Raw genomic sequence first — 71,339 nt, 5'->3', positions numbered from 1 at the left:
GCACCATTGCTTGGGAAAAACTTGGCACACAGTTGCCTAGGTAGTCATCATACCCAAGGAGGGTTGCATCACTTTGCGGTATGTACACTTTGTAGGTTTGATCATTGCTCTGATTACACTGCACTTTAACCTTGGCTGGGTCTACTTTTGAACTTTGGTCCAAACATGGTCACAGGCATGCGAGGCAGAGTTCTTAACTCTACATCCATACCTCTCCATGAACGAAACTTGTAGAACATAAGCTAATTATTTGAACAAAAAATCAAGAATTCCATCCGCATTTCACTTTCAGACTAAAAAATGTTCACCCTGATCAGGGCATTTGAAAAAAATCAAATACAAGAACGGGCGCAAATGAATGTCAGATATATTACATCATGAATTAAATTCTGCTTTTTTTATTTGAAGGGACGATATGACTTCATTGTTGGAAATAGTGATATATATATATGCAAAAAAGATAGGATGTTACCCCGTATTCTGATGAACTGCGGCGGAATAAACATAGACGCATGCACGGAATCTAAACTGTGGTGCATGAGCATTACCTCGGTATTGGTCAAGGTTGATCAAATCAGTGGATATAAATTACTGGTTGTATCAGGAATCCAAATCAAGCAAAAAATGCACATTTCCATGTTGCTTTGGCATTGTATGGAAATGCGTAGAATTGTCTGAAATGTATAGAAAATCGGTCGGGATGTGATTTTGAGCATTTTAAAATTTTGGCACGCACATAAGCAATGTACATGTATATAAAGCAATGTGTGTGAAGACCAGACATGACTTGAACTTTATGCCTACCAAAAATGATACAGAAATGACACTTAATTTTGAAGATACCCAGTGTATGTACAATGTATTGGCAATCATTTGATGCAATGTCAGAATTACAAAATGGCACCTAGAGGACGTCATGTATAGTGAGCTCGATGAGAAAGGTAGGATCTTGTAGACATTAACATGTGACATGTACATGGAAATTTCATGTTAATTGGTCATGTTTCCATTGGGATTGAGCATTCACATTTGCCAGAAAGAAAGAAAGAAAAAAAAAAGGAATTCCTTTGACAACACAATAAGTGATATGCTGTTTGCATATCACCTAAAAGAACACTACAAAGTTTCAGTGAAATAACTTCCTTAAAGTTTGCATTATAACATTTCATACACGATTCAGGTTGTTTTCAGATAAGTGACACCGTGAATGTGTAATTGATTGAGTGAAATATCTTGTGACATTTTCCAGGTTCACATCTCCTTGGCAAACTACTTAATATATAACTAGAGAAACACTCTCAGAGCACAGACCTCCACCAAGCAGCTCATTTCCACCTCTGATTTTGTTTTCCAAATGAGGTCAGTAATTTCCTTTTGTACATATGCATGCTGAAAGTTGCCCAATTTCCCAATATAGATGCCTTTGATACATCATCAGCTTCTAGCTGCGCGACCCTTCGCCCGAGCATAGCACGCACTTCAATGCACATATGCAAACCTCGAAAAAATGTGCAGCCTGAACTCCCAAGTTCATTAACCCTTCCTGCCAAAATATCCAAATCCATCATTAAATGCATAAAAAGTCCTGGATTACTACCAAAATCATCTGCACCTTGTGTCATTCTCATCTTTTCCTGTAAGTTTTATCCAAATCCGTTCACAACATTTTGAGTTATTTTGCACACAGACAGACAAACAACAATTAAACAAGCCAACCAATGCCGGCAAAAACATAACCTCCTTGGTGGAGGTATAATATATGCAGGCCTACCATTTCACTGAGAAAAAAAGAAAATATATATATATATATTCAAAATTCACTTACAGTTTAACTGGTGACAGGAAGCTTGGAACAGGAAAAGCCTGTGTCCAGTAGAGATGTTGCTGGTGCAAGCTAAGAAAGCCCACAAAATTGCCACATCCATTTTCACACAATAAAGTCATACAGCTCAACATGCCCCTTTTAGCTGAATTCACTGGCTTAGCTGTTGCTACCAGAACCCAAGCAGGATAGCTGCTATGGTTGCTGAAGACACTAAAGGCCGCGGGCAACTTCCACGCAGGTACTTCGCAGCTGTAATGCAGATACTTCGCAGTCCCCGTATGTCGCTCATGTGTAGCTGAAAATGGATTGGTTTCAAAGCTCTCACGCAGGCGCAGGTCACCTGGAATACATGCAAGTAGCAGGTAAATAGCATGCATCTAGCAGTAAGACGCAAGTACAGAACTCGCTAACATCCTTGTCCGCCCGCAGAAAATTCTCGTGTGCTGGAAAATCCCTTCTTGCTACAAGCCCGCATAGCTTACCTGTAAAGGTGTGACAGGCCTTTGCACTAAATAGTCCTGCCTCTCCAAAATCTAAGCTTAAAGTGACAAAATTCTTCCTTCTACTAATACATTGTACACCCTTGTCAGGAATCCTGATTTCCCAGCAAACAAACAAAAACAAAAATGCTCACCTGGTCACAGAAACCTGACTAACAGGAATCTAGTCTAGCAACAACACATTGCCAAAATACTGAAGTGACAAGCTAGCAGTGGAGAGTAACACTGTGCTGGAAATCCAAGTGCCAGTTACAATGCGTTTATGAATAGAATTATGCCAATCATTAACTGCTCTATATACTTTACAGTGTGAACAACAACAACATGTCCTGATTCCATAATATGTGTGAAAAAAATTGTAGGGATAATTGAAAGAATGAATGAATTAATTGACAGGAAAAATAAACAAAAGTGCATGTGTAAAAGTGATGAGTAAAACATTGCAAAAACTTAGATCATTCAGCCATTTTGCAGTTAGCTGTGACAGAAAGTGCAGTGTACATGGTAATGGACCTATGTGATACTGACTATTGTGTGTTGCTTGGCAACTGTGACTGGGACGAAATTCTGAAAATTACAGCATACGACTCACAGTACAATTCTGTACAACACTTGACACCTGCTGATTACTCTTATTATCTGTGAATATTTGAAGAAATGCATCAGTAGAAACAAAACAAAAATGCATGCATGAAAGTGATGAGTAAAATGTTGGAAAAACTTATGATCTTTCAATCAGCCATTTTGCGCTCAGCTGTGGCAGAAAGTTCAGATTGTAACAGGACAATTGCATTGACAATCTATAGATCCTATCACTACCAGCTGTTTCTGCATTGAGTGTAAAATGTTGCCCTGCATTGCAACTTGGATGCAGATCACATCCTATGACTCACAGCACAGTTTTATGAACTCTTGACACCCGTTGATTACTTTTTTGTTTTGTTTGGTACATTGTACATGTATTTTCAAAGTTTTAGAGACTAAATACAACATATATTGTTGAGATGAAAAATTCCAAACTTGTTTGAACACACAAATTGCTACAGATTTGGCTGTGAGTAATATCAGTGGTGCCAAGTGGCTCTACCATTGAGCCTGCTTTTTTTAAGAACAACCAACATATTTATATCTTAACAAGGTGACCTCTGTAGTGTTGCAGGCAATTACAACTTTTTTTTTTTTTTTCAAACATCCATAAACTAAATCACTATAAAATCAAACACATTATTTTGCCTATTTCAAACACACTGTATGGCTATGTGGGCCTGTGTTAAGGGGATGGCTAGTAACTGATCAGTGGGAATCAGTGGGAATGCTGGAGGATGATTATTCCCATCCTTGTGGGATTCATTTACGAGTACATTATATATCTATTGTTGTGTGAAAATTATTTGCTTCAGAATGGTCTCTTATTAAAGTAATGTGCAGTTTAATGTTTCCAGGTTAGCATGCCTGTACAGTGACGGGGCCTTAAACTGCACATTACTTGAATATGAGACCATTCTGAAGCAAATAATTTTCACACAACAATAGATATATAATGTACTCTTAACCCTAACTGCACTGGGGGGGGGGGGGGGGCGCCTGGGAGGCCCCCCCCCCCCATACTTTTGGCGTTTGCATCGCGACCGCTGGGAATTTCAGATTCTCGCTTCATGACTTTTTCCCCTGAAGTCTTGCGCACATTTTGATACCACATTTGTCCGTATCGGACCTACCTAGGGGGTGTTATAGGTCAATTGGTATGCGCATGTCATTAAAACGGCTAATCGCTGCATATATTTGTGTAGAGTTACATACTGTCAATAGACCATGGCTTGCATTACTTTATAAATTTTGCTCAGGAATTGGTTTTCCACTTGGTTCATGCTTCTATATTGTTCTGAAATAAATTGGGCAAAGTTTAGAAACAATGATATACATAAGGAATAGAAAACAATAGAAAACATAAGAAATTAAAACAATACAAAACATAACAAAGTTTTTTTTCTCGTTTTTTTTTTCTCTCTCTGAGGGGGAAATTGAGTTTTTATCCACATAGATGATTCAAATAACTCTTATCCTTCCACATGATTTACTGGGCACTCTTTGAAAACAATAAAATACATAACAAATGTAAACAGTAAAAACAAAAGAAATAAAAACATTGGAAAAACAAAAGAATAACAGTGATATTTTCACTTCTTGAGACAAAAAACATGATTCTGTAAAGTTAATTTCAAAAATGTTTTATGAGTATGCCAAATAACTTGTTTGATTTTTCTCACATTTCTGTACTTTTTGTATTCATTGATTTTTCTTATATTTTGCACGCAAAATCACATATAAGCTAATTTTTATTTTTAAAAATCATAAATTTACATAAATTTGCATAAATTATACTTCAAGTTTACAATATCAGGGACATTAGAATACAGTTGAAAAGCATGGTAGTGCCCATGGGTCCTGTAAAAGGATAATTTTACTTCGTTTCATTTTAGTACCTCATACATTTCAAAAGTATGCAAAAATTAGTTAGTTAAAAATTAGTAAATTTGCATATTAATAGTTTATGCAAATCTGCTGTACTCATAAAAATAGATAAGAAATTATTTATTTCACATTTGGGAAACATTATTCTTCATTATTACACAGTTTTCATGTAATTTAATTTGTACTTGTTTAGGCTGAAATTATGAAAATATCCCCCAAATGCATAAAATATGCATTATGAATAATTAATTTGCTAATTATGCAAAAAAAATGCATAATTGATTAAAATCCCCCCCCCCCCCAAGTATTTTCATGGAGCCAAGTAGCCCAGTACAGTAAGGGTTAAATGAATCCCACAAGGATTTGAACAATCATCCCCCCGCATTCCCACTGATTCACACTGATCAGCTACTAGCCATCCCCTTTAAATGAAAGAAAAGTACATGTATTGCAAGAATTTCCTTTACTATGAAATACTGTTTTAAATGAAAGGATAATTTTGTAATATGACATACGTGTATTTACCATTTGGTCAGGTCATGAACATGTGAATGGTAAGATCATGAGCATGTGAATGACATATGAATGTTATTTGCTGAGTATTTAATGTACATGTAATTTGAATCTTTGCCCTTTTCAAGAGGTGGAAAATACATTTTAGATGCACAGGCTGTAAGTTTTATTTCCGTCTGTAAGCCAGATGTGACATCTACTGTATCTGAAGCATGGAAATAAAGAGAAAAGTTATATGATCTTTATGTCATGTCGAATATTTTTCTACATCTTTGTATAGTTAATCCAAGAAGTTACCAGGTGAGCCTAGTACCTCCTTGGTTAATATTGATGAAATGATGCACACTATTTTGCTTTCTTCAAATAAGACTATGTAAGATGAAAGAGAGGTATTTAACAAAAGGTATGACAAACAGTAATGCAATTTTTGGCACCTACCTCCAAGATTCAAGTGATTTGTGAGGGCATTTACATTTTCCATCATGACATTAGATGCTTTTCCATAAGGTGGAAATGTACACCTCGATCACAAATTTGAACATTTCACTTAAAAAGTCACCCTGTGAATTATAATTTCACAGCAGCATAAAGGAACTAAAGTAAGTTTATAGCACACCAGTCAGAATATAGTCTTGGAAAGTAATTTCTTAGTTTTATATTCGAATACATGTACTCAAACTTGACCTGCATCTTAGATGATGGGCCTGTGATGTGAGTTTGCTGGTCATAACTTAAAGCTGTGGGAAGCTATTGATGATGCCGACAGTGGTGGAAGAGTGATGCTTACAGTATGTCTTGCTTCCACTATGCAGGCAAGACAAAAAGGAATATTAAATAGGTTAGTCAAATACCAGTTAGTGATTGGCTAAACACAGTCACGTGATGGAGGAACATTCGTTATATTCGCCCATGGGAGAACATTTTTGTTATGTTCTCCCATGGGAAAACATTTTCACGTAACAAATGACAGAAGGACCCGCGCACAGTGAATTTGGCTCTGCGCGAGCGATCGAGTGCATTGTGATGGTGGTTGACGCGACGTTGACGTATTTGACTAACCCATATAATGTAGCAGACGACATTTTGTAGGACTTTACACTGTACTTGCACCTCTTTTTCAAATTCATGAAATGAAATTTTGTTGTTGGGAACATGTTGTTGGGAACATGTACCAAACGTTCCACCCTCAGGGTTTGAAATGCTAGTTCGGGACTTCGTCTCGGGACTTACAACCTCCCTCAATAGCATTTCAAATCCTTCGGGTGGAACATTTGGTATGTTCCCTCCCCCGCCAGTCATCATCTATATAATAACTTGAAAATTGGGTTGTCCAGGAACCACCACAAGACTGCACACAACAGTGCAGTAACATTTGGTAGCAGCTCTGTTCTGAAAGAGGGATGACAAGCATGTAGTACAGTTGTGCTTAAACAACTTAGGCATGTAGCCTTAATTAATAAAGTTGTTTTTTGCGTCAAATTTGTTGAATTCATATCAATTCTTTGAGTGGCTTTAAGATCACAGAGGTTGAGTAGAATGAAAGTTGGGTTGTGAGCATGATGTGAATGTGGAGATACATTCACCACATTGATCTTTTCAGTTCCAAGAAGAAGTAAGTTTTTGCAACTGATTGACAAATTGCCCTACATCGACGTAAATTTCATGAATTTGAAAAAGTAAGTTTTTGTGTGAGAGGGATTACAGTATTTTGAAAGAGGTGCAAGTACAGTGTAAAGTCCTACAAAATGTCGTCTATGTACAACTCTTTGCAACAAGCAGCTGCAGCAAAGCCACTTTTTGCAATACAGTATATACTAGTCATTTACGTCAGCTGAAAACTACAGGGAAAGCATGAACAGTAAACACATGCATCTGCCTTGACATTTGCACTTCTACTTTATTTTCTATTGTTATCTGACACAAACCTTCAGATGGAAATTTGACAATAAATAGCATTCTATGCACATGTCTTGGTCACACATTATACAAAATATTTACAGCTTACACACACTGTCAATAATGAATATTATAAGTGGATTTCTTATGGGAATAAGTGTTATGCAGTAGTACCTACCCATAACACCATACACATATAACATTGTCATGAATGTAATTTCACTGATTGAGTAACGTATTTTGATTACTCCATATTCCTCAGATATACAATGTATCTGTTCCAGTTCCAACACCCCAACCTCAATCCAGCATGTGTCTTTTATTCTACTAGAACTAAGCCTTTTAGGACCACAATTTATGTAGGGTTTGGAATATCTAAGGGTGCAAAAATTTCACCTGCAGTGCAAAATGAATTTGTCAAATACAGGTAAACCTTGTTGAAACAGGTCATGTGGGACCATGAGAAAATGTTTTTGTTACAATGAAATTTCATTAAAACTGATGCACATGGGTTCTTACATAACTGTTGGACTAAATCTGTAGATTAGATTTAAATATACAAAATTATTGCATAGTGAATGGGGTCTATGGGCAATACATAGTTGGACACAGTCCAAACTTACAATATTTTTATTTGGGATATAACTTTTACAACCAGAATTATCACTGAATGTGATTAATACCATCACTTTAAAACTGGTAGAGTTAGCTCAATCCACGATATTTGGATGCTTTTTATCAAAACAAAAGTTGTTACCATGGCAATGCATTAACATTGACAAAAGATGTCTTTTGCACAGCTAAAAACTGGTCACACATGCCAAATCTCAAGTCGAATGCTCGGCTACGAAAGTAAGCTCAATCCACAATATTTTTGTATGCTTTTTATTTGAAACATGTAGTTACCTTGGCAAGATGAAGCTTGCACATCTACATACTATAGTAGTTGTAAGTGCAAAACTTCTCAAGTTAAAAGCTGAAAAACTAAGGGAGTTAGCTCAATCCAAATATTTTGTTTGTTTTTTGTCAAATAAATGTTGTTTACCATCATGGCAATGCACAATTCAACAATGAAGAAAAATGGGTTTTATGCACTGACATACTACACTCTGTATAGCGGTCACATGTGCCAGATGTCAAATGCTCAAACACTAAGCTAGGGGTTAAGCTCAATCCACAATATTTTTGTGTGATTCTTACAAAATATGTTACCATGACAACACTTGTTCAACACTGACAAGAGATGTGTTTTGCACATCTACAACTTATATTGGTCACATGTGCCAAATTTCAAGACATGCTCAAAAACTGAGGGGGTTGGCTTAATTCACAACATTTTTATATGATTGTCATTCAAAAAAGCTGTTACCATGGCAATGCATGCTTGGACACTGACAAGAGATGGAGCTTGCATATCTACATACTACAGGGGTCACGCAAAATGGTAAGTCAAATGCTAAAAACCTCGGGGATCCAGCTCAATCCATATTATTTTTGTATGCTTTTTATTGAAATAATGCTTTTGCCATGGCAGTGCACTGTAAGTCATTGACAAAAAAATAGAGCGTTAACATCTATCTTCATACTATAATGGTCACATGTGCCAAATTTCAAGTCTCATGCTCAAACACCAAGGGAGTTGCTTTAAGACACATATTTTTGTACATACAATAAAAAATTAAAAAATAAAACTTGCCATGGCAACACATATCTTGACACTTGTAAAAAGGCATCTTGCACAACTACATTACATTGATCACATGTGCCAAATTTCATCAGAATTGCTTTTTAATAAAATGAGGGGTAGTTTGATCTACATTTTGGTTTGTTTTTTTTCTGAAAATTTGCTGTTACTATGGCAACACATTACTTGATACTCACGAAAAGGATGTCTTGTAGATTTGATAGCGATCATATGCACCAAATTTTAGGTTACTTGCTCAAAAACTGGGGAAGTTGTTTGATCCACAAGATGGACTGACCAACCAACTGATCACCCAGCCTCCCAACCTCAGAGTGATTCCCATATACCCCCTATACACACTATGTGTGGGTGGGGGTATAATTACTGGTAACAACGTGGGAATGTTATTACATTGACCTACTACACTTTATGTACTATGAACAAAGGTTTTTCTCTGATCCCATCATCATCACGCCACCTGCGAGTCCCGAGTATACTCGGGCAAGCATCTATGGGAAATGCGTGTTGTAGCATTGTAAGAGCATCATACACACCAAATTTCACCTTCATAGTTAACGTGCGCCTTGAGCACGTTAACTATGTGGAACTGGCGCATTATAAGTACCCTGTATTATTATTATTATTAAATGGTTCAATTTGATACAAAAATGAGTGGTTACCATGGCAACACATTTTTCTTATATTAACACATTGGTGTCTTGCATAACTACACCTCCTGATCATCATCGTACATACTAAATTTGACCTTAATTGCTTGAATGATATGGAAGTTATTCGATCCACAAGGTTTTGGTAAAATTATGGTTACCATGGCAACGCTTTGTCCGACAAACACAAAAATTATGTGTTCCACATCTATGCCTCAAGGCCATAATGCCTACCAAATTTGATTTCAATTGCTTCAAAACTGTGGAAGTTGTTTATTCCACAAGATTTCAAAGAAAACATTCCTTTACCATGGCAACGCATTGTCGAAGAAAACATTCATTTACCATGGCAACGCATTGTCAAGTACAAACACAAAGAGTGTCTGGCGTAACTACACCTACAGATCATCATAGATACCAATTTTCAAATTGATTGCTTAAATACTATGCAAGTTATTCAATCCACAAGGTTTTGGTAAAATTATGGTTACAATGGCAACGCATTGTCCGACAAACAAAAAAAAACATGTCTTGCACATCTATACACGTGTACCTCAATATCATCATTTACCGTAAGTTTCATTTAAATTGCTTCAAAACTGTAGAAGGAGTTTGCAACGCAAGATTTTGCAACAAACCAACCAACCGACCGACCAACATCACAGTGATTCCTATATACCCCCTTTACACTATGTGTGGCGGGGGTATAAAAAAAAAAAATAAATAAATGAATGGAAAAACTGACCCATCCAATCCCTGCCCAAACCCTGGATCTACAATGAATAACCTTGAAACTCACAAATGTATTTACTCATAGTGCTTCCAGTTTTAACACAGTATCTATTTATTTCAAATTCATTTTTTTAATAGGGGGTTCTTGGGTTCTTTTATTAAGTATATAAATTGTCACCCTTGTGATAACGCACTGGGTTTGGTGACAAATCTGACCATGTGTTGTCAAGAAGAGGGAAATGTGTTGGTCCCCCTCCCCCCTAGCCCATCTCCAAATCTGCTATGAACCAAGTGCAGACTACAGTCACAATCTACTTACTCACAGCACTAACCTATCTCTTCTGGTTCTAGACAAAAGATTTCTTAAATTTGGGGGCTTTGCCTCCCACCCGAACTTGAAACTACAGTCATCAATGTACTAACCTCATAGTACAGTTAAACTCGCCTAAGTCAACATCGCATGTGTCGAATAATCGCGCAAGTCGATGATTTTAAAAAGTCCTGATTTTTCCCCATTGACTTACGTGTATTAATTCACTCACAAGTCGAAGTTTGTAAGTCGAATACTCGCCTAAGTCGATGAAATTCCAAGAACACTTTCACGGAAAAACCATTAAATTCACTGTGCCTAAGTCGAATAAGATTTTATTGTGCAATAAATCACTGTCAAAATCACGAGACGCCAGTTTTTGTTTACATAAGAACTAGCCCGACCAGACAGGTGACAAAAATATGATCTAAAGTATCAAAATTCAAAGCGATCGCATGCGATTGTTGAACTCTCTTCGTGTTTGGAGGTCCGCTGGTCCAGCCCTGTCGCGCTAGCGCTACGTATGTACAGCGACTGGGCTGTGTAATAGTTGTGCGTACAGCGACTGGGCTGTGTATAGTCTGTGTATGTTTGCAGTCTGCGCTGTGCAGTGGATGGATGAAGCTGCTGAGTTTTCAAAGTGGAAAGTAGGGGAAAAGTTACGGGCACGGGTAAATCAGAATTACACCTCCACGGTATGGTAAACTGGAATCAATCACTGATCACTGCTCAAATATCGTTCATATTCACTTCCCCAAGGTTTAACAAGGGTGTAAAGTAATCGGACCTGTGCCAATACTAATGCACTGTCCATGCAAAGTTAGCCGCGGCCCTGCCGGGTGACCCGTGCTGCCGCACACCACCTCTCCAGCTCTCGGCTCCAGAGTAGACAACATACATGTGCATTTATACATAATGTACGTGTGGTGTAACTGTTGTTAAGTCTATTTTTTCGACTTACGCACAAGTCAAAAATCGCCTCAGTCGATGTGTTCTGCTCAGTCCCGAGAAGATCGACTTATGCGAGTTTAACTGTATTAACTTAACTCTATCACTACTGGTTCTAGAGAAGAAGATTTTTTTCATTCATTTCATTTCAATTTCATTCCAAAAACCCTACCACAGAAATGGTAAGAAGCCAGCTGCCAGATAAATAGCTTGGCTGAAACAAGACTCAAAATTTGAGATGCACTCTATCACGTCAGGAAGTAGACATTCAAACTCAAACAACATACATGTAATAATAGAATAGCAAACTGAAAACTTTCAAAATTAAAAGCACTGAATTTTAAAAATCCATATACTTTGAACTTTTGGTGAGATTTCAAACTTTTTTTCAACAAATATTAGATTTCTTCTTTTTCCATCCAAGTCACCTCATTTTGCAGTTTTCTCTTCTAGTTTTCTCCAGTTTTCTCTTTCAGTTTTCTCTTCTAGGACTTATACTGTAACAGTCTATTTCTAGTGTGAACTACACAGTCGTATTGGAAATGTATAGCAGCCAAAGCCATTGGCCTCCAGCATCTCTTGATCATAAGTCCAGAGCAGAGTCAGCAATGTCTGCAAGCATCTCTGCTTCCCGTGACACCTGTACTGTCAAATCATCACTCAGCTGCCAGATCATGATCACACCACACGCATCTCCCGAGGCAAGAAGACGCCGACTGAAAGAACAGTAAAAAGATATGCAAATAAGAAAATAAATAAAATTGTGTTACATATATCGATGTTGAAAATTGTGTTTACATACAATGTTGCTACCATTTTTATTCATAGACCAACCACAATTGCCTTATTTTGCCACACAACAGGTGTTTTAAAAGGGTGATTTCTTTTATATTTCTTCATAAATTTGTAGTTGTTGACTATGCAGCATTAGCGACTATGATCTGAGAGTCAGGGGTGCCAAACAGGGGAAAAAAACAAAAAACAAAAACAACAGCCTAGATGGCAGTGTTAGTATTCTACTGCTTGATATCTGATGGGCTCTATGGGAAACGAAATGCCAAAGCCATCACTAATTCACAGTCCTTTCAAAACTTCAAAGCACCTTTGTCATGGAAATTCATAAATTACAGGCTATGGTTTTATTGTTGAGCCCACCGGAAGTGAGGGGAGACTAAGGGATCGCCTGCAGCGTCTGTCCGTCCGTCTGTCGTCCGTCCGTCTGTTGTCTGTCCGATACGCTACAAAAACTTCAATAACTCTTTACTCTGGGCTTCAATTGCAATCAAACTTCAAGGGAAGAGGGGTCATACAAAGTTTCACATTTTACCATATATGAAGGTCACTTGGATGGTAGATGTCCCTTGGGGAGTGGATGGTCACCACAAGGTCAATGGTCACAAGCATGGGTCAACAAACTTTTAGAGCCCAATGTTAAGATTTTATGGCGCATTTCTATTATGGGTCATAACTTTTGATCCATAGGTCCGTTTGTGACTAAACTAGGATGGTACATGTCCCTTGGGGAGTGGATGATCACAAGGTCAAAGGTCACAAGCAGGGGTCAACGAACTTTTAGAGCCCAATGTTAAGTTTTTATGGCGCATTTCTATTATGGGTCATAACTTTTGATCCATAGGTCCGTTTGTGACCAAACTTGGATGTTAGATGTCCCTTGGGGAGTGGATGGTCACCACAAGGTCAAAGGTCACAGGCAGGGGTCAATGAACTTTAAGGGCCCAATGTTCAGTTTTTATTACACGCTTCTTTTTTGCCATAAATTTTTACCCTTTTATATCTCTTTTTATCTGTTATATCTCTTTTTTTAAAAATCTGTTATATCCCATTCGCGAGACACATTATGGCACTTGCCTTGTTTAATGTTCACATATTTCTGGATCTACATGGTAGGGGATGCAATACTGCACTCAAGCCATAGTGAGCTTGAGTAGAGTCGTGTACCTGCTTTAAAACTCTTCCTTCACATGTTACTTTTCATAGCATTTATATTATGCAGGGCTCCACACTAACTTTTATTTTTGGTGGCCCGAAAATAAAATCTGGTGGCCTGAAAAAAAAAAATTCACGAAAAACATAAAAAAACTAAATCGGTCCTACTAAACAGAGAAAAATAAATATTAAGTATTACTGAAGTGATACAGGTACCCATGTCTAACATAAATGAATAGAAAATTCAATCATCTTACCGTTATTCTGAGTTCTAAGATTTAGCAAATAGGCTCATAGATTATTATAAAAGTTGATGCCTATTTAGGTGGTCAAAACTTAGGTTTGAAATGATAAAGTGGGAGCATTTGCAGACATTTATTTTGTAAACATCCGACATTTGTTTTGACATTGTAAAGAGCTGAAAGTTACTGTTATTCATATTTTATTGTAAAAGCAATCATCCAACATTTACTAGTATTTTGACACCTTAAGGAGCCGAATGTTACCGTTAATCATTTTCAAATGTAAAAGCAAACAACTGACATTCATTTTAGCATCTTATGGAGCTGAATGTTATCCTTATTCATTTCCTAACGTGAAAGCAAACATCCGCTATTTATTATAGCATCTAACTGAGCCGATTGATACCGTTAGTCATTTCCAAAAGCAAACATCTGACATTTATTTTATTATCGTAGGGAGCCGAATTTTATTGCTGTCCACTTCCGAAAGTGAAATGAATCATCTGACAATTATTTTAGCATTGTACGGAGCTGAATTTTACTGTTTTTCATTTTTGAACGTCAAGGCAGACATCAGACATTTACTTTACCATCAAACACAGCTGAATGTTACTGTCATTCATGTCGAAATGTAATAGCAAATATCCGACATTTATTTTAGCTTTGTATGGGGCAGAATATTACTGCTATTCACTTCTGAACGTAAAAGCAATCATCTGACATTTGTTTTAGCATCTTCCGGAGCCGAATGTTATTGCTATTTACTTTCAAAAGTAAATGCATACATCCAGCAATTATTTAAACATCGTACGGAGTTGAATATTATTGTTATTAATTTCCAAACGTCAGAGGGATCATTTGACATTTATTTTAGCATCTTCCGGAGCTGAATGATATTGCTATTTACTTTCGAACGTGAAAGCGAACATCCGGCATTTATTTTATCATTGTACGGAGTTGAATATTATTGTTATTCATTTCCAAACGTCAAAAGGGATCATTTGACATTTATTTCAGCATCTTCCCAAGCCGAATGTTATCCTTATTCATTTCCAAACACAAAATCAAATATCTGACATTAATTCTAGCACCGTTCGGAGCTGAATCTTACCATTATTCATTTCTAAAAGTATAAGCAAACATCCCGAAATTTATTTTAGTATCATACAGAGTCGAATATTACCCTTATTCATTTCCAAAATTAAAAGCAAACATCTGACATTTATTTTAGCATCTTACGGAGCCGATTGTTACCGCCGTCCATTTCCAAAAGTAAAGGAAAACATCCGACTTTTTTTGGTGGTCCAATCGGGCCACCAAAATCTTCATTTCTGAAATTTTGGTGGCCCGACGTGCGTTTTTGGTGGCCCCGGGTCACCGGGCCACCGTTAGTGTAGGTGAAATACACCAACACACACACACACAAACAAGTGTCAGCTGACATTTTTGTAGACATTGAACCTACCAGTTTTCACCAGAAGAAGTTGTAAGAGTTCAGGCTTACTTTGATTTGTTAAATTCCACGATGCTGACAGGCTGCTTGTCCTGACTTGCCTCCAGACTGCATGTAGGTTTGACCTTGCTTCTGCGGAGGTCATAGAGGAGGAGATGACCTCGTCCAGTAGCAGCAGCAAACACAAGAGGGCGCACAGGGGACCACTGGGCTGAGAAGATATAGCCTTGGCCAGGTTCCACAGAGAAAATTGGCCTTGCCTGGAGAAGGATGAAGAAAGTACAGTAAACCTTGTGTAAGTCAACATAGACAGGACCAGGGAAAATCTGTTGACTAATGCATAAGTTGACAAAATGATGACTTGAAGTCATTACATGCTCATACATTTAGTGGTATCTTCAGTTATTTTTAGATGTTAATGATGATGGTTATAATGATGACATGGCCTTTGAAATACACAGAAAGACAAGTTTAGCCACAAGTCTCACAAGTCGATGAAATCTTTCAAAGGCAGAAACATATGATCAGATATACACTTAAACTCGCATAAGTCGATCTTCTCGGGACTGAGCAAAACACATCGACTTAGGCGAGTTTCGACTTGTGCGTAAGTAAAAAAAAAATTGATTTACAGTTACACCACGCGTACATATGTATAATGTACGTTGTCTACTCTGGAGCCGAGAGCTGGAGCGGTGTGCCCGATATTTGCCCTTCAGCAAGACACGTTATCCACATTGATGCAGGCCAGGGCTCCACACTAAATTTTATTTTGGTGGCCCAATCGGGCCACCAAAATGATTGATTTTTATTTTTTGGTGGCCCCCCCCCAAAAAAAACCAAGCAAAACTAAATCGGTCCTACTAAACATAGAAAAATAAATATTAAGTATTACTGAAGTGATACAGGACGGTACCCACGTCTAAAATAAATAAATAGAAAATTTATTCATCTTATACCGTTATTCTGAGTTCTAAGATTTAGCAAACAGGCTTATGGATTATTATAAAAGTTGATGCCTATTTCGGTGGTCAAAATTTACGTTTGAAATGAAAAAGTGGGAGCATTTGCAGACATTTGTAAACATCCGACATTTGTTTTAGCATCGTAAAGAGCCGAATGTTACCGTCAATCATTTTCAAATGTAAAAACAAGCAACCGACATTCATTCTAGGATCTTACGGAGCTGAATATCATCCTTATTCATTTCCGAACGTGAAAGCAAACATCCGCTTTTTATTTTATCATCTGAGCCGATTGATACCATTAATCATATCCAAATGTAAAAGAAACAATCTGTTACTTATTTTAGCATCGTACGGAGCAGAATATTACCGTTATTAGATCTCCAAATTCAAAAGCAAACACCTGATATTTATATGATTGTAAGGAGCCAATGTTACTGCTGTCTACTTCCGAAAGTGAAATGAATCATCTGACAATCATTTCAGCATCGTAAGGAGCCGAATGTTATACTGTTTTTCATATTCGAACGTCAAGGCAGACATCCGACATTTACTTTACCATCAAACGCAGATGAATGTTATTGTTATTCATTTCAAAAATGTTAAATAGCAAATGTCTGATGTTTATTTTAGCATCATAATTATGGAGCAGAATGTTACTGCTATTCACTTCCGAACGTAAAAGCAATCATCTGACATTTATTTTGGCATCTTCCGGAGCCGAAATGTTACATGCTATTTACTTTCGAACGTAAAAAAAGCGAACATTCGGCATTTATTTCATCATCGTACAGAGTTGAAAATATTATTGTTATTCATTTCAGAACGACAAAGGGATCATTCAACATATATTTTAGCATCTTCCGGAGCTGAATGTTATTATTTACTTTCGAACGTAAAAGTAAACATCCGGCATGTATTTTTTATCATCGTACGAAGTGGATTATTATCATTCATTTCCGAACGTCAAAGGGATAATTTGACGTTTACTTTAGCATCTTCCGGAGATGAATGTTATTGTTATTTACTTTCTAATGTAAAAGTAAACATCCAGCATTTATTTTATCATCATATGGAGTTGAATATCATTATTATTCATATCCGAACGTCAAAGCAAACATTCGACATTTATTTCAGCAGCTTCCGGAGCCGTATTTTATCCTTATTCATTTCCGAACGCAAAATCAAATATCTGACATTAATTTCAGCACCGCACGGAACTGAATCTTACCATTATTCATTTCCAAAAGTATAAGCAAACATCCGACATTTATTTTGGTATTATACGGAGTCGAATATTACCGTTATTCATTTCCAAGAGCAAACATCTGACATTTATTCTAGCATCTTATGGAGCCAATTGTTACCGCTGTTCATTTCCAAAACTGAAGGCAAACATCCGGCTTTTTTGGTGGCCCGGCATGTGTTTTTGGTGACCCCCGTCGCAAATTTACCATTTGCGAAATCGTGATTCGATTCGCGAAAAGACTCCGCTAAATATAAGGCATAGATCGCTACACTTGGCAGGGGCTACGTCGTCCTTTCACCAGGTCTCGGTAACGGAAACCAAAATCTCGCGTGAGTTCTTATTGCGTTACCTATTGTTAATGTCAACGAAACATTGTTAATTTGCGCTTGGGATCGTTACTACAAATGTTAATTTTCCCGATCGTTAGTTTGCGTTACTAACGATTCAGGTGAAACCGCTTCCGTTAATGAAACGTTAATGTTTATTAACGCAAAGTTTCTTTTGGTATATATACTGTATGTAAACAAAAACTGGCGTCTCGTGATTTTGACAGTGATTTATTGCACAATAAAATCTTTTTCGACTTAGGTACAGTGAATTCAATCGTTTTTCCGTGAAAGTGTTCTTGGAATTTCATCGACTTAGGCGAGTATTCGACTTAAAAAATTCGACTTGTGAGTGAATTAATACATGTAAGTCAATGGGGAAAAATCAGGACTTTTTAAAATCGACTTGCGCGATTATTCGACATATGCTACGTCGACTTAGGCGAGTTTAACTGTATTACTGTCCATTATCTCCCTGCTTTGTGTTTCAAGAAGTAGTATTTTGCCAACCCAGAATTTGATCATTGCAGGTCATCACCTGCTAATGTAACAAACCAGCCGACATGACCAGCAAGTGAGCAAAGCTCAAGTTTCTATATGAACATGGTATGCAAAAGCGCACCATATTTATTATTAGGCGGGAACGCGGTTGCCATAATGGAATCAGTCTGGGCCTGCTTGGGCAAAATCTGTGCTGGCGACCCAAACAGAATAAATAGACAAGTGAGCTGGGTTTTTTTAAGGGTTTTCGCAATGATTCAAGGAGGGTCCAAATACTGGCAGCAGTATAAATGGGGTAACTGTTGAATCCAAAGTATCCTTTGGTGATGATGATGTTCATCCTTCGCTGGCGAAGACGACCACAACTTCTAGTAACACTACATTCCTTGAGTGCGAAGATGGCTTATCAGTCCAATCCTAGCCCTAAAACGCCTGGTGCAGTGTGGACATGGAAATGCCGCAGGTACGCCAAGCTGAGAGGTTGCTCTGCTTTTCCGTCCCTGCCGTTTTTGCTCCTGCTCCTCCACACGTCTCACTTCGTAGCCTGACACACCAGAGCTGACCACGGATCGCCACGCAGATCGGTCTTGTGCCATCGTTTCCCATGTGTCCGGGTTGATGCTACAGCATTTCATGAATGCTTTCAGTGTGTCCTTGTAGTGCTTCCTCTGACCTCCTTGACAGCGCTTGCCTTCCATTAGTTCACCGTAGAGCAGTTTTGGCAAACGTTCGTCGGACATTCAAAGTACATGCCCCGCCCATCTGAGTTGGGAGCACTTGAGCATCGCATGAACACTCTCCATCTGGGCTCTCTGAAGTACTTCGGTGTCTGGTACCTTGTTTTGCCATTTCACGTGTAGCAGATTTCGGAGGCATTTCATATGGAAGGAGTTCAGCTGCCTGGCATGCCGGCTGTACATTGTCCATGCTTGGCAGGCGTACAGTAGAGAGGGCAGGACGACTGCACGGTACACCTTATGTTTGGTTTGAAGACTTATTTCTCTTCTCTCCCACACCCTGTCTCTGAGTTTGCCGAAGGCCGAGCAGGCCCTGGCAATTCTGTAGGAGACTTCTTCGTCGATGCTGATATTTCGTGACAGTGTGCTGCCAAGGTAAACAAATTTGTCTGCCACTTTCAACTTCTCGCCGTTGATCGTAATGGTTGGCTCTGTGTAGGGAGGTGCAGGGGCTGGCTGATGCATCACAGCTCAGTCTTCTTTATGCTTATCACCAGACCGAAGACGTCACAGGCGTTGGCAAATTGGTCAATGCTTTCCTGCATGTCATGTTTTCGCAATGATTCAAGGAGGCTCCAAATGCTGGCAGCAGTATAAATGGGGTAACTGTTGAATCCAAAGTATCCTTTGGTACACGTACAAGGGAATACAATTTAGAATACAATCAAAATTTTGAAGTTTCCTGCTATGCTTCCATTTGACTCTTCACACCTAACAGCCATCAAGATGGTATATTGAAGTGATGTTGAAATAAGAAATTATTACAGGTAGCGAAAGGAAAGTCAATTTTGCACAGATCTATAGACATTGATACTGTATTACATTGGATGTATTGCCTATTTAAAAGACATCAAAATTAAAACCCACTGGGTGGACTATCAAATATGGAATGTCCGAAAGCATGGAAAATGCATGCATTTGAAATATCAATGAATGAACTGACATAAAAACAAAGAAGTTTCAATGGTATAACATATCTGGCTGACAAATCAATTCCGCCATAAACTTCTCCTGGTCAACAATATTGGCAATCATTATAAATCATCATCATTCACTGTTACATGTATTAACAGACAAATAATTGGTGAATTATTGAATTTTTGAACTTCTCATACACTCCAGTTTGACTGCCATTTTGGAACAGTCAGAAACAGCTGGCCAGATGTTGTATGTTATGAAGCATCAGACACATCCATACACCCAAAGACACATTCTTTAGGGGTATCCTTGTTTAATACTGACCCTTTGGCTCAGGTAAGCTAAAAATGATTAGTGATAGTGCACAAATACTAATGGATGTACACAAACCTGTTAAACTTTTCTACCTACATAATAGTGTATAAGGTGTTATTTTCATGAGGGTTTAATTTTCACAAATTCTGTGAATCACTCTTGGACAATAAATTCAACAACAAGTGAAAATATCTCTGACAGACAGTGCACTTATGACAGCCTTGGTGTCCAAATCACGAAAACAGCATCTTGCGAAAATATATGCAAAAATAACAGCTTATACAATAGGTTGTCATGTACATGTACCTCTAGCATGCTGTAGACCCTGATACACATGTCTGTGCCACATGAAAGGAAGAGGTTCCTGTGGAAGGGAGAGCACTGGAGAGCATGGACTGGACCATCGTGGGGGTGGAAGGCAAACGTAACCGGAGAGTACAGTGGGATGGACAGGATTGTCTCACCTGTGGCAGAGACAAACAATGCACAATTTGTGTATATGATGCTACTTTCTCAAATCTGGTGTACCTACAGGTACATGTACAATGTATGAAAATTTACACATATCTGCACTGAATACCCTGCACGATACTCTAATGCTTACCAGATCTTGATGCTGTCATAGTTAATTAACTGATTTTGACAATGAGTTATAAAATAATCCCTAGGATGCTCTTTATAATATTTCCATCATTGGGATTTATTGCAAGTTCTCCTGCTGACTTTGTTCCACATACACATAATCAACATTCATGTACGGAGATCTTCAATCAATGTATATGAAGACATACAGAAGAAGATAGAAGGTGGATGAGGATGGAGGAAGCGAAAGAAGAAAACCAAGAATAAAAACAAACAAGAGACAGGATGGCAGTTGCATCATATGACTATCTCTTGCAGTATGTAATCCAGATGGCTAGTGATGTTGGCATGTACACAGATGAATGGTGATGCTTGGGTTAAAACCTTTATTTGTCATTAAACACTCATTTAATATCACTGTACAATCATGAACAAGCACTTCACTTTTTACATCGTGTGAAAAACATGATGCCCATACATGCTACATGAGACAGAAATAAATGAATAAAGAATCACAAATAACTCAAGACTTTGACACAAATTACTTTGCATGTACTGTACACCTCGCAAGCTAAGGTTAACCAAATGCATCACAAACATATCTAACTCCTGTACAAGCTAAAATTTTTGCATTGTTTTTCTTTTTGTGAATTTCACCAGTTGTACAGGGAATCACTGAGTAAAAATACTTAGTACTAGTATTGTCACTTAATATTCATTTCTTTTTATTTTGTAAAAGATGAAGTAATGATTACTAAACCCTCATAAACAAAGTTTGTCAAAATCCTTGGAGCCCTTGGGAAACCTGGCCTTAATTTTCAAGAGTCAGAAATTCTATACACAAACTGCAAATCACCAAATTTTTATCTGCATCTTCACTACCACGTTCACTTGCTTATCACTCACCAGTTGGGACAGGACCCTTGGAGTTTACAGAACACTTGAAGAGCCCACCAGACTCAGAGCCTAGCACAAACTGTGTCTTGTCCTCCTCCACAAATGACACTCCACTTACTGAAAGATATTCAACAAAAATTGGCAGAACAGAATAACTTTTATCAAAATAAGGATGTTACAAAACATCTGAGGGCATCATTTCAAATGCTGTCATCCCAAACACAATCAATCCTTCACAATTTTCCCCTAAACCCCATATCCTACCACCCATTGAGATATGTGCCAATAGTTATAGAAAGGTAATATTGATTTGCAACTTTTGAAAAGATTGCCTGCTTTTCCTAAGCTTTCAAACTGTTGTACTGATGTTTCAGCATTCATTGAATCCACATGTGTATTTTTGCACAAAATGTTCTTTAAGTGAAGACAAGTTTCAGCAGTACTTGTTTGATGTACACTGTAACGGCCAACAAAGCTACAATAAACTGGCCATTCTGCCATTACATGCTGCTAAATGGTCTGCAGCATATTATGGGATGTCAATGTATTCTATTAAAATTGGGAGTTGTGCGAGGGTCGACCAAGTCAAAGCTCTAGCAGCACATTACTTGCAGTGTGTACTTCATGTCATAGGGTTACATAATATGTGAAAGTGTATTCAACACAGATAACAGATACAGCCTCAACTTCATTTAAACCTGAACACTTTAACATTTAGAAAATTGTAGAGCAATTTTCTCGACCTTCTCTATTGTAGAAGCCTCAATAAAGAAAATTCAGAGCACAACTGAACCCCTAAAACTTAAACTGATCTTTGACTTACAGAGACAATGTCAATTACAGACAAACAAGGAGAAGAATGTCCTGCATCCGATTATGTTAGTGTATATACCTAAACCATCCTAGCCTTGTGTGGTTACCAACATATGTGAGATTTCGGATTACTGCAGCAGTTAATAATGTCCTTCATCCGTAGAAAAAGGTTGTGAAGAAGGAAACTTGATCTACTATGCCTGCCATCCAAAGGAAAACAAAATTTCCATTGAATTGTGGTACTCTGTATAGTGAGCATCCCAACACAAAACATTGAGTAACATCACTGGTACAATTTAGACAATTTGGAAATGTGGTCACCTTGGCAATTTTCTGTATTCTGCATATCAGGGGGCTGTAAAAATGCCCACATAAAAATCCGGAGTTTCCATAAAGCACTAGAGAAGATGAAGTTGTCATACATGCATCTCAATGGGTGAAAAACTATCTCCAAATCAGGGAGATTTCACATTCTGTTATCAGGATATTATAGGATATCTAAATCAACACTGAGCTTCATACAGCATCAGGGGGACTTGCTAGCACTACCATCATACCTCCCATTTCTCCATCACTTCTTGACCTTGACCCTGCATTGAAACCAGCTGGCAGGCAACTTGCTAGTAGAATAAACCCTTCCTCCAGCACGAGGGAGCCCTTCCTCTCATTGACAACCCAGCGTAGCACCTTCCCATCAGCACTTGCACTGATAATCTGGGCAAAGATGGAGGAGACATTTGAAATGATATGAAGGCATTGAACAATCAGCTCAAACATTATCAAAGCAACTATGATGATTCAAAGCACAGTAAACTGTTACAAAGCTTAGGCCTTGAATTAAAATCTGTGTATAGAATAGCAATCACTTTGTCATAATTATGGTCTGGTGTCAAGGTTCCCATTTTCTACAGAAAATGGACCACACTCTGCCCTTTGATGGTACTGTAAAAGTGGCAATTTTTGCGGTGTTGAAATTTTCGCACATTTCGCACAACCAGAGACTAGCGCGAAAATAAAAGCACGTGAATATTTTTGCCTGCTGTATGTTCCATTGTGGGATGTCTTAATTCCGCAGAATTAAAAACACGCGAAACTCTTCTTACACGGCCAAGCGCAAAAAATTAGTCGCAGGAAAATATCCACTTTTACAGTATTCATACCGCAATGGAGGTTGCCAAAAGCATATATAATATGCACTCATCAAATGCAGAAAGCTTAGAGAAAATTGGGTGATCTGTTCTACAATTTCACAGTTTCAATTACTTTCTAGGCAGCCATCTGCAGGTACAAACTCTCTGTAGCAGATTGTGTTGTCACTGTAATAGAATGATATTATTCCACTGAGACAATGATAGAGTACTTGACCTCCATAAAGCATGGAGGAAAATATTTACCTTCATACATCTTAGTAACATGTCAAGAGTGTGTATCACGGTAGTAATACTAATCTTCTACATTTCCTGAATCCACACAAATGTTTGGGGCAAAGTTTTTTACATTACAAACAGGGCGATACCATCATATTGTACTGATATTGTCTTTTAAGAGGTGTGTAACACGTGATATACTGAGGGTGTAATATTTCTTCAAGATATTGGCATGCTGAGGGAGAATATTGTCTCAAGGGGGAAAATTTAATTCCCAAGGGACTGTCAAGTTTTATAGTACAATACTAGACGAAGCAATATTTGTTATTATATATGGTCCACATAAAGACATATCATTTCATTCTAGCCCTGTAGGCAGCCTGTAATATTATGGAATTATTGATACCTTATGTGATATCACTGTTTGCAATTTAATGATTTCAGTGCTCACTGCATTAGTCATGTGACTGAATTATGATCACTCACTGATCAGTATTTATGCTGATCATTTGTGACCGTGCATCACTAAACGACCAAAAAGTTGCATGCAGTGCTTTTGTGTGAGGACTGAAAATAGGTGAAATGGGTCAACCTAGCCAATCTTGAGTTTTTCATATTTTCTGAAAGAGCAAATCTTCTTGTACATTATGTTAAAGTTTGGGATCATAAAAAAAGCAGAAAAATGTGTTTTTAGCAGTTTTTCTCCAACACTTTCTTGTACAATAGTGTAATTAGATGTGTCTATTAGAGTCCCCCTTACATTTCTTAAAAACCCTGTACACACTCTTCACTTTCAACTCTAATAACTTTAGAAATGATGGTGTAATGCTTTGAAAGTTGGCATTAATCATGGGCAGAATGTGAGATTTTCTGTAATATTTCAATAATAATTGTAAAATAAGCATGTGTGTAGGATTGATGAAAAGAGTGACCATTTTTGCAATCTTGTACTAGGTAAGGATGGTAAGGGCAAAACTCCCTGCCAAAAGGGCTCTTTGATCAATCAGTGTTCTACAGTCATCAAAGTCATCATCGTTTAATGAGAATACAATACATATATAATGTCAAACAAGGTACAGACAAGACCATGCTCATATTCAATGTATTCTGACTGTAACAGCAATTACGGGAAGTAAACTTGGCTCATGCTGTATTAGTGTGGGATGTACATCCTTATTTTGACTCTGCCACAAGAAAGCTGTGCTTCCTTATGAATTGTTAGATGATATGAATACAAAAATGGCTGAAAAGGCAACCCACTTACATCATATTTCTTTGGCCTGCTTGGGTCTTGCAGCCAATAGAGTTGTGTCACTGGCTCACGATGGGTGTCATCCCCAATACCTGATGTAGCAACCAAGTTCTCATCTTCTCTACTTAGGTCCCACACCATAACTTCACCTGGATGGTCAGAGAAAGAAAGAGAGAGACTATTTAAGCTTTCAAACTGTGACAAAAAAAGAGAGAGAAAAAAAAAGATAAAGTATGCCTAAAGCAGCCAGTAGTTGCTTGTTTGTGCATTCAATTCCATTAATCTTTACATAGAAAGTCAGTTAGTTCTGATTTATGGTTGCAATTCTGCCTGTACGGATCAACATAAAGAAACCTTGGAGTAGATCAATGCATCATCACATTTGTTCAGTTTTTGTCCCTCTTTCTGTTGATTTGCATTTTTTTTTTGTTGAATTTCCTACATAACAATCGGTACTGTGAGCTGGTTGGCAGCATAAAACCTACAAGCTGGAAAACAAGAGGAATCATCCATTCATCCACTCAGTCTTTTCTCACTGATCACAAAAAATGAAAATCCAGTTTATGGCATCAATGGACACACTACCACTTGACTATCTACATAGTTCCTGCCTGATTTCTCTCCCAACTTCCTGTCCTGCAACCGCTGAGAATAGAAAGGTCAACTAAAAAAGATCTGATAATGGAAGGTCTAATTGCTTTGAAAGTGAAAAGGTTGAAAAAAAATTTGAGAATGAATGAGTTAAAAAATGGCTCTACAGAAAATGCATGAGTTAATATGCTGTACATCGTTCATTGCGCTCGTTCCATCAGTAAATCTTGCAAAACACAGCACCAGAACAGGGTTAGTTCAAAAACTGCACGCCACGCAATAGACATCTACAACTGATCTGCACTTTTCAACACTTCATAAACATACTCATTCAGGTATACATTTCTTTCTTGACATTTTTTTTTTTTTAAAGTGGCGCCATCTCTTGGAAGATAGCCATGTTTGAGAATCAGTTGTGCTAGGTACTGCCAAAGCAAAAGCAAGAACATGCCTGACAATATACCTTGACAGACATACAAATAAGCATGTAGTCATTTCAATTTGCATAATCAGTTTTTCTGTGTGTGTGGTCAATGTGTATCTGAGCTTGGAGTGATTTGATCAAACATGTATTAGACAGTAAAAAAAGAAAGTAGTTTCTTGTCTAGATTTTTGGTGATGTGGGAGGTCCTTACTAAAAGATGGAAAGGCTCTAATTAAGGCACTCATGAAGTTCTGCATTGTCTCATACATGTATAACGATTTTTAAACATGCATAAACTAGCCCATAACTAATTGCATCTGAGTCTCCAAAGTCAGGTAAATGTTAAATATTTGCAATTTATTTTGACACTTTCTGCACAATTCAATATGACATTACAGCATCGCTGTGTGCAGGCATGTATTGTACCGATGGCAGCACTACCCTTATACCAGTACAATACGTATTGTACCGCGACCGACTAGCTGGTAGGGACCTAACTACTAACTGCCTGAGTGCAGCGCGGCCCTGAGACCTTCAATTCATGCAATGAGTATGTACATGATTGAAAATAATTTGTGGTGCGAAACCTGCATTTCCATCCTAGTGGGATAGCAGCGCACTAGGACTGGTAATACGTATACATAACTGCTGTTTGAAACCAAGTCATGGCCATGGTATGCATACATGAGTAAGTAGAGTGTGTGCGGAGTCTTGTCCACTCACGGTGTGCATGAAATCATGATTGCTAGGTTAATTTCCGATGTTCTTCCGGCCGCCCAAAAGTAGCAAATATACAAAAAAGTGGATGTAACAACTCAAAAGAAATGCGAAAGGGGATGTTTTTTTTTGTGTGGATATTTTCATCAGCATTTCAAAAAATATTAAAAAGTAAAGAATTTGATGAGGCACCCAAATCAGATGCATGCGAGGACGAGGAACTACTTTCTTTTTTTAATTTGCTTTATCCATAATTGGTTGGTGGAAAAAGCTTTAGAGGCTTTAATACTGTAAAAATGAATCTGGACTTGCAGCTTTATTGTCGATATGTTAGTGTTTATTTATCTGTCCTACATGATGCAGAAAAGCATATTGCAAATGACCTTATCATTACTTGGAGAAATACTTAGCCTGCTAATAAGGTGAGAGAGGTGTAAAATGACACGCTATGATACAGTGATGTAACACCAAATGCATGACCTAACTCATTCCAAGATATAAAGGCAAACACAAGGTAATGCTTGAGAGGAGATATTACCATTGAAGGTCCCTCCAACCAGTAGAGCTGGGTGAATTGGGTGAAAGGTGGTGCACATGAGACAGTTCTGAAATCAAATGACATAAAATGTACCTTCACATTTAGACAATACCTGCAACAATTATATTCTATATATCATGCCTTCACTACCCCCACTTCTTTTAGCTAAAAGGCATCCTATAATGTCTAAATGTGTAGAAAATACACTGTTAGGTTATTTTCCATATAAACTGTGAGATATTCTACCATTGTGTATTAAATCTCTCTACGACAGTCAAACATACAGTCAGACCATTATGTTATGTTACTCCCGCACGCACTGCGCACGGGGTCGCTTCGTGCGGCTGCGCACAGGTTCGTGCGATCTCGCACGGGAGCGTATGGCTCCGTGCGCCCCTGTACGCACCCGTGCGTAGTCGTGCACCTCCGTGCGGATCTGCACGCCCCCGTGCAGATCCGCACGCCTGCGTGCGGATCCATACTCCCTCGCACGCTGTCGCACGGACCCGTGCGGGTCTGGCGCACGGTCCCGTGCGGGTCGGGCGCACGGACCCGTGCGGCTTTTGGGTGCGATTTCGCACGGCCCCGTGCCGCCAGTGCTTGGTTCCCGCATGATCCCATCTCACCTCCCTGGTTCCCGCAGTGCTTACACGGTACGTGTGTATCAGGTGTATACCGCGTGCGAGTCCATGCGCCATTCCCCGGCCGACAGTTTCAGCGCAAGCGTGAAATGAGACGATTCCCGACAATACGAAAGGCTTGTTACTTGCGCCAAGGAGCTTCAAACCCTTGCTTGCTTATTGCCAGTCAGTCGGCAAGCCGAAAAACCCCGTCTAGAATATCCAAGTTCTCGCACGGGTGACCTCGAGTTGACCCCGCAGATCATGATCACTGAATTACGTTTTCACATGATTTTTTTTTTTTTTTTTTTATTTGACAGGTTAAGGTTAAAACCTGAATGCAATATTGTTTAAATTTTCCAAGAGCGACATGAAAGGTCATCGACTTCGTGCATGGCTAATTCATTACCGATGTCCCGGAAATAATGGGTTCACATACTCGTCTAAAATTCCCCAAAGAGTCTTCTTTTTCATTGTAGGGCACTAACGAACGCATACCATGTAAAAGGAAAATTATTATCCAGCTATAAGATGATACCTAAGGTGTAACGTGATGATTTGATGGGTCAGCAGCGCGCGCCAGCAGAAATCATAAGGATATCATTCCTTTACTCGGCACGAAATCGCGAAAATATTGTACTGTCCCACATATAGAAATTGACGTGTTCCATGGAGGCCCTTTGTGTGTTATGAGCGACCCCAGCGTAACTGACATGGTCAATTATAAGCGTCTACTAGCTGTGATATACCTTGTTTGTGTCTGTCGGTGGGCATTATGAACAAGTAGCCTATTGCCTCTTGCTTGGCCTCTCTCTCTCTCTCTGTCTTCTCTCTCTCTCAACAAGTCATGAATTCACTTTACCCATCATGCCTAATCGAACTTCGACATGATTGAGGTAACCGCGCCTTTTTATTCTCATAGTCAAAATCAAACTAATTCTTTACATAATTTAAAAAAAAATCTTCATATAATTTCTCAAAATACTCAAAAGATGGCCTCAGTCAAAACTTTCTACAAAGATTGCATACGCCAATCTTTACGGCCTAAACAAGTTTTTTAGAGAGCTATTAGTTCACCCTGTGACGATGACTTCGATTGCGTTTTGAACTTGTACCGAATTACTTTCAACACAACTATTATATACCTTTATAGTTCGATTGATGAACTAGTCTTTTGAATTGATAACCGACATTCGTAATCGTAAGCATACAGTAACAAAATACTGTCAATAACAGTTGGAAAATGCAAATGCTATAATAATAGCGCGAGTAACGATCATCTTCATACATTCTAATTCCCAAGTGATGTCGCTTCGAAAATGACACATGGTTTGACTACTGCTTCAAGCAAAGAAAAGTAAAAGGAATGGGATATACTTCTAATGATAATATCACGCCGTACAAGGCATTCCACTGTATTTGGTAATGTCGGTTACGTTTTTGTGCGCTTTACGTACGGAAAATAAAAGGCAGATTGATGCTATAAAATGCTAACACAACGCATTCAAATGATTTTTTGAAATAGACCGTGTACAATGTAATGTTTTAGTATTCGGTTTGAAACTTTAAATTTGCGAGTCCTTTATAATTATAATGGGTTATTACATTATTAATTCAAGCAAAAATTACAGTACTTTAAGGATTCGGATTTGCTCACAAGATTAACAATGCTATCTTTGGCAATAGTTTGCAACAGAGACAATCCGCTTCAATAGATATACAATGTAATTCTGTTTTCATAAATAGAAAGGAAAACGTAAATAAGTCAACTTTATAACTTCAATGAGCTTTCTCACCAACTGAACTTGATTTGATCTGCCGTGCATGATATCGCTGTGTGTTCTATTAATTCTATGATATTGTTTAATTTGATATTGTTTAATTGGCACACGTGTTTTTTTTTTATGCAGAATATTTCAGGTAAGTATAATTCATTGAAGCTAATAATGTTTGTACATAGACGTGTTCGTTGTTTTGTATTTTCATTTTTATAATATATCACGTGTCCATTATCTGATTATGACTACGAAAATATGACAACTGTTTAAATGCGGAGTATGTACTGGAACACTAATGTCTCCCACCAGTATAGACAAACTAATTTCTAGTCGTCTATCCCCGCTTGAAATGGAAATGAAATTACACACCAAAAAAAAAAAAAAAAAAAAGAAGAAAGGAAACGAAGTTCAATTTTCAGTAGATTTCAACTGTTTTGTTTAGTGCCTGATACATATAATGGGCAAAATTCTTTAGCGCATAAGCAATCACACAACTTAATTGGGAATAAATTTATGTCTTAATGATTGTATCTTATCGAAGAAAACTCGTCTCCTTGCCTGAATTTTAGCTTCTTCTTTTTCAAGATTGCGGGAAAGAAATAGTTGAACATCAATCGCAATCATAAAGAGAAGCCACATCCTTAAAAACAAACACAGGAGTACTGAGACGCACTACGAAATGCTTCCTTTTGTTGGGGGGGGGGGTTATTGATTATTCTGAAGGTTCATAGATCACACAATTCATATGGTTCGCTATTAGCTTAGGTTCGTTAAGAAAAAAAAAATAAACAGATAAATGCGTTCCTTTTCCGGTGGTTCCTTTACCCGAAAGTAATCAAGCAATCACTTATTTCAGTATAAGATTTGTGAATACAAAACGATACGACGACGGCCTTTAAAGCATTAATTCCGAATATAATTGTAAATATGACTATCGGTCTATACTCAACTTCTCAAATGCAGAAAGATTGCAACTGTAAATGTGGTGTTCTGTAAAAAAAAAAAATAATAATAATAAACAAAAAAAAAATAGGTTTAAGCTACAAGTTAATGGTTCTTTATATGCTATGGTATCATAAAAGTGACCGAGAATAAAAAGCACTATAATTTCAAATTAATATGATACAATCATAATTATAAAAAAAAACAACAACATGAAGCTGTTAGGCCTATACATCAACATTTGCTTCTGATACGTATAATATAAATTATGTGCAGCTTTGGCAAGCGCGATAAAAGCGATAGATAATGTGGACGCAACGCCTATAAGGGAAATGTGCCTAATATGGCGGGAATTCAGAATGTTACGGCTGTATACAGCTGCAGCAGAGCAGGCACGAAAGCAGTCGTTGATCCTCTGCAACATTACGACCATGTGCATTATTAGAGGGTTTTTAGTACACGCAAAGAACACGATCTGAAAAGACGACTATCGTTAATTAACTTCATTAACTTCCTCTATTGATGCTGTCTTTTGTATCCCCCCCCCCCCCCCCCCCTACAATGGGTTCTCAGGTTCTATTCACTCTAGTAGTCCATGGGCCAGGCCAGATATTGGTACCATCTGAGGTGGCAATACCTTTTTGGTGTCATTTTGTTTGTCGGGCATAGATATGCCTATCAAGCTATGATAGCATTTCCAAATGAGTAGCTTAGTCATAGTAAATTAATTTTAAACCAATTTGGTCTCGTTGTTATATCCCTCTACTTCTGAATCGAGACCAACCGCTATACAAAGAAGAGTACTGTCTTCTGTATGTTCACAGGTGTTCTGTTGTAAACGCGGTGCGCTTAGTCTTTATTCAAGGCAGCGAAGGGAATATCCAAGGGTTATGATATCCACGGCGCTTAGTCTAATATTCAAGACGGCGAAGGGAATATCCAAAGCTTAACAGTGTATATCCCTTTATCTAAAAACAACAACAACAACAAAGCAATTATTTATCATTTTCCGCTGAAAACGCTACGGTGAAAACGCTAATACCATGCCAATGTCGCTTTATTTCCATTCAAACAATGAAATATTATGCAAAATCAATGTACCGGTACACTACAATACATTATAATTGATAATGTTGTAAATGAACAGAGTGATTTTTGTTTATAATTGATGTATTTGTTGAGAGGGTGGTATAAAAACAGTATGGATAATCCCTTTTATTAGGAACTTTAGATATGATAACGGTACATTGTTGTAGATAAAGACTAAGCGCATTGCACCGCGTGACAGCTGTGGACATCATAACCCTTTGGATATTCCCTTCGCTGCCTTGAATAAAGACTAAGCGCATCGCGTTTACAACAGAACACCTGTGGACATACAGAAGGCAGTGTTCTTCTTTGTATAGCGGTTAGTTTCGATTCAGAAGTATAGGGATATAAAAACGAAACCAAATTGGTTAAAAATTCATTTATTATGACTAAGCTACTCATTTGGAAATGCTATCATAGCTTGATAAGCGTATCTATGTCCGACAAACAAAATGACACCAAAAAGGTTTTGCCACCTCGAGTGGTACCAACAACCCATTTTTCGGGTCTTGGCCCATGGACTATAGGTATTGGTACTTGCTAGACGCATCTCCTTTAGTTTCCACTGACAACAATATGGGAGGAGAATGGAAGCGATCAAGGCCCTCGCTAAAAGACGCTTGTTGTAATACGCATTGCGTGCCTTTCTTTCTTTCTTTCTACTGTTTCCTATTGTTTGTGAGTTAAAAACTTGCGGCAACTAAGTCACCGCAGCCGACACACAACGCTTACCGACTCATTCATGCGGCGGCAGCGTCACGGACACAAACGCACTTCAGTTTACATTCGGGCTGCCGTATTGGTTAGAATAGTTAATGATAGACCTGTCCTGCGATTGGGTCATTTGCCATCTTACACATCCAAGCTATGCCGTATACGGTAGTGCGTGCGATTGAGCGTAAACGCCATCGCTAAGCAGGACTGTTGTATTGTTTCGTCTATAGTGAAAGAAACAGGTTGTTAGCTTGAACATAGCCCGAACTTTAAGAGCGATTTTCTCCGTTATTTAGAAAATGGACTGACATCATAAGCGTAGATAATATTCGTTTCTATGATCCATAGGGATGTCCAAATGAGTTGTATTACATATCAGTGTAAAGCTTAGTGTCTGTAGAATTCACATATAGGCATAACTACGATCTCATTTTTTGCGACTTTTGACTCATTCCGACGGAGCGCATCACGTGTGTGGCGCTCCGACAAAATGAGTCATAAGTCGCACGGCGAGTTTTCCCGTAATGAGCCGCAAATGAAGGGGAAGCAGTGCTCGGGTCGAAATTTTTTTATACGGATTTTGATTCCTTGATGTTTTATCTGTTTGTACAGAAAATTTCAGCGTGTAAAAATGAGTACAAGTGTCCCAAATCACAGTTTTTCTGAGACAATTTTTTCGGTTACATTTTTTTCGAACGCTCGCCTTTGCGTTGCGTTTCGCACCTATTGTTCTTGCCCGATTGAGACTCCACCTCCGTTTCTAGGGTGTATGCTAATGAGGCATTGCTCTTGACCCCATTGAAGACAAAACAAAGCATGGTGCGCGCGGCGGTCAAGCGGTGAGGGCTTTAGAATTACGCAATAATAGTGAGCTGACCAAGGCTATCGATTGCATGACCAGCGAGTTTCGTTTGATACATGCCCTCCATTTCATGAAGTGGTGATTGATGTGACGCACAAATCGCGCTGAAAAAAATAATTCCAACGAACGATCACGCAGAATTTATAATACTTTATCTATGAGCTCATACAATGATCATAATAATCGAACTTGAAACCTCTGTATGCGAGTGTGTACTTTTACAACGGTTATTAATTGGCCTCATTAATGAATTCATTCAAATAATCATAACTTTCTTTCCCTGGTATGTGCCTTGCTGTTTAAAGTTCATCTCTGGAGATATAGTAGGGCCTAAAAGTTGTCAATTACATGTATTCTCGTTTTTATTAAGTCGACAATTCGTGTGATAATTCGCCAAATTTATGTAATGCATACTATTGTTTCCCTGGTTAATAAAACTTATTGCCCTATTTCTTATGATGGTTTGGGCCGCGACGGCATGGAGAGAAATCGGAAGATAAACATTATTAATGCCCAAATACAATGTAGGTCGTGTTCCCTTTTGAGGATACTCTGACTCTTGTCATCTGTGTATTTTTTTAGAGGTAGGACCTATCTGAGAAAGGGACAGAAAGCTGTGTCGCTACTCAAAAGTGTGCTTCTTCATTTTGTTTTGTTTTTTAATCAGAATGTTTGTAATGATAGCTGTTTGTCGTGTATTGCGTGTAGCTGACATGTGAGAGGTCAAGTCTGCAAAGAATTTGGCTAACAGCTTTGCGAAGTAGCAGCGCTAATTGCCCATTGAATTGCGTATTCTGAGGAATTTCAAATGAAAGAACTCGGACGACACTGTTCACGCCTTGTATCCGAGTAAACCCCGCATCAACGAAGCCTTAAACAATGAAAGGTAAACTTCCTGCTATCAAGGGGTGGATAAAGACGCAACCAGTATTCTTTCTTCGCCATTGATAGCAGAATCAGTGACTGAATGGAGCAACAGTGTTGGAGGATCGGCATTATGTCTGCTAGTTTGTAAAAGAATTTTTCAGTCCCCTTTTGTCTTCAGAACCACAGTCAGGGACGCTAAGTTACTCTATCTCCTACAAGCTGTCGTTACTATCTTAAAACGTGAATTTTATGAAAGGTTAAAAGTGATTGCGGAATCAGTTCTTCTGCGTGACACATGCAGGCTTTTATAATAGCATACCAAGCTTAAATCGTTTACCTGTATAGAAAGGGCGGGGATACACACTTATCGCAATTATCCGGATTTGAGAGTAATACACTCTACTAGTTTTCTTCATCTTTCCCTCAACAAAGACCATGGTAATTCAAAACAAACAAACAAACTAACTAACTAACTAACAAACAAGCAGTTGCATTATATCAGAACGTACACAAATTTTTGTGTTTCATGTATGTATAGGTCATCTCTTGATGTATAGTACGCATTTGTTGTCGTTTTTACAGTGTTTCCTAATAAATGCCTATAGCGAAAACCCAACACAACTTTTATCAAGGAGGAAAGGGAACTTACATTTAAATATAACATAGTTTACAGAAATCAGACATGTAAATAAGGCAATCATATACATCCGCACGGCCGATTATAATCTCTTACTTTGATTATCAAACATGATCGCCGGCATTTACGTGCTTTTTTCTAATTTTTTGAACTTTGCCTCATTTTCTCTTTTTTTTTTTAAACAACTGCTCGAAACATTTAAAAATCGTAACACAGTCTGCTAACCCACAACATGATATTCCATTTGATTCGTCACTTATTGTTGGTCGGGTGACGCCAAATGTTGGAATCTCGAGCGATGATACACGGCATTTTGTTTGTTGGTTTTCGTCTCATCGCTCAAAAGAATTTTGACTACGATTACAGAGGTATCATCTACAAGACATAACTGATAGTTTACAGTAGTGATCATCAATTCAGTAAGGATTAGTCAAGTCATGAATTCACTTTACCCATCATGTCTTTTCGAACTACGACATTGTTTGGGTAACCGCGCCTTTTTGTTCTCATAGTTCAAACTAATTCTTGACATAATCAAAACAAATAATTTTCTTTATATAATTTCTCAAAATATCCGAAAGATGGCCTAAGTCAAAACTTTCTACAAAGATTGCATATGGCAATCTTTACTAGCCTCAACAAGTTTTCTAGAGCTATCAGTTCCCCCTATGACGATGATTTCGATTGCGTTTTGAATTTGCATCGAACTACTTTCAAAACAGCTATTACCTTTATATTTCGATTAATAAACCAGTCTTTTGAATTCATAACCAACATTCGTAATCGTAACCATACAGTAACATAATACTGCATGTCAATAAAAGTTGGAAAATGTAAATGCTATGTCAGTAGCGCAAAATAAATGAGTACCGATTATTTTCATACATTCTAATTCCTAAATGATGTCGCTACGAAAATGACACATGGTTTGACGACTGCTTCTAGCAAATAAAAGTAAAAAGGAATGGGATATACTTCTAACGATAGTACCACGCCGTACAATGCATTTCACTGTATTTGGTAACGTTTGGTTACGTTTCTGTGCGCTTTACGTACGGAAAATAAAAGGCAGATTGATGCTATTAACATGCTTACACACAACGCATTCAAAATGTTTTTTGAAATACACCGTGTGCAATATAATATTTTAGTATACGTTTTGAAACTTTGAATTTGCGAGTCCTTTATAAAGTTATAAGCAGGGTTATTACATTATCAAGCAAAAATTTAAGTATTTAGGGATTAGGATTTGCGCAGACGACTAACAGTGCTATATATAGCGATCGTTCGCAACAGAGACAATCCTCTTCATTAGATATACAATGTAATTCTGTCTTCATGAATTGAAAGAGAAACGAAAAGAAGTCAACTTTTTAACTTCATGTAGCTTTCTCACCAATTGAACTTGATTTGATCCGCCATGCATGATATTGCTGTGTGTTCTATTAATTCTATTAAATTATCTAATCGGCGTGCTTGTTTTTTATGCAGAAAATCACAAGTAAGTTTAATTCATTGAAGTTCATAATATTTGCACATATGGCGTGTTCGTAGTTTCGTATTTTCATTTTTATAATATATCATTTGTCCATTATCTGATTCTGACCACGAAAATATGGTGACTGTTTAAGTGCGGAGCATGAACTGGAAAATGTAATGTCTCCTGTCAGTATAGACAAACAAATTTCTAGTCTATCCCCGCTTTAAATGGAAATGAAAAAAAAAACAAAAAACAAATTCGACTTTCAGTAGATTTCAACCGTTTTGTATAGTGCCTGATTCATGTAATGGACACAATTCTTTAGCACATAAGCAATCACACAACTTTCGGGAATAGATGTATGTCTTAATGATTGTATCTCATGGAAGAAAACTCGTCTCCTTGCCTGAATTTTAGCTTCTTCCTGTTCAAGCTTGCGTGAAAGAAATAGTTGAACATCAATCGCAATCATTAAGAGAGGCACATCCTTAAAAATAAGCACAGGAGTACTGTTTTCTGTATGTTCCGTAGAGCTGTAAAATGCAGCTCTATGGTATATGTTCACAGGTATTCTGTTGTAAACGCGGTGCGCTTAGTCTTTATTCTAGACGGCGAAGGGAATATCCAAAGCTTATGATACAGTGTATATCCTTTTATCTTAAAACAACAACAACAACAACCAAAAAAAAAAAAGATTCCTCTTGAATTTTACCGTATTTTGCAATTATCTATCATTTTCCGGCAAAAACGCTAGTGTGAAAACGCTAACACCACGCCGATGTCGCTTTATTTTCATCCAACAAAAAAGGATATTGCAAAAACAATGGACCGGTACACTACAATACATTATAATGAATAATATTGTAAATAAACAGAGTGATTTTTGTTTAAAATTGATTTATTTGTTTAGAGGGTGGTATAAAAACAGTATAGATAATCCCTTATATGAGGAACTTTAGATATGATAACGGTACATTGGTCCAGATGAAGACTATATAAGCGCACCGCGTGACAGCTGTGGACATCATAACCCTTTGGATATTCCCTTCGCTGCCTTGAATAAAGACTAAGCGCATCGCGCTTACAACAGAACACCTATGGACGTACGGAAGACAGTGCTCTTCTTTTTATAGCGGTTAGTTTCGATTCAGAAGTATAGGGATATAAAAACGAGACCAAATTGGTTTAAAAAAAAAACAACATTTTTTTATGACTAAGCTACTCATTTGGAAATGCTATCATAGCTTGATAAGCATATCTCTGCCCGAAAACAAACTGACACCAAAAAGGTTTTGCCACCTCAGGTGGTACCAACAACCCATTTTCGGGTCTTGGCCCATGGACTATAAATTGAAGTGTGTTCATGCTACATTTGAAGGGATAGCATATAGCGAAGGGAAAACAAACCTGAATGGCCATCTTCAGGAAGCTATTTTTTGTTGGCGATTATGAATTACTTAACTATGAAATTGAAATAAAAACATACAGAAAAACGACTGCAAAATCTTTGCATAATGTGCCATTATTTATAATCAAGTTTCCATTACTTTTCTTTTATGATACATTTCCTTCGATTAGTGCTCCTTTATTCTTTCCCATTACATTTCATCACTTTCCTTTCCGGCTATCCACTTCATTCCCGCCTACAAACGTATACAGATATTTTGCCCGTATATACAATCTCAAAAGATATTGCCATAACACAGATAGGCAAACCTGACCGGATGTAACATTACATTTCGATTGCTAAAGTGTGATCGGATTACCATCTATCAAAAAGAATTTAGAAGACCATCATATTTCTCCCCCCCCCCATCCTCTTTGATCTCTCTCCCTCTCTTTCCAGTTATCCAATTCTTTGATTGAATAATATCATTAGTGAAGATCACTTCTCGATGATGCTTTGCCTGTATTATATATATATATATATTTATATATATATATACATATATATATATATATATATATATATATATATATATATATATATATACAACAATATCTAATATATGCATTCATCAAACAACATTTAGAAGACCAGCCTATTTTTCTCCCTCTCTCTTTCTCTCCCTTTCAATCTTTCTTCTCATCGCTATAGATTCCAGTGTTTCGCCTGAAGACCGGAAGACCTCATAAATGTTCTATCAAATATACAAATTCCACAAAACAATAGTCTCTCCGGTTAGTGATGAGTTTTCATCATAATAATATTATAACAAATAACTTCTGTCTTATCACTATGTGAAATCTTATTACATGTGATTCGTAATGAGCAATACTTCTTGGCAGTAGAGTTTTAAGTCAATTATAACATTGTACATACAATTGGCAGCATTTAACCCCTACTGTTGAATCACAAATGTGCTCGTTGATCTCTTTTATTAAATCCCATGGAAACCTTAAGTCATATCTGTAGGCAGACATAATGGATAATTCCAGAAAGCAAACTTCTTATACAAAAAAAAAAGAGAAGAAACTTCTGTGTGGATGGCAGGTACCGCAATAGCATGGATTTTTTCAGATTTAGTTATCATAAGTTGTCAAAGAAAGCAAGAAAGATGCAATGATTTATTTGAATATTGAAAATCCCATCATGCTCTTGTCAACATTATGAAAGGGATAATTGCTGAAACAAAACCGAGAAACTAACTCAAATGAAAGATTGGTCTGCGAAACTCAACTTCGATGTTGCTTGAAGTTGTTTTTTTTTCTTTCTCTCATACCTATGAATGACAGTCTGATTATGTCATTTACAGGTCGTTCAAATAATCTACTTGGCCAACAAACCAAATAGAGGATATTCTGTATAACATTCATGCAACGCAAGATCCGATGGTTATTGCCTTTATGGGGTCCTATATATTCATCATGGTGAAACACAGCCTAACATATGCGAATGTTTTACGCAAGAATACTTTGAATAGACCAGGTGGCCAGAGTATCAGGTTACATTGTACCTTATTGAATAGACAGGATGTTGATATAAAGACATTCCTGGACGCGCTCGTAGAAAAGTCGGGGATTATGAGCATAATAGAGAAGTTCAAAGGCCGATTACAGACGGTCTCTTTTTTTCTGCACCGGTCCATAGAATGCATTTGCCTTCGTAGAAAGCGCTCTAAATTTGTGAAGAGTGATTAATTTTGTGAGAGATGGACCTGTGATAACCCATCGCTTCAATTGAACACTTTGTTTAGGAGCAAGGTATTTTGGGCAATAAAAGCATGAAATGTTCTTGTCTTATCTCATGTGTATCGATGAAATCAAATGTTTTCATGCTGCTATTGAAGTGGTTTATTCACTTATCGTGCCAGCGTAACATATATATATATATATAAGGATATATATGCATTTAGGTAGGACTACATTTTTTCATTCCATTAGACTTCGCGCACTCATGCACATTGCAGCATTTTCATATTCATAAACGATTGCAGCAAATGCTCATTTCCTTTATACATTATGCTTATTGAATGAGATTAGTTCTTCATTTCTTTCTTGTCTTTTATCGGGGGATGACTGGTACTGTATAAACAATAAATAAGCAAATATTGATTTACACTCATGACATAAGAGAAGAACAATTCAGCAAAATTAGCCGTCTGTTATGAGAGATTGAAGAATGCCAGGAGAAATGTTGTTTATTTCAACAAAGATATTGCCTTTTCCTTATTTTCTCAAGTGATGTAATAATTTTAGGCCTTCAAGCCTGTGTGGCTTGTGCTTGTCATACTTCTATGATCATGTCGGCTTCTTCTACAGCTGCTGGAGTATACGCGATGGCCAGCCCTTTTTTGTTGTTGCTAAATTGAATTAACTTCTGCGTCGAATTCGGGAATGGTCACCTGCGACCCTGTTTGAAAAGACGCTCTCTCACATGGAGACGAATTTGAATTGTCTACGGGCATTCTAATTTGAATACGTTTTTTTGAAGTGATAGGATATAGTGAGAGGAAACTGAGATTGAATTATGAACATATTCATGGCGCTATCTTTTTTTTCTTTTATTTTGTCGACGAGTTTGAATTACATAACAGTAAAATTAGAAAACAAACGTACACACACACACAGACACAGAAAAAAAAATGACTACGAAATCTTCGCATAATGTTTAACCATTTTGAACACTCGAATATGCCATTTTCTCTTCCTTTGTAATACATTTGCCTCGATTCGTGCTCCTTCATTTTTATCTCATTGCATCACATTACTTTCCTTTCCAGCTATCCACTATGTCTTCTTTATTCTCATCATCTTCAATTAGTCGTCTAGATTGAATATCCTCATCGATGGTGGCGATCACTTATCTAAGATACTTTGCCCGTATTATTATGTATAATCTAATAAGATATCACCATAACACAGATTATAGGCAAACCTAGCCGTGTATAATATTTCATTTCGTTTGCAAAAGTGTGTTAAGATTACCATTCATCGAACAAAATTTAGAAGACCAGCCTATTTTATTTTTTTCTCTCTATCTCTCAATCTTTCTTCTTATCGCATAGACTCCGATGTTTCATAGGCAGACCGGAAGAGCTTATAAATGTTCCGTCAACTGACTTGAACATGTGTTTTATAAGATCATATAGTTGTAAGTGAATATATAATTATATATATATATATATATATATTCTCCACCCTTTCTCATGTCTCTCTCTCTCTCTCACACACACACACGCACACACACACACACACACACATAGACAAAACAATAATCTATCCCGTTTGCTGATGACTTTTATCATATATATCATATCACAGTACACTGTGTAAGATTTAATCTCACTTGATGTGTAGTGAACAATATCTCATCCCGACATTACGGTGTATATAGGGTTGTAAGTGAATCGTGATTGCACATAAACTTTGCAACATTAAACCCGACAGGAAACCTACAAATGCGCTCGTTGATCTCCTTTATTGATCCCATGGAAACCTAAGACATATAATTATGGTCGAAATCTGGAGGCAGTCATGATAGATAAATTCAGAAAGAAAACGTCTCTATACAAAAAAATAGATAAATGAATAAATAAATCGTGGATTTCACAGGTTTAGTCATCATTAGTTGTCAAAGATTGCGAGAAAGGTGCAATGATTTAATTGAATATTGAACATCCCATCAGGCTTTTGTCAACATTATAAAAATTGTTGAAACAAAACCGAGAAACCAACTCAAATGGAAGATTAGTTCGCGAAACTCAACTTCGATGTTGCTTGAAGTTGTTGTTTGTTTTTCTGTCATACTTATGAATGACAGCCTGCTTATAAGATCGTTAAAAGAATCCATATACTTGACCAACGAACCAAATGGAGGATCCCTGTATAGCATTCATACAACGCAAGAGCCGATATTGCTACTACGGGGTCCTATATATTCATCATGGTGAAACACAGCCTAACATAATTACGCGCGTGTATTACGCAATAATACTTTGAATAGACCAGGTGGCCAGAGTATCAGGTTACATTGTACCTCCATGAATAGTCAGAATGTTGATACAAAAACATCCCTGGACGCGCTCGTAGCCGCCATCTGAAAAGTCGGGGATTATGAGCATAATAGAGATGTTCAAAGGCCGATTACAGACAGCCAGTTTTTCTGCACCGGTCCATCGAATACATTATAATGAGGTGCTTCGTATGTATTATGTAACCTTTTTTACGGACCCCAATGATTTAATGGTTGTTGGGAATCGAATGTGCAAGTTCTCATGTGGTTGTTACCAACATTTATCATAGCATTTATACTTCGACAATGACATACGCTGCAATAAAGCGAGAAACAAGACATATGGCAGAAGTTTTTTGTTCTTTTCTATCTCTTTCTCTCATACGCTTAGCATTCACGGGAAATTGTATATAAAAATTACGATGTTTGATATTTTGATGCTTGCAGCATTTTCAAAGAAACCTTGGGATAACTAGACCGGTGGTGTAATGTAAAACATTTTCTTGAATAAAGAAACGATTCAATCAATATCTATATATATTTGTGTATATGTATATAATATATATATATATATATATATATATATATATATATATATATATATATATATATATATATATATAAATGTATATTTATATTTCTTAATCTATGTATATGTATATATATATTTTGCCAAGATTACAAACCTATCGAGACGGAAACTGTTAATGTACCGACCTATCCTGCAGCGACGATGTTTTTTTTTTTATCTCCTGCTTACGACAATGTGTAAGCTCTACATATATTTCAAAGCTTTCGGGGAATATCAGAAAGGACAAAGAATGTGTGTGTGTGTTTGTGTTTTTTTTTTAAGAGAGGCAAAAATAGTAAAAATACTAATACACCATACTGATAATGTAACAATATGGAACATCTACAATGTACATTTATTATTACCTTTTGAGTGATCATCATCATCATCATCATCATCATCATCAACAAATGGTTCCCTTGATGTAAATACAATAGTTTTTCTCTGTTGTTGTTAATTGTCATTATTACCATGATTATTTCTACACTGTTCAAGTTATCGAGTGATAAAGACACACATACAACCACACAATTTTTCTAATTTCTTTGCAAGGAGAGATACATGTACACACGGTGATGGTACTCCATATTCTTAGAAAGATTGCAAGTGATCTCTGCAATGTAGAAAATCGTCCATTTTTGGACAGGCATGAGTGTTTACATGTAATACGCAGTTGCACAGACTTGTAAGGGCTTTTATTGAACATTGTACAGTGTGTACATCGTATCGTCTTCTCGCGATCGCTTGCAGGCACACAGGCATGGGCACGGATCCACAGACATGGACACGCAGGCGCACACATAGTCATGAGCACACACTTACAAAAGGGATATTATTATTTACAATGCATGCACGCACGGCCTCCAATGGATTCGCACGCAGGATGCTAGTCCACTGCCTAGACTGCCTTCGTATACCGCCAATGAGGGCGTATGAGAGAGTGAAAAAAAGATAAGAGTCCCGTGTCGGGACTAGCAGGATGCTAGATTCGCACGGACTCGCACGGTAGCGTGCCAGCACCACGCACGGTACCGTGCCAACACCTCGCACGGTAGCGTGCCAGATGGTCCGCACTCGACGGTGGCACGCAGCCGCACGGAGGCGCACTGACTGGCACGCAGCCGCACGGAGGCGCACGAGGTCGCACGGGGTCGCACGGGGGCGTACAGAAGCGCACGCACCCGCACGAGGCCGTATGAAATGGCACGGAGCCGCACGCACCCGTGCGAAACCGCACGCAGCCGCACGAAGCAGCCCCGTGCGCAGTGCGTGCGGGAGTAACATAACTTAATGGTCTGACTGTACATCATATTGCAAGATCACTGTAACATTTTGTGTATTTCCACTCTAAGCTTGTGGATCTGCAACTTTATCAGGGTAACATGATCAGGTTAATATTTACCAAATGCAGTATGCCAGCCATTGGTGGTCAAAACTCTGGTCTAATTTTGTTTTGTTTTGTTTCTTTCTCACTTAAACCCTTCTCTGTACAAGTGATCATGCACAGGAAAGCAAAGTTTGGCAACACATTTTATTGCCGCTTTGAAAAACTTTTCTGACCCAACACTCCACAAACAATCTTCTACTAATGATCCAACTTCATCTGTACATGGAAATTGAAAAATAGGAACCCAAAAATGTTGCCACCACATGGTTATTTTTGCATAAGTAGCAGAAAAGAGGACTTTGATGACTGTCTCTCATTTCCTCAGTAAGATGTCTAATGGTGCACTGACACTACTTACAGAAACATCAATAGCCACATCTGCTTTGGTTGAACTCATGCTGCGACGCTCCAGGTTCCATGTACATAGACTTCCCTGTCAGAATGAAGCAATGCATACACATAACTGTTACATTTATTTTGATTGTTAAACAGTAATCTTCACAGAACTCACTACAAGAGCTTTGAGAAGAAGGGTCTAGATGGTGTCCCTTGACAGTGTCATTTACTGAATCATATCTATTTTTCCAGGGCCTCACAAACAAATTCAATGCATCATTCCTCGCCTATAGGAGTATCTACACATAAGTTATTGTTTAACTGAATAGAATGTGAAATGATTACTAAACCTTGCAGTGTCTTCTTCTTCTTCTTCTTCATCAATGCTTCCTTTAATCCTGAACATTCTTGTAGATTGTATGTGTGTGTGTTTGTGTTTTTTAATAGGGAACTGGTGATGGTTTTATGTACTGACTTGTGTTGAAATCTACAAGGGAGTTGTGTATCTTGTAGAATGTATCAAGCCTGAGTGTTTCTCTTCTCTTCTGGAATGTCTACCAGCCAAGATGTTATACATGTAGCATTTCAGAGACACTGGATGTGTTATGATAGCGGGTGAACACGTATCTGGCAGCTCTTCTCTGAACCATTTCGAGCTGGTGGATGGAACCTGCTGTGTGGATATATCCCACAATAAGCATCCATACTCCAGAAGAGGGTACACAAGGGTCTTGTATGCTGTTGTTTTGGAGTTGAGAGGAGTGAACATGGAGATTCGATGTAAGAAGGCTAAGATGTTGTTTGCCTTCTGGCAAACTCCAGAAACATGACGATTCCAATTCAGGTCTTGGGTGATGATGATACCCAGATACTTTGTAGAAGAAACAAAATCAAGGACCGCTCCATTCAAGGTGTACTCATGATGCAATCTTGTCTTCTTTCTTGTGACGAGATACAGTGACACTAATTGTGCATTGAACTCCACCATCCACTTGCTTGACCATCTGTTGAATTCATCAAGGTCTTGTTGAAGACTTCTAGCATCATCTTGTGAATGGATAGTCATGAACATAATGGCATCATCAGCAAACAGTCTAACTGCAGATCAATCTTGTCTGGCAGGTCGTTTTCACACAAAAAGAAGAGGCAAGGTCCTAAAACAGAACCCTGAGAGATGCCTAATCCTACTTCCACATGTGATGAAGTTATGCCTTCCAGTACAACTTGTTGTTGGGTTGGTTTTTTTTTTTTTCTGTTACAACCTTGATGCCAAAGTACTCCAGTTTGTGAAGCTCATATGTCTGACTTTGTCTATCAAAGCTTTTCTGAAATTAGTCACAATGACGTCAGTCTGATTGTGTTCCTCCATGTTCTTCAAGAGGTCACTGACAAGGCCCAAAAGTTGAAGCTCACAGGAACGTCTCGAGCAAAAACCATGTTGAAAGTCATACAGGATGTTGTTTTTATTGCTATGTTTCATGATGTTGCTAGCAATGATGTGTTCCAACAGCTTACACGCAACACAAATAAGAGAGATGGGTTAATAATTTTCTAAGTTCGTTTTGTCTCCCTACTTAAAGATAGGCACCACATTTGCCTGTAGCCAGTCATCTGGAACTTCCCCAGTTTTGTAGGACAGACAGAAAATTGCCCTAAGTGGTGGAGTACACTTTTTCGTTAGTATCACATAATGGGTTGCTATAGTAACAGCACAAGATAACTTCTTCAGACCTAGGGCTGGGATGTCATCAGGTCCAGGTGCCTTCCCAGGATGGAGCCTATCTAGCATCTCCATGGTGCCTGCTGTGGTGATGTCGATTTTGGGCATGGATGTACAGGGAAATCTGAAGGAAGAAGATCTATGGGTGGACTTGTCTCCTGAGTGAATGCCTTCTTGAACTGGCTGTTCAATACCTCTGCATTCTCCCTTGAACTTGTCTCTGATTTCCCATTTTCAATAACGAAGGAATTGCACTGCTGTCTCATCTGTTGTTTTTCACAAAGCTCCAGAATTTTTTTCATGCCTGTGTGCTTATCTAACGAGTCAGTGGGTGTGAAGAGAAATTCTACATGATTCCAGTAGGCTCTGCATGACTGTGCTTGGATGTCCTTTTTCAGCTTTTGTAGTTCCTCTTCAAGTTTCAATGGCACAGGTCCCTGTTTCTTCTTGAAGAAACTGATCTTTTTGTGCAACCTGTCCCTTTTCTAGACTAGGCGACAAATTTTATCATTGATCCAGGGCAGGTTCTGTTTTGGACATAACATCTTCTGTGGAATGAACTTTGTAGTTCCTTCTCTGATTCCTGTCTTGCAGAGAAGCCACAGATCATGAACTGAAGCTTCTGATAATCTTGATGAAATGTTACCACTCACAGTCTGCATGTATTCTGCAAAGCCCTACCCATCCGCTTTGCTGTACACTGGTACCTATCTTGGGATTTGCTGCTGCTTTCATGGCCGAGCTAAGATCAAGCTCAGCAATCAGGCAGTCATGATCCGAGATTCCTGGTATGACTTTCACACTGTTCACCAGAGTAGGGTTGTTGATGAGGATCAGGTAAAGAACATTAGCTCGGCACGTTGGCATGTCGACTAGTTGGGTAAGGTGACGATCATCATCATCTATCATTTCCCCAACCAGTGGTATGCATCTAGAATCACCACATTCTTTATATCATGTAATATGACTTTCTCCTTGTATTATATGCTGAAATGCCAATTAGTGAAAATAGATAATAATTGATGATGAACAGTGTGGTGCCCACATGCTTCTGTTTGCAGGGTTTGCCACATTCACCCAGGGAGGTTAAAGTCACCTCCAAGAACCACAAAGTGCATCCTATCTAGTCAGGACAAGGACCTTTCCAGTTCAACCAGGTTATCTTCATCTCCTTCACGAGGTCAATACAATGCAATGTATAGAGACTTGCTCCCTGTCAGGTGAAGACGGCCCCATATCATTTCACAGTTTATTTCAAATTCTTCTTCTCTGGATACAGGTAGGTCTTTTTTGGTAGATATAAAGACTCCTCCATATGGATTGTTTGGTCAATCCTGGCGGATGATATTGTACTGTATATATGCTGTTATTTTCGCATACAGATATTTTCGCAAATGAGGAGATCACAGACATTTTTGTGAGATGTTGTTTTCACGAATTGATGCAGAGATCTTCATAAGCGCACTATTACCTTAGTGCACAGTGATATTTTCATGTGTTGTTAAATTCGCGGCCCATGTGTGATTCACAAAATTCACGAAAATTAAACCCTCGCGAAAATGACAGCTTATACAGTACTCATCTGTGGGAAACACCTCAGTGCTCCTAATGCTTTCAGACAGCCAAGGACTCTGTCTTTGTCCTCATCAACCCTGCCCAAAGGTCCCCACTGGAGTAACCTGAGTAAGTTGAAAAACTTTGTATCTTCTACACGAAATATGGCTCCTGCTATTAAAGTTGGCGAAGCTTGGATCATTTAATTTACAGGATAATATGAAAATACCAGGTTAGAATTTGGGCAAAATTTGTTCACGTAATTATGTGCACAATTGGGCCAACACTGCCAGGAATCACTATCAGGAACAACTTACATACTTTTTACTTCTACAAGCATCTAAATGCAATATGACTCAGTCATCTGCATATGATCTTAAATAAGTTTCATAATTCTTGGACATTTTGGCCCTGCTGTTGAACCCCAATGAAGCAACTTGACCCCATGTGAGCAACATTGTATCCCCTACTCCTAAGGATAATTTCTGCCAATTTGGTGATAATCTGAATATGCCTATTCCCAAATAAAGTCAATCTTAAACTTTGGGTCCATTCCAAGTTGTTATATATATATATATAAAACACTGCCTTCGTTATAAATGACGTTACTCTTCATATCCAAACATGACTTCAGGATGCAAAGAGTTACAAACTTTGGAGCTTTCAGGCCACAATGAAAACACTTTGAAACATTTGAATAGCTATATATATCTTATCACTACTAATAATCCCTGCTGAGTTTGGTTAAAATGCATTTTACAGGAGAAGATGAAAATCTAAGTTGAATCCCCTTGGGCCCTATCCCAAAATGTATTAGCCCCTAAAATGCCCAATCTTGAACCAATCTTGCACTGTCAAGCAGTATCTTTAATTCTGAGAATATATATATATATATATATATGGGCAATTCCACGGTAACTAGGACACAGGTGCCAAAAATTCAAAATGATATTTGTTTCAAACACCATACATTTTCAGACAGTACTTGAGTTGAAGTTTTAAGAATCATTATGTTTTTCAATAAAAGCGGCCATTTTGATTTTCAAAATGGCTGCCAAAATATGCCTATAACTCAATGGTGAAAAGAGTGTATTGTTGCATAACTTACTCTCTGTATATCCACTTTATTAGTACTCTAAACAACAATCTTTCACATGTATGCAGTTACAAGAGAAGTCTTTTACCACACGATAGAAAAAAAAGCTGGTAGCTTTAAAGAATTTGATAAAAACTGTTAATTACTTTGATAATGATGGATGTAACGTCAGTTACCAAAAACAAGGAATTTTTAAGATTATTCATCAAAGGAAGTGAGCTGTATGATGTAACTTGGGATTTCTAATGTATGCCCATATGCCTTTATTTTAATACCAGAAATAAGGATACTTGGCATACTGGAGAGTCAAAATGAACACTACAAAATGTGTAACGTCAGTTACCGAAATGTCATACACGAGTATGTAACGTCAGTTACCATGACAGTAATTATAACTGAGGCAAATTTTTTGACTTTTGGCCATTTCAATACATCTGGGAAGTCAACTTACAACAAAGAGCAGCAATCCCTTTCATAGGAAATGATGTCATTACCATGGTATGTCCATGGATATTTTTTTTTTAATTTTATTTTATTTCTAAATTCATTTATTCATTCATTTACCATGATTATCTTTTTTTTTTTTTTTTTGGGGGGGGGGGGGGGAAGCTTATGCTTTCGATTTTTGATTCAGCACAAGTTTAAGGTTAAAACATCTGGAAGTTTAGTTTGCCACATGCAGTATATATGCACTCAAATTAGTACATTCCCAGTCCTACAGGATGATAAAGCTACCAAAGTTTGTAGGCCTAATCAGTGACATGATTGCATGTCAACCACATTTTCTACAAAAAAAACAAACAAACAAACAAACAAACTTCTGCACAGCTGTATACCAACAGTTTAACAATCTTCACCAATGTTTGCTTTTGCTGGCATTTTTCTTTTTTTTTTCAGGAAGCTTAGTCAAGTTTCTACCTCAAGGCAAATGCACAAACAGATATTTCTTCTCTTGCACTTAAATGTGTGGTGTAGTTAACATGGCTCATCTTGTATTATGGTACATAAGGCATGTACTCATTATTGTTTGAAACTTAAAGGGTGTGTACAGTTCTGGTCGAGGTGAAGATTTAGCTTTTAACGTTTTGTGAGATATTCAGAAACCATTCTATGAGATGTCAAAGAGCATGCGATTCTAAGGGGTATCAAAAGTTTATTCGATGAAAATCGGTTTTGAAATGGCTGAGATATCCAAAAACAAGGTGAAACAAAGAGTTACTAATAAAGTTGGGGCATGTCGCCTTTTATTATTAGCACTTTTTTGGATATCTCAGCCATTTGAAAACCAATTTTCATCAAATAAACGTTGAATCCTTCTTAAAATTACATGCTCTTTCATATTTCATGAGAGGCTTTTCATTATCTCACTTCGGAATGTTCAAAACATGAATCCCTACCTCAACCAGTACTGTACAGTCCCTTTAACACTGATGTTGCTCACAGTAAGAGAGGATTCTATAGGGTTTAAAAAAAATGTTCATACAGTGTGTATTTGTTGATTACTTTATTCTATTCATGCAGGGACATTTTGTAATACAACACATGATAATTATGAACAGGAAGAGCATTATTGTTTTATTCCTAGCTTGAAGTAATTTAACTGTTTTTCTTTTCCTTTTCACTGGTATATTACTTCAAGCTAGGAATAAAACAATAATGCTCTTTTGACCAAAAAAGCATTTATTTTTCTTCCTCACAGAGAAATATTAAAAGTGTGACACTTTTCATTTAAATCAATTGATGCTGGAGATCATCAGGAGTAAAATAAAGAAAAGAAGGAGAAATATATCACAATAGATTTCATACATATTTATGCATATTTATGAGTTGATACATGTTTTTTTTTTCCCCATGACCTGGAAGATATTTTGATATTTTTTCAAGCACAAAAATATCCATGTTTTGTGTAGTACTACAAGGTATTATGGGTGGAGCACTCTATGTAGATAAAAACTTTCCTGTTCATTAAAAAACAAACAAACAAACAAACAAACAAAAAAAGCCCTTAGCCATGTCAATATATTCATACTTGGAACTGCTTAATCTATTAATGGCTCTGTGTAATCATAAATGTTGAATAAAAATTAAATCTTCAGACAAATGTCAAGAAATATCCTCTTGTGCATTTACATTATTTTTGCCCAACTGTGCTATGGCATGGGGGGGGGGGGGTGCCCCCTAAGGGCCCACCCAATATTATTTGTGTCTTTAGATTTTGTTTTAATTTGTTGCTGTAGTTGCCTGGGATTGTCACTGGTACATTGCAGCAGTATAATAACCTGTTAAATAAATTAGTTCTCTGTAAACCCCACGGTAAAGTATGTGTAACGTCAGTTACTGACATGTTTACCTTTAAGTTTTCATAGAATACAAAGAAAATGGACTACTGTTTCATTTCATTGTGTATTTATGACTGATGAACCAAGGTATGACTCCATATCAACCAAATCATTCTGAATGGTCAGAATTATGAAATATCACATAGCTATTCCCAATCATGATTTTGCATGTGTAAACCCTATGGCAAATGTAAGCGTAACGTCAGTTACGTAACGTCAGTTACCATCATGCCTTCACTGAAATTGGCATGGTGGTAAAAGGAGACAACTAAATTGCACATTATTTTGCACACCTGTTCCTAAGAACCTAGGTGTATTGCCACATTAAACACATAAAGGCCAAAAGTCAGGGACATGAGATATTTCCATTTACATCTACACCATAATTTCCCATGTCCTTTTTCCGTAACGTCAGTTACCGACACATTTTCACTTGCTATGTGATAAGAAATGCAGTTTGAGAGAAAAAACTTTCCACCTATTTCTTCATTGTCATGAACTTATTCATCAATGCTAATTGCAAGCCCAAGGTGCTTTCATTCACAAAACTACAAGGTAAACAATTTCATGAAAATCCTTACGTGTAACGTCAGTTACCGTGGAATTGCCCATATATATATATATATATAAAATGCAATATCCATTTACTTTTCCTACTACATTGAATCCAGAGAAGATCTTTGAAACTTGAATAGTTTCCACCCTACTGTTACCAACAAAGGGCCCACGTGATGGCCACCTTTACCATTTGAACTGATGAAAATCTATCACAAGTGCCCTCTTGACCCCATGCCCAAGGTGAGTTAAGTCACAGAAGAAAAAAGCTGCTGTAGACAGGTAGACTGCCTTTAGCAGGTGAAGAGAAGGGGTGCTTAGAAGACACAATTAAGGTAGTTGAACTTTGACATCAGATCAGATCAGTGTCTTCAATCCCGTCATATAAACCCTTTGAATTGAGATTTGCAGATTGTGCTTAAAGACTCATATATGTAAATTACTTCTCCTTTTATGGCCTTTATCATGTCCAGTATGTGGTTCACATACAACTAGCATTACATGTATCTAGATTGTGGACTCTGCAGGACTCATCCAGATCCAGATGGCTATAAAAAATGACAGGACATACAGAAAAGCATGAAAAATGGATCAAAATCAAATTCTCGATTTAAGTGGTGGAGGCTGGAGACATAATGTATGCAGAAAGACTAAGAATGACATCACTGGGTGAAGGTCATTGCAGCAAGAACCAAGTCCCTCTCACCTTGTGTGTGCACCAGTCCTGGTGGTCCATCCTGCCAAAGGACACTGCCAGTGTGGACCCATGGCAATTCCAGGACAGTCCTGTGCACTGGAGCTCTCTGTTGAGGGCAGTGTGCTCCAGGACATGGAGACAACTGACCGCACTATTATCATCCTGCCAGTCCACCTCATAGCCTTAATTGGTTGTGACATTTGACAAATAAAGATAAACAGAGAAAGAAAAACTTCAAAAGAGATGATTCAAAAGTATCATAGAAAGCCTACAATAACAGTGAGTAATAACAATAAATGAATAAAATAACCTCCAGGAACAACTGAAAATACCATAACACATAGGGGTAATTCCATAAAATAGGGACCCACTTTGTGACATGCCTATTTTGCCAATAAAATCAGAAAATCAGATTTTTGTTCAACATAACTTTAAAAAACATGCATATTGCGTAAGTCCCTTGAAAACTGACTGAAAATTAACATTCTAAACTGAAATTGAAGAAAGTCAGTATACCAAATTGCAGTGTATGGGGAAAAATGGGTTCACCATGTAAAGGGGACACCATTGGTGTCACTCTTACATGGTGAACCATCCATTTTGGCATCTTACCACATATTTCAAACTAGTTCTTTGTTTGTTTCAATAGAAGTGATTATTTTGAAGTAAGAAATTAACTATACTATTGAAAAAATGACACAACCCCTATTTTTGGCCAGGAAAAAGATTCTTCAATGTTTCTCGTGTAAGGGGGACACCAAATATTATTTTTGCATTTTTTTTTTCTTCAAATTAATAGAGTGGTCAATTTTTGATACCTGTTACAAAGAAACCACAGCTACATTGTAAAATATGCCAATGAGGAGCAATTATTGTTGTGATAAGACACAAAAAATAAGCTATCACTATGCCCCCAACGTAATATTTAGGGGGACACCAAAGCCACGTGTGTGAAAATTATAATTTGGTCTTTTTTTTCAAATTTATTTATTTTACCCCAATTTTTTCTTGAAATCTTTTAAACTATGTGATTGCTACCAAAATAACAACAAACAGTTCAACACTGGTCCTTAATATGGGTTCCACACTCATAAATTAAGGTTTCTCGTGTAAGCAATTATGGGGACACCAAAACTTACACGTGAAACATCTTTCTTGGGATTTACGAGCGCAAATGTGTATCAATTGATGCATGAATTATATTTATAGTGCTCAAAATTTGCTTGTCTTTTATCATTTTTGACCCCTTAAAATAGAGTTTAATCCACAAACAAACTGTAAATCTGTCTAACTGGTGTTACAGTAAAATGTCACACAATTTTGCCCAAAAACGTTGTGATTTTGCACTTTTTGTCAAAATTCATGTGGAACTTTGAAGGAGCAATTTCTATATTTTACTTTGAAAAGGAAGATACTTATCTGAATAAGAGTATTCAGAAGTAAAATTGATTTAGGGTATGTAATTTTCAAGCAATGACAATATGAAGCAAATAGAAGGGGCATTTAACTAGTGGGACCCTTTTTAATGGAATTACCCATAAGTAAGCAGATGCAATCCTGGTATGCAATAGAAATATGAAGACATGACACAAAGCCTAGGAACAACCAAGTGAAGTGAAAAAGACCTCCCACACCCACCCCCACCTCCCCCCAAAAAAGAAGCTCGGCAGATGAATACATGATATAAGAGTCTGGATGGACAAGAAGAACAATCAAATTAGGATGAACATTGATGATGGACATTTAAAAAAAAAAATCTAGATGAAATGTATTCAACAGAATTCAACATTGCAGCATCAGAAGCTATCAACCTCGGGTAGGGTTACAGAATCGACAATAACTGTGATAGAAAGAGCTCCAATGCAACATTTCTTTCTTTCTACTATGGCAAAACAAACAAACAAAAGAATAAACAACTTACCATCAAAAGCATGGCTTCTTGCATTTTCATCTAAACACCGGGACACTTCAGGAAGAACACGATGAAGAAAGTCACCCAAGCCCTAATTCAGGGGGAATAGTATTATTTGATGCAGTTATTGATTCAGTACAATAATTTAAACATCGAACTGTATACGCCATATATTCCGCAAGTTCAATTTTCCCAAATCGGGACTTCCCGGCAATTTTTATCAAGTGGCTAAATTCTCAGTCATGGAGTACAGCAATGGATGGAGAGATCAGGGAGTGTGCACATTCATTCACACAGTAGGCATGCCAAGACTACATTCTACAGAACAGTATTCTCTGCAATAATATTATTGCAAACCAATGCACATGTATGTGTGCTCGCAATAAAATTGGGATCAGAGTTGATATTTTCATGTATTGTTAAATCAATGAATAGTGGTGGTCTCCTGTGAGATTTATGGGGAAAAAATGAAATATAGGGCATGTTTAGTTACTGTAATTGGTGAGAAATTATAAGAGTATTCTGTAATGTTTCCTAATTAAACTTTGCACTGAAGAATGTCCGGCAGACCCTATGTGACAGAAATTCAAACCTGCTGAGACAAAATAATGTAATGAGTTATCTTATAATGCATTAAACTGTACTGCTGTGCTGTGTAAACTTAACTTATAAATACAGTGAATACCTTGTTTTGGTCACATTAAAGATCAACATACTTGACCACAAGTAAACATTTTTCATACTTCAATGTCACACACAGCAGATTCTCATCAATGGAAACAGAGCTCAATGTTTTCAGTATACAAATTGGAGTTATCCACACTGCAAATGAACTCATTCAATGAGCATGACTTTTCCCATGGTAACCAAGTTAATGGAATTCAGCAGTAAAGTGAGTTCTTCACTCGCTCCTGGAAGGAACTTCATGACAAGTCCGGGGACATACTTTAAGACTTAAGACAAGTGCCTGTGGGTCATCTTGATTATGGGAACTGTGCAATAATTGAACATCTTTCTCTACCACATCATTTCTGAGGTATTCTATGTCACTCTATTTGATTTGGGTTTTTTTTCCCCCAGAACTCACTGGGTACTACTTGCCAGGTTCCTGTTACTCCTCTACCTGCTTGAAGTCATTCCAGTACACACTCCTGACTGCACATTTTGGTCAAGCTTATCCACATCCTAATCAGCACAAATTATCTACATCATCATCAACACATTTCAGAGCTGCCAACATTGGGATGATAAAATCCAGTAGATATCGCGGAGGTATGATTTTGTGAGGGAGCGGCGGAATGTTGTCCCACGGCGGGGAGTTTTGTGTAGCACGACACATGATTCAGAAACATTTGATAGTAACTGTCAGTTGTCTAAACCATCAAAACTGTTTGCTGATAGATTAAATGCATATTACATACCTGCCAACATTTTGAAATGAAAAATCTTACTCTGATTGCGCGACCCCGATATGCGAGCGCTGAAGGTGCTCGCTTTTTACAGGTGGGGTCTAGGGGCCCGCCTTAGGGCCCCTGGTGGGGTCCAGCACCCCCTGAAGCTCCTAGGGTTTATGGTAATTTGAACTAGTTTAGCATACTAAATTTAAGGGTCAATGCCCCTTTAAAGCTCCATGGGGTAAGGTTTGAAATCACCAGAAATAGACAATAAACATAGAAAATGTATTGTATGGGTCTCTAATCTCAATTCTAAATAGTGCAATTGATCAGCTATATGAATTTGATAAACAAATGCATGTATCATCTACCAACATATTCTATATATATAAGGGCACAAAAGGTAGGTACTAGGGTTGGACAAGTTCAGAGCTGCTGCTTGTCAGAGAATCTCACATAAAAATGTGTTCGTAGGACTATGTAGAATGTAGACAGCAGACAGAAGATTCACAGAGACTTAGATTTTCAAGCTCATGGGATAAGCCATTCTGTCAGTCTATTTTCACACTATTTTGACATTTCTTAGTAATCAAAATACACTGGGAAAAAAATGAGGGGGATGCGTTAAGTTACAACATGTACATGTACCAATAATAGGGAACACAAAATAACTGGAGAACAGCATAAAGTTGTGCATCTTCCCCATTGTTGCTGCCATCAGTCGCTAGATTAAATGGACCTGACCTTGCTTGCTTTCTCAGATACAGAATTTGTGAAGTTTGCTTGGATAACTCACCTAGGTTGTACATCATAGTACAATTAGAAGGTCTAGATGCAGATCTCAGTAAGTAAATTTAGGCCTAGGGTTCTAGTACAACTACACCTGATTATTTATATGTACTTGCGCTTGCTGGCACTTTTCGAGTCCAGAAACATCTTCTCGAAGAGGGGTCCTGCATGGTCTGTGGTTGCAATGGGAAGATTATGGGCCAGAATAAATCCTGTGAATAAAAGTTCTGCTTTGCTCACATCTTCTTCCACCTGTCTAGCTATACCCATCAAACTTCAAGTCAACAGTCACTAGATAGTGCAATCGACGAAACGTAAACACATGCACGTGCTTTATGTTTCACGTGTTGGCAAAGACCCTACACTGCAACTGGATCTTTGGTGGTGTTGGTACAAGCACCTTGAATAAGCTGCTTACTTCAGACCAAGCTAACCATTTATTAATCTATGGAAGATTGCTCACAAGTGGTCTGCAACTCATGTGCTTTTCTATGGGAGGAAATCCCTGTTCTTCCAAGCCATACACTGAAGTTAGCGATTACTTCTGATCATGCAAACCAATTTGAGGATCGTATATATGAACAGGATAATACGACAGTCAATACGCAGTCGGTACTTGTGCTCGCAATATGCATTAGAAGAGTGATCAGTATATCGATTTCCTCACCAAATTGGCAATTGCTTTCAATAAAAAAGAAAAAATATATTGTTTAATATAACCTTCAAAAATGTAAGAATCTGGGAGATTTTGAGCATTTGTCAGGAGATTGGGAGATGGGTTGATTCTCCGGGAGTCTCCCGGCAAATCCGGGAGAGTTGGCAGCTCTGACATTTTCACACATTGCATGGTAACATGAATGCTAACAGACAATGCTTCCTCTATGCTCTCTTCTCTCGGCTGGGATGATTGTCGCATCCTCCATCAGTGCGAGATGTTGTACAAGATCCACTATGGTTTTGTCAACATAGCCATGCCAGAAGAAATCAGCATAGCACAAAATAACACAAGGAACCACAACCTGTCATACATGTACCTCCAACCATACTCCAGAGTCAAGTGCCACCTTTACAGTTTTTACCCCAGAGCCATAAGAATTTATACGTATGCTACAGCACACATGCACAGCACAGCCCTCTCCAGGACAGCGTCTTCGCTTTTTGGGAGAGCAGTCATTCAAGGTTCAAGGTTAAATGCTATTTACAGATGTGATGCATGCTCATAGTGCTACAACTTGTACTTACACCAATAAAGCCTTCATGTTATTCAATGCATGAGCTGGTATTTGCATACTTGCCAACATTTTCATTTGAGAAAGTGGAAGAATCCAGGATGCCTATGCAAGCAGCGCTAGCTTGAATGCTAATGAAATCTTTCAAAAGTGGTAGTCTACCCCCAAATGTGGTAGAGTTGGCAAGTATGTATTTAGTGACACATACAGTGTTTGTTTCATACGGTTCTTCTTGCTGGTTAATTTATGCTCCCTGTGTTTACTTCAACACTACAGACCAACTCAACCTGTCAGGAAATCTGCCATTACTGTGGTGTCCCATGTGCAAAACAGCATGTTTGCACAGGACACTGCACAGTAATGGTGGATTTGCTGCCAGGTCAGCTCAGTCTGTACCATGTAATACCACAAATAGCTTGCAAGAACCGTATCTTCACCACACTAGACATAAACAACAGACATAGTCACACAGATAAAAAAAAGTAGATAGGTCATACCTCAGGGTTTGAGCCTAGAAGCTCCAGATTGGGGACTGTCTCCTGCTCAGGGATTGTCTGGACCTAATTGGAATTAACAGGAGGTTGCAGGTGAGGACTAAGGTCCTTATGACAAACAATGCTCTTTTCTACACTATCAAATGCAAACATACACTACCATGGATATAATCCTTTCTGTTATTATTATTATTATTATTTAGCCATAATGAAATACAATAAAATTTCAGATCAAGAGTTTTATCTGGTGGATGATAACCAACACTGAATGACAACCAGAATTGAATATCCAGGAAAATAGCTGAAAGACTATTGCCTAACACAGCTTTCCTTTGACATTACTTCAGGTGATTGCAAAATGAAATACAAAATTCTGTATTTCACCGGTTGAGTGAATGTGGTATTGAAGTTTATTGTCCTTATTCTAAATCGTACACCATTATGTGTGCAATTTTGTGTGTGTTAACAAGATACTTTGATTTTTTTTCTCCAGGGATGGGGGGATTGAGATCAATATAGAATAAATGTTTTCATCAAAATTCGTAAAAGAAATCGATCATTGATATATCTTCACAAAAGTCAGAATGAAAAGCTAGTAATCATCAGCTACAAGGTATAGATGTGATTATACCTCTACATGTGCCCTCTTCACAGCCTGCGCTGCAACGTCATGGACCTGTACCTCTGAGGTCTGAGTTCCACTGGACGTGAGAGACCTGGAAAATGCAAAGAGCAAAGTTGAATGATGAGGTATGATGCTACTTTGTGGAAACACACATTATCTTGAGAACTGCTGGATGTGTATCTCTTACAGGCTATGGAATGAGGAGTCCTGATGCATTTTTATCCTGTACACCTGTCACCTGCATGTGAGCACACTTAGTTACATGGACAAACAAACACACACACACATACATACACAAACACACACACACACACACACACACACCCATCTACATGTACTTTGTCTCTGCTGCCAATTACGTAGTTTCAACTCTGGACCAGCAGCTTTCTTTCATTATATTGAAATTTTGTTATAGAATGAAAATAAAGGATAAAATGAAATATCTCCATCAGCACCATTCAATGAGCACACGGCACATGCCCCCGCGGTTACCATGGCTGCCTGGCCAAAGGCACGAGTTGTTTACTAGCAGCATGGTAATCGCGTGCCTTATTGGCATCATAGCGCGATATTATTATTGTTTGCTTATAATTCATTTTATTGATGTATTGACTTGTAAAGACTCTGGAAGCTCAATTTAAAGCACTCCCGCTCGTCATAACGGATTTTGTTTTACAACGGATTTTGTTTTACAACATGACGAACGGTCTCTTTTATAGGTAAGCGCATAAACAGCTGTTTTGCTGATTATAATCATTAAATACGTATTTCACAAATATCTTATTTGTTTGTTTGCTTTGACAATATTTACATTGCAAATTAACGGGATTGTCTTATTATCAACAGACCTCTACAACAGATCTTTGGTTGGTGAAAAATATCACTTATTACTGTAGTACACATTCAGAATATCTTCTTATTAATGTTAGCGATATCCAGTACGTCATATGCTCCGTACCGCAGTATCTGTTTATGATTTATGAGTTAATTACGAAAATATTATGAGAGCTGGTTGTAATTTGTAAACATTTGAATATATTTGTATTATTTGAGGATTGTTTGGTCAGTCTACATGAGTTTTATAGTCGCACTTAACTTCTTTTATTGTGTTGGTGACGCATATCATCTAAATGATAACAGATCTGCTGGCGAGGCGACGTGGACGGTTTAATTTGCTCATATAGGAGGTAAATATATTGATGCATATTCTGTATTGTAAGAGGAATATTATGACATATCTATGTATTCTTATTTATCAATGTATGAGCTTGTATCATATAATTATTATTACTAATTTAGATAACTTTCTGTTCTTGTTTTATGCTTTACTTTCTGTTAATTCATCCAAAATTTACATCATAAGATTACTGTTGTATCTTGGCAAGCTGTTAGGAAATATATAAATTATCTATTTCATTCTTTACTTATTACATATTTACAGATGTCATCTTGTCACGCACAAGTTTGTGCACACAACGGTGCTGTGTTGGTTTTCACTCTTTATATATATCTTAGATTTCATGAGTTTATAATTTTCATAGTTTCGTTTTCCATACATGTGATTTAGATAGTTTTTAAAGTCTTTATTTCATTAAATACGCAATCATTTGAAGTTTAAAATATTGTTTTTGAGTTCTTCCTTTTCACCTTTTCTTCAGGTGTATGAGCCAGGGATTGTGGATATATGTGTAGTAGAGTAATTTTAATATGTACATATTCATTCTGTCACATATTAATGTTGGTTAGAGGGCATGACAATAATTATGGATTAGTATACATATCAGGTATGAGAACTGACTGGGAGCAAAGGACAAAGTGTTACCTCATTTCACATTCATAATAAATTCAGGAAGCATTTGCAAAAACTTTTAGATGCCTGTATTAACACAGGGATGTCGAATTCTGCATTTTATTTATTCTTCTTCTTTTTTCTTGCTAAATATAGCTAGTGTTGGCTTATGAATTGTTGCAAACATTTTCTTCAGTGTTGAACTAAAAAATTTGGTGGTTCAAGAAATGTTTACATAGTTTATTCACAACTGAAAGATAAATGTAAGGATGCATTTATTGGGAAAGAGGGGCTGTAAATGCAACCAGCTTGCATTCAGTAGTTATCAACCAATCTTTTAATTTCAGTCTCAGCAGTACTCTCCTTGTATTTCCTCACCTGAACTCTTGACTCGTATCCTTCTGCCTATCCCACAGTCTACTTACTTTCCTCTACTCTCTGCCTTTTTCCCCAGCTCACTACTGTGATGTAAGATCAATAATTTTCTTGACTTTACATTATCAGGAAAACTATATTATGTATGCTTTTGTGATAGGACGCTGCGAGAGATTAATTATAACTCATAAATACATCTAGTTATGATCACCATGTTGCATTATTGTTTAATTTAGTAGTATTAGACAATTGCATTCCAATATAAAAAAAAATTGCAGCATTTACAGTCTACAACTGAAGTCACACGTACACATCAATAAGCTCATAATTAATGATTAAGTAAGTCACTATCATCATCCTCATTGCATATAATGAATCTAGAAACTGGCATCAAAAATTGATGGCTAAAATATCCAACTTATTAAATAGATGAACAGGTATTCAGGAGATTACATTAAAGGGGATGGCTAGTAACTGATCAGTGGGAATCAGTGGGAATGCTGGGGGATGATTGTTCCAATTCTTGTAGCATTCATTTAAGAGTACATTATGTATCTATTGTTGTGTGAAAATTATTTGCTTCAGAACGGTCTCATATTCAAGTAATGTGCAGTTTAAGTGCATGTACCATCTAGACTACCAACAAAACACTACCTTGTACCATCTAGACTACCAACAAAACACTGCCTTTCCCCATGTCCCCTATGGCGAGGTTTTTTACTTGAGGAAACTGTGGCTCTACAATTTCTGCATTTTCAGTGCAAAAATACCATGTTCATGTAATCCAGAACTAACAAGCAAAAGGGGAACCAATGAAGTAATTTTTTGTTTGTAATATTTCATTGAAAAAGAGCTGTCCCCGACTGTGACAAAGCTGAAATTTTTTGAAGATGGTTGTGGGGACAAACCACAATTGCACCATGGTGCAGTTCTTTTCCACGTTGGTGAAAACTGGCCAATTTATAAGCCTTGAATACCATCTTCCCATTTGGGGACAACATTTCCTTCCATGTGACTCTCATTTTTGCAAGGATTGAGAACAAACTAGAAATGTTGTTATGGCAGCTGGTACTGCATGGTTCTCCCAGAAGGTCCAGAGCAATACTTGAGAATGTGCGACAGTTTTACATGTATATTGGTAATTGGACAAAATAAATAAATAAATAAACAAAAAATGACCAAATGCCTGTCACAAATGTGTAGAGTGATTACCTCTTGAACTGAATTCATTTTGATGAAGGCTGAATTGTTAAAAAGAGCAATTGTATTTAGGAATTTTATCATTTTTACTTGATCTTTGACCCTTGCCCTTGCCCTATGACCCCATGGCCCACAATTCCTCAAATAACTAGAAATTTCGTGCTCGGCGGGTCACGCAGCCGAGCACATGTATCCCCCGAACCCACAGCATCAAGAAGCAGACCCTATTGGATTTACCTTTCATGTATAAAGACGGAACAAGTGAGGGCGCCATCACCAAAAACCATAGGCATCTTTGTCTTATCATAATACACCTTCATGCCAAATTTGAAGATTGAAGAACTGCAGCCAGTAGAGCGCTCACAAGCAGACCCTATTGAATTTACCTTTTCATGTATAGAGACGGAACAAGCGAGGGCGCCATCACCAAAAATAGGCCTCTTCGTCTTATCGTAATACACCTTCATGCCAAGTTTGAAGATGATCGAAGAACTGCAGCCAGTAGAGCGCTCACAAGTAGACCCTACTGATTTTACCTTTTCATGTATAAAGACGGAACAAGCGAGGGCGCCATCACCAAAAACAATAGGCCTCTTCATCTTACCATAATACACCTTCATGCCAAATTTGAAAATGATCGAAGAACTGCAGCCAGTAGAGCGCTCACAAGCAGACCCTATTGGATTTACCTTTTCATGTATAAAGACGGAACAAGCGAGGGCGCCATCACCACAAACAATAGGCCTCTTCGTCTTACCATAATACACCTTCATGCCAAGTTTGAAAATGATCGAAAAAATGATCGAAGAACTGCAGCCAGTAGAGTGCTCACAAGCAGACCCTATTGGATAAATAACCTTTTCATGTATAAAAACGGAACAAGCGAGGGCGCCATCACCAAAAACCATAGGCATCTTTGTCTTATCATAATACACCTTCATGCCAAATTTGAAGATGATTGAAGAACTGCAGCCTGTAGAGCGCTCACAAGAAGACCCTATTGAATTTACCTTTTCATGTATAAAGACGGATCAAGCGAGGGCGCCATCACCAAAAATAGGCCTCTTCGTCTTATCGTAAAACTAAGAGGACTGTTGGTTCACCCCAAGGACAAAAGATCACCTGAGGACTCGACAGGAGTAGTGTACAAAATACCTTGTAAGAATTGTGACAAGGTCTACATCTATAGGGGAGACGGGCAGAAAATTCGGAGTCAAGAAGTCAGAACACCAAAAAGAAGCAGAGTCATTGGGGAAGACATATTTCACAAGGGCCAAAAAGAAAGAGGCAGATCTCACTCCTAAAAAGTCAGCCATAAGTGATCACGTGGCACAGGAAAACCACATCATTGACTTGAAACAGAGCAAGATCGTGACCAAAGACAGCAACAAATTCACACGTTGGATAAGAGAGGCGATCCACATACAACGGGGGCGGGAACACATGATGAATCGTGACGAGGGGCAATACAAATTATCTTCAGCGTACATTCCCATTCTCTCGGACTGTAAGACTGCCTACACCCCATCTACGGCGAGTCAACGTCAGTCTGATGAAGCCTACAGACAGTAGGCGAAAGCTCACGCAAGGTAAATAGTTTTCTTCGGTTGTGTACAAAAAGAAATTTCGCCTTCATTAAAGATCGTACAGCTTGAGCTTAGCACTGCACTGTGAGGCGAGTTATGGCAAGTGAAGTGCGGCCAGCGCTCGCCGCGCCCAGCTAGGCACAGCCAGCAGTAGAGCTAGCTAGCTGCGTATACTACAGTATACTAGTAGCTAGCTATGGAACCAGTTCCGCAGCTCACTGGGCATGTTGGCTTGATTTCGCTGTAGGTTGGCTTGATGTTCACAGTCAACAAGCAGTATTCCGCAACTCAAATACGTATCACCATCGAATCGAAGGATCTTTTTTCCAGAAAAATGTTTTGTTTTTCGCTTTTTAAAACATTTGAGAGGACTCCGAATTCCAAGATATTTTGACACATGTTGATTTACATATCTAGCTTTCATTATATACCCAAAACACCTTCTCTTCCGCATGTTTTGCACAACTGAACACTCCTCACCAGAACAGGGCCTGTACCTTTAATACTATTGTTAGGGACAATCAGAACTACAAAATTTCTAATTTTTGAAGTGAATTTAATTAATGTGAAAGTGCATGTACACTGTATGCACATGTTGCCGATGCACTGTTTTAAATCAATGGATATTAGCATTGATATATAGCCTTAAGTACAAAAATATGCATTTCAACAGATATTTCTACATTGATGTGTGGATCACATTATTTGTTTTTTTTACCTTGAGCTTGTTTACATGTGCAGCAATTTTTCTGACAGCTGAATTTTCATATCGTAATTACATTTAATATGTCCTACACTTTTTTTATTATCGGGCTACACTTGAATGGCTTTCAAGAGGTTTAATCATCTTGAAGACTGACACGAAATGTTTTGATGCCCAATGTACATTATGATGAACTATGATGCTTTCGAATGAACTTTTTTGCAGTAGTGAAACATCTTTGGTAATATGAAGAGTAATGAAATCGTGCTTCATTTCTTTTTCATTTTTACCAAGTAATATATTGTTTAGATTATATCAACATTAATGTCCTTTTTTAATTGTTATTTTTAATGCCAAATACCATTGCACTATTAAATGCATGTCCTACTATGGGCCCCTTTTCTTGTTTATTCATGGGGAATTAGTCCTATTACCATGAATTAAATGTGGAAGTACATACAGTATATATGCAGCCGATGCATTGAAAAATCAATGAAATGTTAGAATATCAATAGAGCTTACAATTTTAATTATGTATTTTGACAGACATTGAATTTGATGTGTGTATCTAATCTACAATACAAACTAGACAAGCACTCTGAGAGCACAGACCTCCACCAAGCAGCTACTTTCCGATGATCTTGCTCTTCAATAAAGATCAGTGATTTCCACTCGTATGTATAGTGCATGCTGAAAAATCGCCTGACTTCCCAATACATGTAGAAGCCTTTGCTATGTCATATACACTTGCCTCACCCTAGCAGAAACTAGAGCACATACGTTAGTGCGCGTATGAAAACCTCAAGAAAGCGCAGCTTGAACTCCCAAGTTACATTGATTCTACCTGCCAAAATATTGAAAATCCTTCATAAAATCCTTAAAAATTTCCGGATCACTACCAAAATTTAATCATCTGTTCCTTGTGTAATTCTCAACCTTTCCTGCAAGTTTCGTAATACAATGCAGACAGTATACAGTCAGTACAGAAGAAGTAGAAGGTGGTCTAGGTCGTGAAGTCAAGACTTGAATACGGTTGTTTCTTCATTCATGTAAATGTAGTGCATGATCCTACATGTGATGCATCACGCATTACCCCAGGGTACCGTAGTACCCCGGGTAACCGTGTTGTGTAGCGCCACCTCAAGTCCACTCGAGGACAGCCAGAGAAAAATGCATGCACTGTGTGTGCGTGTACATAGCATTCCCATGCCACTGCATGTTATACTAAGCGTGCATGGAAGCTGCGATACCAGGCACTAGCGTGTGCTTTAGTGCAGTGCAGTGCAGTGGCTAGCGCGCGCTAGCTCCAGCACCAAAATAATTTCCTCTTTTTGGCACCCAGGGTACAACCTTGTTTTAAAAAAATAGATAGTTCAACAAAATGGCTGATTTTTATTTGGTACCCCGGGATACCATTTATGTCATCATGTATGTACATGTGCGATGGGAGAATGGACTAAAATTCCCGAGGGGAGAGATTGGTGTAGGGAGGACCAGTGCTTGTCAAACCTAGACTTACTGTTAGTGTAAAAGTGTTGAGAGGAGGAGCCAAGATTACTGAAGTACTGAAGAGAAGAGCCACTCGTATGATTCCTGAACTCAAATGTTTGTCATATGAACAACGCCTAAAACTCAACCTGCACTCATTATACTACAGGAGACGAAGAGGTGATATGATTACTGTTTATAAGTTGCTCTTGGGAAATGGAAAGTTGGGGATTTCTGGTGACATGTTCTTCGAACCAGCCATTCACTCATCAACAAGAGGTCATAAATTCAAATTCTTCACCAAACGCTCAAGATTAGGACTGCGAAGTACATTTTTCAGCCAGAGAGTAGTTGCCGACTGGAACAGATTGCCCCCTAGTGTTGTTGAAGCTTCCTCGATTAATAATTTCAAAGATTTATTGGATAGATATTGGAGCAGGGAAAAATTCAAAACCTCTGGGGCTCTGCTCCTCAAAGCACATAAAGCAACAAGTTGAAGATAATTATTATTATGACGATGTTGAGACCGGAATACTACAGGACCAGTCCTCTGCTTCCGTATTACTATCAGATGTGATGTGATGATGTGATGAAGTGCAGTGATGAAGGGAGACTGTTCTAAGAGTCAATTGCTCTCTGAGCTGACTGAACGTACAAACTGTAGGTCTAACATTACCAACAAGTAACATGTTAGAATTCTGTTTTCCTAGGTCTAACAGTTAGACTCTACTAGCCTAGTAGTAGTAGGTCCTTTTACTCTAGATTCTATACTACTACTGACTAGCACCCGGTAGGCCTACCTACAACTAGACGGTGTGTGAAGATCAACAGCAAAACAATGATACTGTAGATTGTAAATGCACATTGGAAAAGCAAATTAGCCATTAATTTACATGCATTTCACACATATTGTCAATAGAAGGGGGCGGGGGTGTTGGTTTCAAAATTATGGTACAATCAGCAGTGCGCCAAAATAACAGCCCACACATTCGTTCGAAGTGTTAATTACTGTTATTTTGGAGCGTGTACCGCAAATCGCATTTTTAATGCGGGCTTGTGAATTCAGTTCACAGTAGAAGGTCTAGAATCTAGAAAAATTCACGCTACGTACAGTATGTACAGCGACTGGGCTGTGTATAGTTACGTGTACATGTGAGTAAAATTTCAGGCAAATTGTGAGATGTTTTAAGTATCTATTGCTAGAAAAACATTAGGGTGTCGATGTGTTGGACACCCAACTATTTACTAACCCTTGTTAGTAGCCCGACAAGACGCCGTGCCTGTCGCGCCACTTGTGTACAGCGACAGGGCTGTGTACAGTATAAACCTTCATGTATACTACAAGGCACTCCAGCGTTCCCATTCACGACCGCTACGAAGTACATACTGTACACTCTACCAATGAAATTTGTGTGTATCGCCAAAGTATTTGTTATATGCCTACGCATCGTGTTCCAGTGGGTGCTGCATGTCTAGGCTAAATAACAATAATCCTTGATATGTCAAAACCTACCTTTCTTTCTTCCATGAGGATTTGAATTCAACTCCATCTAACGTTTCATCAGTAAACATTTTCTTTGAGAATTACAGGTGTGTTGAGGCACAATATTGGCGGTTGCCACTGTAAACAGTCCCGTAGTTGCAGCAGCTGTATGGTCGCCGAAAAAAAAATGCGCGATTAGTCTACCTTCAAGACGTATGTGTACGTGTAATAGTTTCAGATCTTGAATGTAATGAGCACTATCAACAGATTGCGCAAACTATCCACCCTGAAGGTAAAACGCGCAGCGTAGGCCTATGTATACAGCCTCGTGGACATGATGGAGGTTCACAGCTGTTTTCTTTGAATGAAAAGATCCGAATTCGAGTCGCGGTAAAAACAACATTGCTTTCTGCACTCTTAAAAAAAAAAAAAAAAAAAAAAAAAATCTGGGTGAGAACTGACCCGGACCGGGAACTGACCTGGTCTGTTGGGGTCACATCCCGTTCCGGGTCAAAAATGACTTGGAATTTGGTCATGAAGACCAGGAATGGGGTCACCCCACTGGTTAGAGGGGAGATCAGTGGGTCACCCTGACCCAATTCATGACTCTGAATGGGGTCATATCTAACCCTATTCCTTATTTCTGACCCGGAAAGGGGTGTGACCCCCCAACGGACCCTTTCCGGGTCAGTTCTGACCCGGATGTTTTAAGAGAGTGGATATCATGCAGTGATCTCATTACTGAGTATGTCATTGTAGGCCCTAAGTGTATTATACATGCAATTCCTGTGTGGAAATATCGCCGTTCTTAATCTATTATGTAATCATATGACCGACCATGACCTGTAACATTACCTGTCCACCCGCGTACCTCAGTGAGAAAATATTTTGTCATACCTTACTGATCAGTGATCCAGGTGATCTAACTTTGTGTAAACCGTAGGCCCTAGTGAAAGCAGACAGACTTCTCCTTTCTCCCGAGTCCTTCTATGTTCTATCCTATCTCTACTACGCAAGTCATTCCTCCCTCCTATTTATTTTTCCTAATCATGTACGAGGGCTGCATGCAAATCAAGCTATTAAGCTGTAGCCCTTCTGTATTGCCGGTATTCATTGTATCGCAGATAATAATATCATGTTTTGCTGTAACGTTGAAAAGGCAATGCAAAAAAAAAAAAAAAAAAAAAAAACTTGTTAACAACTAATGTTTATGTATGGCACCAACCAAATGTGTACGCGTAATGTACTGTATTTGCATGTAGGGGCCTGCAATGATAATGCAGGAACCAAAAAATCAAATCAAATCAAATCATATCAAATCGGATCAAATCAAGTCAATCAATAGAATTCTACCGTCAGGTGCACTTGTGACTTTGATGTTCGGTGTTTCAAGCCGCCATCTTTCTTTTAGCAATCTGAAGACTCACTGAAGATGCGACTAGGCCTAGGCGCCCTATATTTTGCTTGTTTATTCACTACATGAAATGAAATTTCCCCTGATGATAAACATATGAAACAAAAGTCAATGCCGTCCAGAAATAACAGCAAAAGTGAGAATTGGAGGTGCATGACTAGAAAATGTTTGGAAACTGGCGCGCGGCTCAACATACTTGTAGTATGATTTTCCACTTATTGTCCTGATTAAAAATTGATCAATCTCCGAGCATAAACATCTTTGTTAATAATGTCAGATTTGCAGTTGGTGTCTGGACATGCTAAATCGAGTAAATTTGATTCTAATTTCAATCTTTGCCCAATAGTGTCCCTCATCTAGTCTCTCATCTAAGTTTTAGGGTTGCCAAATTCAATTACAATGTAAACAGCACATACAGATCTATTCTTGTTTAAAGAGTGACGTGTCATTATTCCATGAGACGTGAATCCACTGTCTTCCAGTAATATGGGGCGGATCTATAGTTTGGAACATTTCGTGGGCATATATTTCTGAGTCAGGCGGCATGGGTTCCAAAGGGAATAAGAAAGATCAATCAAAATTGAGTTAATCAAATTTCTTGGGCCTCTTTGACATAACTATATCTTCCTATATAGTTATCATGCATAATAATTGTCAAGATATGCACTATTTATAGTTGACAACGTGCACTCTGAATTCCTTAGATTGAAATAGATTGTAGTCAGGGACCAATCCAAACATTGGATTGAAGTTTTCAATCTAATAGGTGAGGACTTTCTCGTTGAAGGACAAGTCCACCTTTATAGACATGTGGATTGAGTGAATGCAGCAATATTAGTAGAACACATCAGTGAGCAGGAGAGTTCGAGGAAAACGGGACAATCTGTTCAAAAGTTATAATTTTTGAAGTTTCTGCTCAGTCACTGTTGGAAGAGAAGACTACTACAGCTTGTGATGTCACGTGTACAGAACGATATAAAGGAATGATAAAGAAAATATCTTGTCACTTTTCTCACATAATAAAACAGCACTCGACTTTCCTCTTTCAGAAGGCAGGGGGAATAATACTACCCTTAGCATAATCTTATGTCAGTGACAAGTCGAGGAAATGTGCACTTTTCTATAATAAAAAAAAAAATAAATAAATAAATAAAAAAAATATATATATGATATATATATATATATATATATATATTTTGAAATTCTCTTTATATTCATTTTTCCTTATATCGTGCTACGCATATTGACATCTTACACTGTATACGCTTTGAATGTGCACTGTGTGAATGTGCACTGGAGGTCGTGTCTGTCTGTTTGTCTGTGTGTGTGTGTGTGTGTGTGTGTGTGTGTGTGCGTGCGAGCATGCATGCACGTAAGCTGGCATTTTGCCAATTAAGATAAGCCTACCGGTCAAAAGTGTTAATCATTAGAATCTTCTGGAAGAATAAATCAATCATTCTAGCTGTATATAGTCTTTTGATACTCCACACGTATTATCATGGGCCGAATTCTCAAGCGAGTATACGAGATACAAATAGGAGAGTTTCTGAAGACCTCGAACGCCGAGGTTTGTCGCCGTCTGCTATCTGGATATGCTAGGATGCCACCAGTATGTCTTGGAATTATCAACGACCATTATACGAAGGCCTGTTTACTGTTTGTCCCTGCACTTGATGGAGTCATTCTCTGTTGTGTCTGATAATAACTTCAGAATTCTGAAAGTAGCTAGTCAAATTTCTGGGATCTTCTGTAACGTAGGGTCTACATTACACCATAAATAAATAAATAGCCTGGTCCGCCCGTCAAGAATTTTGGGTCACTTTTCCAGTGGACATTACTAAATACATGCTGGTATTATAACTTTGGTATCATTTCGACTTCGAACAGGACAAGTTGATTACCTCATCACGTATAAGTTTGCTCTGCATCAAAATCATTGTAAAAAGTTCGAACCCAGTTAAGATTCACTTGCGGCTACAACATTATTATGCACACTCTGAACGGATTCAGAAACAAGTTCTGGTGTTGATATTAATTGGATCGCAGCATAAATCTTTAGACAACAACAAAATAATGTCCTGAATTATAATACCTTGAAAGTGTAGACAATGTGAATTGCGTTATCGCTTGGCGAAATCAATGCAAACTTATCCTGATTCAAAGATTGATTGCATATTCAAGAAACCTCTGGATATTCACGCTCACTCAAAATGTGTATCAAATACTAAGGAAGTAAACGGCTTATTATACTCCTTTCCTTCTCCGTTTACTGTGGAAAGGACCAATATTAGCCAGGAGTAGTTTGAAAAGGTTGAAAAAAATAAATGCAATGGCTTGGTCATGATGATTTTCCTCCCCATAGACATTGTATGATAGCATGATGTGTTTGGTTTTTAAGTTTCTGTTTATCTTGGTACAGGTCAAGCTCCATAAAAAAAGGCATAGCGGAGGGCCATTTGCATTTATGATACAAAAACCCAGCATTACTGCTTCAAAACAGTTCTAAAATGTGAGTTAGGGATAGAAACAACCAATGTAAACATTTGAACCAGTATAATCGATGTTAAGTATCGTTGAATATACAAAATGTGAACAATAGTTATAAAGTTAGATAGTCTAAAGTTACGGTTTAATGAGAAAAATGGTGATATCTCCTCATAGCTTAGGCTTTATTGCAAATTTTTTATATGGTAGGATGATTTGTGATACATTGACCTACACATAGGCATCAAAAGTGATATCTTGAACAATTTTTTAAATCACTGCTCCCAAAGGTA

The 71,339-nt window shown here is 37.9% G+C and overlaps 1 protein-coding gene across 2 annotated transcripts; it reads right to left on the bottom strand.

The window, feature by feature from the left end:
- Positions 1–11,603: 11,603 nt before the first annotated feature.
- Positions 11,604–67,312, bottom strand: LOC140241618 (cytoplasmic dynein 2 intermediate chain 2-like). 2 transcript variants are annotated; one of them, XM_072321355.1, is made up of 13 exons: positions 67,179–67,312; positions 58,531–58,615; positions 57,903–57,965; positions 54,003–54,084; positions 52,091–52,263; positions 44,143–44,217; positions 27,383–27,449; positions 25,125–25,261; positions 23,051–23,207; positions 21,690–21,797; positions 20,508–20,665; positions 15,242–15,450; positions 11,604–12,264 (listed from the first exon to the last, which is right to left on the bottom strand). In XM_072321355.1, the coding sequence occupies exons 1-13, from the start codon at positions 67,235–67,237 to the stop codon at positions 12,132–12,134; spliced, it is 1,506 nt and encodes a 501-aa protein (XP_072177456.1). In that variant the 5' UTR covers positions 67,238–67,312; the 3' UTR covers positions 11,604–12,131. The 2 variants fall into 2 exon arrangements, with proteins under 2 accessions (XP_072177456.1, XP_072177457.1); XM_072321356.1 differs by lacking the exons at positions 57,903–57,965; positions 58,531–58,615.
- Between the last annotated feature and the right edge of the window lie 4,027 nt (positions 67,313–71,339).

This window comes from Diadema setosum, chromosome 18 (genome assembly GCF_964275005.1).
Source record: "Diadema setosum chromosome 18, eeDiaSeto1, whole genome shotgun sequence".
NCBI lineage: Eukaryota > Metazoa > Echinodermata > Echinoidea > Diadematoida > Diadematidae > Diadema > Diadema setosum.
The sequence above is the reverse complement of the archived record's forward strand: the minus strand, read 5'-3'. Positions and strand labels throughout refer to the sequence as shown.

Coding starts and splice junctions, on each gene's coding strand:
- LOC140241618 (XM_072321355.1), bottom strand. CDS start 67,237: ATGTTTACTGATGAAACGTTAGATGGAGTTGAATTCAAATCCTCATGG. Junction 52,264..54,002: donor AAGAAGCCATGCTTTTGATG/GTAAGTTGTTTA, acceptor CAACCAATTAAG/GCTATGAGGTGGACTGGCAG. Junction 12,265..15,241: donor GTGGAATTTAACAAATCAAA/GTAAGCCTGAAC, acceptor CTGTTCTTTCAG/TCGGCGTCTTCTTGCCTCGG.